General features: G+C 36.6%; 2 protein-coding genes and 2 pseudogenes across 2 annotated transcripts; all 4 read left to right on the forward strand.

Annotated features, from left to right (window-relative positions):
- Positions 1 to 9,814: 9,814 nt before the first annotated feature.
- Positions 9,815 to 32,000, forward strand: LOC143649747 (olfactory receptor 8H1-like). Its single transcript, XM_077119670.1, has 2 exons — positions 9,815 to 10,029; positions 31,034 to 32,000. The coding sequence occupies exon 2, from the start codon at positions 31,053 to 31,055 to the stop codon at positions 31,998 to 32,000; it is 948 nt and encodes a 315-aa protein (XP_076975785.1). The 5' UTR covers positions 9,815 to 10,029; positions 31,034 to 31,052.
- LOC143649320 (coiled-coil domain-containing protein 117 pseudogene) lies at positions 10,777 to 11,668 on the forward strand (annotated as a pseudogene).
- Positions 32,001 to 51,846: 19,846 nt separating the features above from the next.
- LOC143649321 (coiled-coil domain-containing protein 117 pseudogene) lies at positions 51,847 to 55,857 on the forward strand (annotated as a pseudogene).
- Positions 55,858 to 69,330: 13,473 nt separating this feature from the next.
- On the forward strand, positions 69,331 to 70,278 carry LOC143649748 (olfactory receptor 8H1-like). The gene has a single exon (XM_077119671.1). The coding sequence runs from the start codon at positions 69,331 to 69,333 to the stop codon at positions 70,276 to 70,278; it is 948 nt and encodes a 315-aa protein (XP_076975786.1).
- The last annotated feature ends 1,811 nt before the right edge of the window (positions 70,279 to 72,089 follow it).

The following is a 72,089-nucleotide window of genomic DNA, read 5'->3' on the forward strand; positions in this document are numbered from 1 at the left end:
AAACACTCTATAATCCAAAAAAAACCACTCTCTAATCCACTCTATAAAACAAAAAGAAACAAGGGCATTACACAACTAAGAAGAAAAATGGTTTTATTCTCTGCCATAAGATTAACTAACATTTTGAAAGTGACAAAAGAAAGGCAGGTATCCAAGATTGACAACACAGCCAACAAATAGAATATGGGATTGTGAAGCCAGAAATACCCAGTGACCAACACAATCAGTCCCAAATTTCCTACCAGAATGAAAAAATAAATTGTTGAAAAATAAAAAATAGGAAGACTTGCAAAATCATCAAAATCATCCATGAAGCCCATAAATATAAACATAATGACTTCAATCATATTCCTCAATGATATCCTTTATATATCCAAATCAGATGGCAACTGTGAAACGTCATTATATTTTTAAAGATTCTCTAGGCAGTATACCGTGAAATGTGATGTTATATTAAATTTCACAAACACAAATGAATATTGGAATCTTAAACTCCAAAATGTTATGGTGGAAAGTGCAAATCTATTGTGGAAAGCATACTATCCTATGTTTGCTGCAGTATGCATAAAATCTCTTTCTTTAATGGTTGTAAATATATATTTTATTTACATTACATTTATATGTATATTAGCAATCACATTCACACCCCAAAATTATATTCAATTTAAAGAAGCAGACATGACAATTATGTTATTTTAAAATGTTTCCAGATGATTACAAATTTGGGTAAGTTAGACTCATGTCAAATTTTCTAACAGAGCAGCCCTTTTTATCAAATGATTTTGTACTATTTCCTGACAGTTATGATTTTCCGTTAGTCTTTTAGGTATAGTGGTGTACAGGGCAGCAGAAAGTATTCTGGAGGGAAAAAAAGGCTGTGAAATGCCTTTTTAAAGTCAGTTTTCTTTCTTGAAATACCCATCAATAAATTGATTAATCTGGGCCCTTTACAGCATGTTTTATCATTATTAATGGTTTTTTCCATTGTGACTTAATGGTAGCGTGAGGTTCTCTATTCATATATTCATTATCCCTCTGATGTCCTTGTGTGGGTTTTTGCAACATTTTTCTGTCAGTAAGAAATCATGGTCATTTAATTAATGTAATATCATTATTTATGTAGTCTTCAAAACAATTATGAAATAAATATAACTCAATGAGCATTAACAAAACTGTTTTAAAAGTGATTGCTGAAAGAATTAAATCATGATATTTTCCATAAGTACTATTTGATTTCTAATATCCTTTTATACCCCATCAGATTTGTTTCTGACTTAGTAGAATGTGAAGAAAGAAAAGATCTCCATCTATCTGCATCTGTATCTTTATCTACAAATAAAGATTGATATATAATGCACATATTATGAGATTTTAAAGATGAGAATTGATTCATGTGACTATTGTGATGATTAAGTCCAAATTCTGTAGGGCAGGCCACAGGCTGATAACTCCAATGAAGAATTATGATGAATTTCCAATGAGAACAAACAACTGGGCACCATAACATGGTCATCCAACCAGTGTTATCCAATCAGATTTTCATGCGTCTTCCCAGATAAACCTGAAATGGTCTGCCTTAAGGAATCTGTCACCAAACGTCCATTCTGACATGTGTACCAGTCTCCTGACCTCTGCTCTGCCTTGGGAAACCTGCCATCCAACTTTTACTTGAAGTGATTCCTGCTATGCCTAATCAACCGGTAACCACCTTCTCTGAAGTAATAGCCTTTACTCCTTTGTTTTAAGGGAGTAACCCTGACTCACAAGATGAAACTGAAGTGGACTGTCCTCAGGGGTCTGGTTTGCAAGGCCCTTGTAATTGATAGCATCTACAGCTTTATTCACCTACAATTAACAGCAAAGCTTGCCCACTACAATGTGGGGTGTGTCTCCATCCAATTAGTTTGATGTTTAAAAGCCAGAACTGAAGACTGCAAAAGTCAAAAAGAAGAGTTTCTGCTTCCACATCAGGTAGCCAGCTTTCATTGGGAAATTCAACTTCACTGCCTAGTGGGATTCCAACCCACAGATGATGGTACATAGTTCAGACTTGTCAATCCCCATGGTTACAATGTGAGCCAATGTCTATAACAGATTCCTAAATGCTTATCATGTCAGATCTTTCAACAATCCTTAGTTTGCCAGCCTTTCATTATAAATATCACACGATGGCTTGGCTTAAATAATGGCAATTTATTGGTTCGTGGCTTTAATGTCTAGATATCCAAACCAAGGTATCAAAAAGATTTGCTTTCTCCCTAAAGTCTGTAGATCTCAAATGCAGCCTGCTGAAATCCTTGGGGTTCCTGGGCTTGTATCTCTGCTTTCTAAAGCATGGAGATCTCTCTCTCTCCTTGTGTCTGCTCTAGTTGTTCCTGCTGACATCTGGCTTTTTTCTATGTGTCACTCTCGAACCTCTCACTTCCAGTAACTTCTCATCATCAAGTCCCTAGTAATATTAAGAGCCACCCTTCTTCATTTAGGACACTTTGCTGTTACAGAAATACAGCCTCAGGTCCCAAGGTGTGAACACCCTTGAACAGATGCCCAAGGAATATCTCATGAAGATGCATACAAAAGGCTTATTTGGTATACTTACATATTTAGGAAAGTTTACATACTGGAGAGGCAGTCCAGAGTGGCAGTTGGATCCCAAACAGAACTCTGTAGTTTACAACAGGTTACATGGTGCTTACACAGGAGAACAACAAAGACACAAAGCCAAACCATGAAAGAACACAAGATGTACTTATCACTCTCAAGAATGTGCATGAGACCATTTGGTGCACATTTGCAGGGGATTTGTACAAAACAATCCACTCCCTCACATTCGCAGGGCAGGGGTATGACCAGTGTCATTTGTCCTGTGTACCAGGTACACTCTGATAAAATAAGTACTCCTTTCTTTCTTGATGATTGGTCAGCACATTTGGAACACTTTATCTACTGTTTCAGTAAACAAGGTGAGGGGGAAAATAATGGGTACACTTGAGAAACTATTTGCTTTATATCCACCCTAGAAATCTTGCTAACCCTTACACATGGACAAAACCTGACCCTTTGGGTAGGTCTTCTGGCAGAGGAAGTAGGATGTTAAATGATTGCCTTGTTTCAGGTAATGGGACACTGGAAGTGGTGGCTCAGGCAGCACTATTGTTATTTATAATTGGTCCAACAATAACTGAAACTGCAGGCCATGAGGGTCTTCAGTTAGTGTTAATGTTTTGGTTGGTTTGTAGCAACATCTTAGTGTAACCTTTTAAGGTGTATACAGGTGTTGCAACTTCAGTTGTTTTATAGCTCCATTCTTCCACTCCACCATATCAGGAGCTATCCAATAGTAGGGTAGATGGAAATTCCATTTGATGTCATTTTCCTCTTCAATGTCTTGTGCTTCATGGCTGGTGAAGTGGTTTCCTTGGTCAGTGTTGATAGTGACAGGGAGTCCATACATTACCCTGGATGGTGGCTTTCTGAGCTGCTCTCCTTGCTGGGAAGGCCTATATCAAGCCTGTGGCTGTGGCCACACATACCAGAGGACATTTTGTCCTTCTGGTACTGGTAAGGTTCTGATATAATCCATTTTCTCTCTGGTGCATGGCTGATTTGCTCATGCCAGTTGTTCTTGTCAGTGAGGCACTGTTTGAGGTCATTGCATCTGGTATGTGTGGTCTGATTACAAGCTGTTATGATAACTGAATATTTCAATTTCAGTCCCATCTCCTTTGAGAAGTACCATAGGGTCTTTTGTCCTTTGTGACCCAGCATACAGTGCAGCCATGTAGCAATGTTGTTCACCAGCACTCCCTCCAGTGCTCTAAAAGAAACTAGTTGATTTGCTTGCTGATTTCCCAGTGGAGTTTGAGATATACACACAGGTATATGAAAAACAAACACTTCCATTCCTCGTAAACAGGCTGCAATTTGTTTCTACATTTCCTGTCCCCACAAGCATTTATTTAGATCCCTCTAATGTTGACTCTCCCACTGAGACAGCCACATATTCATGCCCTGGTATATGCTCCAGGTGTCAGCACAGATGGCTATGGAATGGCTTCATGCATCAGCAGTAGCCAAGTGGCTCATGGATCAGCCCACTGATGGCTTTGCAACACATAATCTTCCATCCAGTCGGTGTCAGCATTGGGCTGAACTGCAGTAGCCCCAGTGAATGAATTGCCCACTGACCTAGCGTGACACCAGGCACCATCCAGGACAAGCCCTATTCCTTTCTTTATGTTCTAAGCAAAGACCATCTGTCTGACTACAACGTTATCAATGGAGTGCAGATTAAGGATGTTGTACTTCTTGGGTTCCAAGATTGCATTTAGTTTAGCACTCAAAGGACAACTGGCTATACTCCCTTACTGTTGTAAATATATCTACCAAGTTTGCTTAGTTTGACCTCTGACACACCGTCTTCTTAAATATGTCTCTGATCCAGCAGTAATGGGAGTAGAGTATTGACTACTACTGGAAGAATCTTTGTAAGTCTCTTTTGCAGGGCATTGTATGTGGCAGAGTTGGCATTCTAGAAGCTTATATCTGCTTTCTGCTTCTTTCCATAATTGAGACCAATATAATAGGTATACCTGTGTATTTCTTTGCCTATACTAAAGGCCTCATCTATAACCCTCGGGGTAGAAGGTAATGTTCAATCCACATGGCTGTCACAACATTAAAATTTGTAAGGCTTATATTTGATTACTGCTATCTTTCTGCTATCTATCTTACTGTTGAAAGTCTTCTGCATCTGACACTCTCGAATTGGGCAACATGTGTTATAGAAGCATGTAGAGGCAGCACAATTTTATTTATTTCCTAATAATCTGCTATAATTCTCCATGAACTGCCTGGCTTTCTTACAGGCCAGACTGGGCTATTAAAAGGAATTTTGGTCAGCTGGATAGGGTTTACATGATGGGGTTCAATGATGATTTCACCTATTTTGTCTTATGTCCCCTTAGGCAGGTGGTATGGCTTTAAGATTACTGTCTGTAGGGAAACTGGAAGTTTAATGGACTCCCACTTAGCTGAACCTCATATAATTAATTTAATTAGTTGTGCCCAATGGCAAAATTCACCTGCTGATGCTGACAAAGCTAATCCAGACAAAATATCCATTTCCAAAATGTATTCAGTTGTAGAGGTTATGTATAGGTCACAGCTTTAGGGAAGAAATCCATCAATTTGCATTATAGGAGATACCTGCCACACCCTCACTGTGCCCCCTCTTTATAAATCAATAGCCAGGAGGAAACCTGGAAAGAAATTTACATTACCATACATCAGGAGGCATTTTGCTCCTATATTCACCTAGAGCTAAACCATTCTCTTTATTGTCAGGAGACCAATGGATAGTGAGTTCAACATGAAACCTAGGTCTCCTGAAATGTGCCTGACCCCTAGTTGACTTTAAAAGCTCAAGCCCCCGTTTTGAGACTTACTTGTACCTTATTATATCATTCACATGCTTCTTTTTATGCTCTGATACATTTAATTTTCAGGATACTATTTTGTTCCATTAATTCTTTTGCATTTTAAATTCCATGATGTAGAGTTTAATTGCAATTTTTAAATTCTTCCATATTTCAATGTGATATGTATTGTGACTGGTACCAATCAAAAACGATGTATTCCTCTGCCCTACATGCTCAATAACCAACTCCTGAAATGCTGGGGTTTCACAGAGACAAATAATTAATTACTACTCTTATAGGTAGTAGGTGAGCAGACGGTTGCAGGCCCAAGACTGTCTCCCTGAACTGCTGGATTTTGGGTAGTTTTATTAGAGAAAAGGTAGGCAGGGTTTAGGATAATGAACAGTGTGGCTCCAGATGATGTAATGAAAGGGGGTTTTGATTATTGAGCATGTGCAGATTGATTACATGGTTAGTCACAGAACATGTGTAGGAGAAGGGTGGAATGAGGTACTGGTGACTTGTAGGCATGCCAGGTGTGCCCTAGGTCACCTGTCTCAGTTACCAAGATAATTTGGGAATTGGGATGGGTTAGTTTTAGGCAGACCCTGAATGGTGGTTTTCATTAACGGCCATGAGGGTCTATGTTAGTGATTATAAGAATCTAAAGTTGAAGAACTGGATAACTAGGTAGCGATGAGGGTTACTCACAAAGGTTTTACACTCAACAGGTTCAGAAGATATGGGCTATATGACCATTATCAGAGATCAAGGCAGTTGGATATAATTCAGAGCTTTTTGGTATTTCCCTGCCTACTCCAGCATACCAGAAAACAAAAAGAAATATTTAGATCAAAATAATCCCTTAAATCCAAATTTCTTGTTTATATGATTTTCAGAAGGAGGTACAAACATAGGTTAGGAATGAGACAACATTATTCTGCCAGGTTCATGCTCAGTGATTCACTATCAATTTTCCAGAATGGACAAAAGATATGTTCCTCTATAGAACTACTTTAACACTAGGAGCTATGCCTACTCAAAATAAGATAATCCTTTTTGAAGAAACGGTAAGGAAGTACTGTGTATACATAAGTGGTCATGAAAAGCTTAATGGGTAAGAAATCTTCAATCATATAGTATTTTATACTTTGATATATGAGTGATGGAACTAACTACTGACCCAGACTTGTAGGAGACTTCTGATCATGAAAACCTTTGGTACTCTGTCGACCTTGACACCTTAATGCTGAAACAAGAAACCCCCTCTCCAAATATTACAACCTTAACAAAATTTCAACCCCTTACAACCAAGGCCCTTGGACACTCCGTCTCCTTCTGGCACACCAGGGAAAACATGAATCACCAAGGAGCAGGTAAATTCTTCCAACTTTCCAACATTAAGTTTCTCCCAGCCTATACATCTGGATTCTTCTGGGTGTGTGGTTCAAGTGCCTCTTTGTGTGTCTCCCCACCAACCGGACATGAACCTGCACCCTAGCCTTTCTATCACCCCAAATAAACCTAGTTCCCCCTGAAATCCCTATTCCCACAAACCTGGTCCAAAACACACCCCCAAAATCAAAAGAGCCATATAGTTAATTCCTCTACTAGCCATGCCTTGTGTCCTCTCTGGGGTAAGTATGGAAACAGCAGAACCAGGTGTGTCATATGCCGCTTTACCAACTTTCACAACAACTGGCTTCAAGCCTCCTATCTTAAAACATTTTATACCTCTACAGGAATAAGTAGATTCCTTGGCTGCTGTAGTTTTACAAAACAAGTGTGGGCTCAACCTCTTAACAATTGCTCATGGAGGCAACTGTGCATTACTTCAAGAGCAGTGCTGTTTTTATACTAATCAATCCACTTAGTCTGAGATGGAGCCCAATGACTTAGAGACCTAGCTACTAAAATCAAGGATCAAACCTTGCCTAGCTCCTTATGGGCCCTAGGTAATCTCCCTTCTTGGTTCATAACCCTTATAACTCCCCTCATATGTCATATTAATTTATATTAATTTTCTTTCCTTCCCTGCTTTGTAAATCTCCTACAAAAGCTTTTTCCAGATGAATCACTGCCATCTCCTGAGCCACATGCCGGATCATATTTAAGCAATGTTACTACTCCTGGCTTGCCAAAGACCTCAACCCATTATGCCCCTGCCCCCCGGTCAGCAGGAAGTGGCCAGATACGACAATATTGCCTCGTTTCCTTCTTACACTCCTCCAGAGTCTGGAATGATGGAACTAACAAACTGACCTAACCTGTCATGACTGATTGATCTTCACCCACCCTGGCAAACTGGACAGCCCCAACTGCCTGTTCCTAACAATTACTAAAGCATACCAAATGGTTAACCACAGATGTGTAACCACAAAAGGCATTGTTCTTTTGTTTTTTGTTTTATTTTTCTTAATTTCAATGAACACTGCTCTATAAATATGCCAGTCTCCCTCCCCTTTGCACAGATCTTGGTTCAGTCAGCTTGACTGCTCCTCAGGCCATCCTTCTCAAACTCTCTAATAAAGCTTGCCTTGATCCATTGATGGCTGTCCATTCCTTCTTTTCATGCATTCTCCTCCTCTACTCCCCTTCACTTTCTTTTCAATGACGGGAAGAAAAATATTCAATTATTTTCTTAACCTTATTTTGCTAGCTATATAATCTAAAAGCCATTGCCAATTGTTATTTGTTTCATAAACTCTTAATGGAAGTCTCTTTGGTTAATAGTCTTTTTCTCTTGTTTTCAAAAATATTTTTTAAAATGTCCACATACTTAAAGGATCATGCTTTGTTTTATTTAATCATTTGGGGAAAGGGTGATTGCTGAGTAAAGCCATGGAATAATTGGATGCAATGTATGTTTTGAAGGGGTCTTTCAAATGAAAGGGGACCAGTAATTGTATCTTAGCTGCAGCATGTACTGGCTGTGAGAGTTGCTATGAGGGTGAGGGAGAAATTAAACAATATGTACAAAATTTCATTCCTGCAGCATGGACTAAATACCTTGCAGCTTTGTTATTTTTCTCCTATTCCATAAAATTTGCTAAGTTTCAATGTTGAGTGCCATACATCTGAAGTTTTTTTATATCTATTAATATGGTATTTTTGAAGCATTTTTAAATTAATTTCTAAAAGTTTACCTATCATTATTAAATCTTGAAGAATTGCAGACTTTCTTTTATGAGTTCTGAGTTCTCTTAATGTGTGTTAATGTTGACTTGGTCATACCTCACTAAATTTCTTTTGGTCTCCAATATGTGTGTATGTATGTGTGTGTTTAAGTGTGTGTGTGTAAATATTTGTAAAAATTATACTATTTGGGTACATGAAAAGGTAGATCATCATTAAACCCAACTTTATAGCTGCTAGTTATTTTAGTTATTATGTGAATCACTGTATTTATACCAGATAGAATGTTGCTGTGCATATTACTAACCACATAAAATTTATACTACAGTTAGGTTAAGAGACTGAGTACTTGGCTCCAGGCTCTGGTCACATATATTTTTAGTGACCTAGTTATCTTACTAATTTTGAAGGCAAATATCTGGTCATTATAAAAATAAAGAAATTTGGTGATAATTCAGTTATGTGAGTATCCTACATTTATAAACAAAATATAAGAGAAATATACTATATAGTTATTGATTTGTATATTTTATTAGTCTACTTATTCCTCATTTTCTTCATGGTCATTCAGGTATATTGCTGTCTTAAAGAGAAATAAACAGTAGATAGAAAACCTAACATCACACACAACTTTCAACCATGTAGCTGTGACAAGCACACATGCTTTCAGATTCCAAATTTTATTCGGTTTATCATTACCATTGTGAACTGAAGTATATCACTGGACTGATGGAAAGAATTATATCAGAGAAGAAGAAAGAATCAGTGAAATTGAAGACAAAACACTTGAAATGAATCAGACTGAGGAGAAGATTAAAACAAAACAATAGCCTAAGACAGCTGTGGGACCCCATCAAGTGTGCCAATATACACATTAGGGTAGTCCTAGAAAGAGAAGAAAGAGAGAATGGGGCAGGAGTAATAATAAAAAACAAAACAATGGCATAGAACGTCCAAAAATTACCAAATGACATATATATACACAACCAAGAAACTCAGAAAATACCTAACAGAATAAACAATGAAGAAAAATACACTGTCATATACTGATTACCCATCAAATGTGAATGACAAAGAGAAAGCTCTGAAAGTTGCAAGAGACAAACAACAAGTTTTGTATAAGGGAGTCCCAATCAGATTGAGTCCTGAATTCTCATCAGAAGCCATGGAGAGAAGAAGGGAATGGGTCTAAATAATTAGAATGCTGAAGGAAACAATTGCCAGCCAAGAATTCTATTTCCAGCAAGATTCTTCTTCAAAAATCATAGGAAGGAGGTTCAGATCCTGAACCACACCCCACGAAAAAAATGACGGGAAAATTAATACAGTAACAGATAAGTAAAAGCTGAGATAAACTCAACCAATCCTATGAGCAATGGTAAAGGGAATTACTGAGACTGACAGGAAAGAGTACTACACAGCAGTTCGAAGTGACATAAAGAAATATAGATCTGATATGAAGATAATCAATAAGGTAATTAAAAATGCCAGTACTATTCTATTATATTGTTAGTATGTAGTTACATCCTGCTTCTTACATGAGTTTAAATACAAATACATAAAAAGTTAATAATCAATCCAGGTGTTTTGGATATACACTGTATAAAGATAAAAGTGCATTCACTTATACAAAGATATAAAATGATATGGGCATGGAGGTATATGAAAATTATACATGCAAGCTGTTGAAGATGACATGGTATCAAATCAAATATGATTGCTAAATATTTATTATATTAAACTGTAACCCTGTAGTAATCACAAGAATAATAGATGAAAAATATATCCAGAAATAATTGAGAAGACTCTCAATATGGTACAACATACAAATAAGTTAACAAGTAGGATTTAATAGAAGTGAGAGACAAAAATGGTATAAGACTTGCAAAGACTAGGTTGCAGAATTGTGGAAGAAAGTCTTGCATTATCAGCAGTGACTTTAAATATAAACAGATTAAAATCCCCAGTCATAAGGCAGAGAGATTGGGTGAATGGATTAAATGGTATAATCTAACTAGATGCTGTCTATAAAGGATGAACTTTAAAATTTAATAAATAAATATAAAGGAAAAGAAAAAGAAAAAACAGAGATGCATGTAGTTTGAGGATGAAAAGGTCGAAAAATTTATATCCTAAAAGAAGTAACCAAAACAAACCTGGAATGGTTATACTAATATTAGATTAAATAGAGTCAACAGAAAAACTGTTACAAAAGATAAGGATGGACTGTGGCCACAGCCTGGAGCCTGTGGACATGGGCAGTTGGAGTGGCAGGGGCAGCCTTGTCTTCTCCCAGGCTATGGCCTTGTTCAGGTGGCCCTTGAGGGCTGCTCCTAAGTGGCAGCTTGGACTTCTAGCAGAACCTTGGGCCTTCCTGTGTGCGTCTTCTCACCAGCAGTGGACAGAGCCCATTCGGCCCCATGGCTGTGTCCTGAGTCACCCGGAGCAGCCTGAGAGGGAGTGTGGATGTATTTCAGTTCACTACCAAAAGAAACACAAGTGAGAGGATGATGAGGATGTTTTTCTGGTTAGAAAGAAAAGGTTGACAGGAGCAGGGTTTTGCCCTGGTCCTTATGACTGAATTCTTTCCACCCATGAAGATACAGAGGGTCATGAAGTAAATCCATGCATCAGGGGATTTTCTGCATCTGGCACTATAGCTGTCATTTGTGGAGAAATGGCTCAGACACAGGAGAACTGCAGTGTGAGTTTTCCCTGAGGAGACTTCAGGAGATTGAGGACAGGGAAACTGATTAGGATGAAGTTGAAGCCAACAGATATATTGATCATCTCCCCAGTCTTGTCTTTTCTGATAGCATGAAAACAGACTGAAGAGCGAGTTTGCTAAAGTTTTCACAAAGATAGTGATTGAGTCTGTGAGCCATCCTTCCATGGAGCCTGTGCTCTAGAAACCTCTCCCTAAACTCCTTTCTGATAAGGCAAAGCAACCCTCTAATGCTAAGAATTATACAGGAAAATTCCAAAGAAAGCATGTACCTGCTGGCAATGCCTTCCCTCAGGGAACTGAACTGTTCTTGGAACCTCAGCAAGTGGAGATGCTTTACAGTAGCTTGGAGGCAACTACTTGCACAGAAGAAAAGATGGAACTCTAGAAACCACTTTTTATCCTTAAGTTCTTAATCAAATTTTGGAAGGCTCCTGTGTTCAGCTGTCAGCCTATTGACATCATATAAGGATTTAAAGTTTTATGAAAATGGTATCATATCCCCACCTGCGATTTGGAGCTGGACTCTTCATTTTGGATAGCGTTTTACTGTATTGAATTTTTGGCCAAGAAAGCTTGTGTCAAGGGAAAAGGAGTTTTATAGGGGATTATTAATGCAATCTTAGGTTAGAGCCTCTACAAAGGCATTGGAATGGCTCTATGAGTAACGGTGACTTTAATCATCAGTCCCATTTTCTAAACTATTCAGGCACTCTGAGAATAGTCTCCTTTAAATGGAAAAGATACATTAAGGAGGATACTCCTGCTGCAACTGTACCCTGGCACTTCAGTTACAGCTTAGTGTGCAGATGACTGGGAGCTCTGTTTACAGTGATGAGTATATGTAGTTGATGAGAAGGAGGGGATAAAACAGTAGTTCAAGCCCATTGTTAAGGAATTAACAGACGCCCTCAAACCTGTAAATTCATTGTCAATTCAATATTGTTCTATTGAATGAATAGACCTGGAAATATAAAGAAAAGGGTTTTCATTCATGACTTATTTGCCTGGTACTACTGTTGTCCCTTGGTTTGCCTTGCATAGTTGATAAACCCAGTTATTCACCAATGTATGTACTGAGTTAACTCTGAGTGATAATTTAAATATTTGAGGTAACTCATGTATAAAATGGTTTTGGGAGCAGCATCCCTTCATTAAATGTTAAATCTGGAGGAAGTGCTATGTCAGCTAAGCCCAAATCAATAACTTCTGGTATTTTTTTTAAAGTTTGTACTTTTATTAACTAGCCATTTTTTTCAAATTAATTTAGAAAACAATCCAGAGAACATAGGGGTAAGTGACATTGAAATGCTCTGAAATAACCAGTTTTCCTGGTGCTTAAACTATTGTACAGTAAGCCTGAACATGTAGGGAAATAACTTCTTGCCAGCAGGGAATTTTAAACTGATTTAGACTGTCTAAACAGGCTTAAGTTTTTCCTTGGAAATAACTTAGATACAAGTTTACTATTTTTCAGGATGAGCTCTTTTTTGTGGCAAGGATTCATAGTGCAACATACAATAATATTTCATTTATTGCTTCTATTCACTTTGACTTTTAAAAAAATCTTTATTTAAAAATCTTCACACATATGCATTCCATGCAGGTATAAAATGAATGGCTCACAAAATCATCACATAGTTTTGTATTCATCACCATAATAAATTTTTAGAACATTTGCAACTCTCCAGAAAAAGAAAAAGCAAAACTCATACATCTCATACCCCTTATCTCTCCCTCTCTTGATCACTAGTATTTCCATCTACCCTAATTATTTCACCCCTTATCTTCCTTATTATTCATTTATTTTTATCCATATTTTTTTTACTTGTCTGTCCATACCCTGGATAAAAGAACTATCAGACATAAGGTTTCCACAATCACATGATCGCATTGTAAAAGTTATATCTGTATACAATCATCTTCAAGAATCAGGGTTCCTGGAGCACAGCTTGACAGCTTCAGGTACTTCTCTCCAGGCACTCCAATATAGCAAACACTAAAATGTGATGTCTATATAATTCAGAGGAATAACCTCCAGGATAACCTCTTGACTTTGATTGAAATCTCCCAGCCACTGAAGCTTTATTTTGTTTCATTTTTTCCTTCCCTTTTTTTGGTGAAGGAGGCTTTCTCAATCACTTGATGCTGGGTTATGGCTCATTCCAGGTGTTCTGTCTCCCATTTCTAGGAAGATTTATACCCCTGGGAGTCATGCCCCATGTAGGAGGAAAGACAGTGAGTTCACCTGCTGAGTTGGTTTAGAGAGAGATCCCACATCTGAGCAACAAAATAGGTTCTCTGGGAGTGACTCTTAGGTCCAATTTTAAGTAGGTTTAGCCTTTCCTTTGCAGGAATATGTTTCATAGGGGTAACTGCAGGATTAAAGACTCAGCCCACTTACTTGGTTGTCCGCACTGCCTGCAAGATTATCAAAAATTCTCCAAATGGAGACATTGAATATTTACTCCTTTCTCATTAGTCCTCCAAAAGACCTTTGCAAGCACTTCTTGAGTCATTGCTCAAATTAAATCTGGGATATATTGGGGCATCACACTAATCTGGGCAAATGAAGAAATGCCTTATTTAACACACCACATATTTATTGTGTTTAACTAAACAGACCATAAAGTTAAATTAGGTAATTCACTACCAAAATATAAATTTCACACCAAATAAAATCTCTCCTTTTACTCTCCTATAAAAGTTGAAGTTTTAAAATATGGATGATATCTCCCTTTACCCTGTATTCTGCTCTACCATAGTCCTATCCAGATCAGCTTCCTTCATATCTCTATTCAAAGTCTGATCACTTTTTCAAATTTTCAAACATTCCTATATGAAGTACTGCTGACTTTCATAACTTCAGAGCTCTAACTTTGTCACATAAATACCTGAAGTTTCTTGGGATGACCACCTTATATACAAACAGTATTTCAGAATTTAGAAATTACAATTACAACTCATGAGTATATATGATTGCTGGAAGAGCTTACAATCTAGGACACTTTACAAGAGAACCCAATCTGATAACCTATGCTTTGGACTTAAGTTCACCAAGTTTTTATAATATAGTTCATCCATATGATTGAAGCACGATAATATTTGTCTTTTTGTTCCTGGTATCTCATTCAGCACATAGTCTTTATTCACCTAGTTGCATGCTTCACAAATCCATTCTTTCTTGAGTCCACTCAGTACTCAGTTATTTGTATACAACATAATTCCCACTTCCATTACTCAGTCGCTGTACCTTAGACCACCTCCATCCATTGTGAATCATAATCAACAGTGTGCATATGACCACTCTGACTTTTAAGTGAGTCTAATATTGGCCCTTTCATCCCACAATGGGATACAACCACAATTCTTTTTGTTACATTATATTTTCTTGGTTTCTTCCTCACCTCCATCCCCCATCTTGAAGGAATCAGATACCTTGTGCAGAAAAAAAATGGATAATATCAAGTAGACGTGAAATTTTTCAAATCACCTCCCAGATATTTTTGAACATGGTTATTACATACTGACAAAGGGGAAAATTCAATAGGAAGATGTAACAATTACAGATATATATGTATCAAACATCAAAATCCCAAAATATATGAAGCAAATACACAGATTTGAAGGAAAAAAATGACGGTTCTCAATTTGTAGTAGAAGATTTTTACACACCATTTTTAATAATGAATAGAACATATAGTCAGAAGATCAATAAAGAACTACAGAAGTTTAATGATATACTAAGCCAACTAGAGCTCACAGACATATATGGAATAATGTATCCAATAGAAAAGGAATACACCTTCTTCCTGAGTCTGCATGGATCATTTACAGGATAGGTCATGTGTTGGTTTCAAAACAAGTATCAGTACATTTAAAAATATGTAAATCACATAATGCTTATTCCCTGAACACCACTGAATGAAGCTAGAAATATAAAAGAGGGAGAGGTGGAACACTCACAAGTATGTGGAAATTTAAAAACATGCTCTTAAACAACCAATGTATTAAGGAAATAAATGGTGAAATTAAGAAATATTTGAGGTGAATGTAAATCAAAATACAGCATACCAACATTTACGGGAGGAAGTGAAGGCAGTGTTGGGAGGGAAATTTATAGCTCTAAATCTTTACATTAAAAAAGAAAAAACATCAAATAGAGCAAATCTCAAAAGTAGAAGAACAAGGAAAGGAAACCCGAACTAAAACAAAGATTAAAGCAGTGATAAATGAAATAAAAAACACTAAAAGAAAATTAATAAAGAGAATCAACAAAACTAAAAGTTGGCTTTGTGAAAAAATCAGTAATTGACACACATTAGACTAGTCTGACAAAGAAAAAAAGAGAGAGGATACAAATAATGAAAATCAGAAATGAAAACGGGGACATTAATGTCAATCCTACTGAAATAAATAGCTCTATAAGAGTGTAGTATGAACAAGTGAAAGCCAATAATTTAGATAACTTGGAAGAGATGGACAAATTCATAGAATCACAAAACTATCAACATTGACTGAATATTAGTAGAAGATTACTCTTATTAGTAAAAAGTTTGTATCACTAATCAAAGCCTCCCAGCAAATAAAAGCCCAAGATCAGACAACTTTCCAGCAGAATTCTACCACACATTCCAGAAGATGTAACATCAATTCTGCTCAATTCCTCCACAATTTGAAGAGGAGAAGACACTCACTACCTCATTCTTTGAAGCTGTCATCATAAAAAGGTAGATTATGATACAACAAGAAAAGAAAAAACAGAACGATATCTCTTGTAGATGGAAAACTCCTCAGCAAAGTTATACTGAGCTTCAGCCTAATACAAAATACAAGGAAATCTATTTCAAAAGATATGTAAGAATAGAAGCAAACTTCACAGGTGTGACAAAGAGATTATATGAAAACACCACAGCTAGCATCCTATCCAATCAAAGTTCCAACAACCTGCTTTACAGAAATGGAAAACCCATTTATCAAAATGATTTACAAGGGAACAAAGCCCCTAATAGCCAAAAACCTACTGAAAAAGAAGAATGGAGTTGCAACTCTCACAGTACATGTTCTTAAAACTTGTTATTAAGCAGGGCCATTCCAGCCAACCCTAAAGGACACCTAGGGCAATATATAAGATTCCACAGGGGTTCCGTACACTAGAGTAACTTCCCAGCAATCTACAACATTCAGATGGGCCCCTGGACCAGATAAATTCTGAAACCTAACCTAGCATCTCCAGAACATCAGATAGTTCCATCTTCCTACCCCATATTAGTGACAGACCCTTCCAATACGAAAAATTTAGACTTACCATAGCCCAAACACCCCTAAAGTGAAGGATGGAAAGATCAAAGGTGGTGGTGAAGTTATACAGAAAAGATAGGATTTAACAAATGAATATGAATGCTGAATCATTAATTTGATATCTTCTTTAGTCTCCAGTGTTTGAGAGAAACAAGAAGTAAAAAGAAAAAATTGTGGAACTGTAACCCATGTCACACTCTGAAATATGTTCTACAACTTATTGTGGTGCCGTGCTTTGTAATTTATACCTTTTTTTGTATAGATACAATTTTTCACAAAATTAAAGGAAGGAAAAAAAGTCGATTGTGATGATAAAAAAGTAAAATATGGGAGGAGCATATGCTTACCCATGACAAACTCAAGGATCTGTCCTGTAACTATTTGTTGAAGAATGCGTTGGAGATCCAAGATGGCGTCTTAGTAAGGTACATGCGTCTTAGTTCCTCCGACTCCAAATCAACTAATAGGTGAACAGAAACAGTATAGAACAGCTCCCGGGGCTACAGCAGGGAATGGACACACAGCGTAACCCAGTCTGGGCTGGTTAGTCTGACTGCGAAACTCGGCTGCGGTGAGTGAGATGCCCAAGCGGCGGGCGATTTCCCGAGCAGCCGCAGCTGCGGCGGTCCGAGCTAATCCCTCCCTCCTTCCCGGGCTGGCTGAGGGACGCGGAGAGACAAAAGCTTCCCAGCCAAGGCGGCCGGGGCCACACTTTTGCGGGCAGCTTCGAGTCTCGGCTTTGAGTCCGCGACTACGAGTCTCGCATCAGAGGGCTATCCAAAGTCTGGGCTGGCAAGTCTGATTGCGAGACTTGGCTGCAGCGAGACCCCCGAGCAGCTGCAGCTGTGGCGGTCCAAGCTAATCCCTCCCTCCTTCCCGGGCTGGCTGAGAGACTCAGAGAGACAAGCTTCCCAGCCAAGGCGGCCGGTGCGACACTTTTGCAGGCGGCTTCGAGTCTCAGCTTCGAGTCCACAGCTACGAGTCTCGGATCAGAGGGCTATACAAAGTCTGGGCTGGCAAGTCTGACTGCGACTCTTGGCTGCGGCGAGACCCCCGAGAAGCGCGTGATTTGCCGAGCAGCCACAGCTGCGGCGGTCCGAGCTAATCCCTCCCTCCTTCCCGGGCCGGCTGAGAGTATCGGAGAAGCAAGTTTCCCAAGCCGAGGCAGGCGGCGCCCTTCTTCTGCGGGTGGCTTCGAGTCTTGGCTTTGAGTCCGCGGCTACGAATCTCAGATCAGAGGGCTATCCAAAGTCTGGGCTGGCTAGACTGACTGCGAGACTCAGCTGCGGTGAGACCCCCGAGCGGCGCGTGATTTCCCGATCAGCGGCAGCTGCGGTGGTCCGAGCTACTCCCTCCCTCCTTTCCGGGCCAGCTGAGAGTATTGGAGAAGCAAGTTTCCCAAGCCGAGGCAGGCGGCACCCCTCTTTTGCGGGCGGCTTCGAGTCTCTGCTTCGAGTCCGCGGATACGAGTCTCGGATAGGAGGGCTATCCAAGCAGCGGTAGTCCCCCCCCACGGGAAGCTTCCTGGTCCGGTGGGGAATCCCCCAGACCCGCTGCGGCCCGCAACCAGCCACAGGGTCCCCTCAAGCCGCGGCAGCTGACGCCCCCACCACGCGCGGCACCTGAACCAACGGAGAGAATTGGATCCGAAATCCCCAGGCCACGGAGATCGGTGACTGGGGGAGACCCATTCCAAACACTTGAGACAAACGTGTGCCACGTGCGCCACATACTGGGCAAAATAAGAAAAACAGATCCCAGAGATTTCACAGAAAAATATTACAACCTTGCTGGGTCCAACACCAAGAGAAATCTGAATAAATGCCCAGACGCCAGCAGCAGAAGATAACTGTCCACGCTCAAAAGATTGAGAATATGGCTCAGTCAAAGGAACAAACCAATAGCTCAAATGAGACACAAGAGCTGAGACAACTAATGCTGAATATACGAACAGAAATGGAAAACCTCTTCAAAAATGAAATCGATAAATTGAGGGAGGACATGAAGAGGACATGGGCTGAACATAAAGAAGAAATAGAAAAACTGAAAAAACAAATCGCAGAACTTATGGAAGGATAAAGTAGCAAACATAGAAAAAATAATGGATAGCTACAATGATAGATTTAAAGAGACAGAAGATAGAATTAGTGAATTGGAGGATGGAACATCTGAATTCCAAAAAGAAACAGAAACTATAGGGAAAAGAATGGAAAAATTTGAACAGGGTATCAGGGAACTCAAGGACAATATGAACCGCACAAATATACGTGTTGTGGGTGTCCCAGAAGGAGAAGGGAAGGGAAAAGGAGGAGAAAAACTAATGGAAGAAATTATCACTGAAAATTTCCCAACTCTTATGAAAGACCTAAAATTACTGCTCCAAGAAGTGCAGCACACCCCAAAGAGATTAGACCCAAATAGGCGTTCTCCAAGACACTTACTAGTTAGAATGTCAGAGGTCAAAGAGAAAGAGAAGATCTTGAAAGCAGCAAGAGAAAAACAATCCATTACATACAAGGGAAACCCAATAAGACTTTGTGTAGATTTCTCAGCAGAAACCATGGAGGCTAGAAGACAGTGGGATGATATATTTAAAATACTAAAAGAGAAAAACTGCCAACCAAGACTCCTATATCCAGCAAAATTATCCTTCAAAAATGAGGGAGAAATTAAAACATTCTCAGACAAAAAGTCACTGAAAGAATTTGTGACCAAGAGACCAGCTCTGCAAGAAATACTAAAGGGAGCACTAGAGTCAGATACAAAAAGACAGAAGAGAGAGATATGGAAAAGAGTGTAGAAAGAAGGAAAATCAGATATGATATATATAATACAAAAGGCAAAATGATAGAGGAAAATATTATCCAAACAGTAATAACACTAAATGTCAATGGACTGAATTCCCCAATCAAAAGACATAGATTGGCAGAATGGATTAAAAAACAGGATCCTTCGATATGCTGTCTACAGGAAACACATCTTAGACCCAAAGATAAACATAGGTTGAAAGTGAAAGGTTGGGAAAAGATATTTCATGCAAATAACAATCAGAAAAGAGCAGGAGTGGCTACACTAATACTCAACAAATTAGACTTCAAATGTAAAACAGTTAAAAGAGACAAAGAAGGACACTATATATTAATAAAAGGAACAATTAAACAAGAAGACATAACAATCATAAATATTTACGCACCGAATCAGAATGCCCCAAAATACGTGAGGAATATACTGCAAACACTGAAAAGGGAAATAGACTCATATACCATAATAGTTGGAGACTTCAACTCACCACTCTCATCAATGGACAGAACATCTAGACAGAGGATGAACAAAGAAATAGAGAATCTGAATATTACTATAAATGAACTAGACTTAATAGACATTTATAGGACATTACATCCCACAACAGCAGGATACACCTTTTCTCAAGTGCTCATGGATCATTCTCAAAGATAGACCATATGCTGGGTCACAAAGCAAGTCTTAACAAATTTAAAAAGATTGAAATCTTACACAACACTTTCTCGGACCATAAAGGAATGATGTTGGAAATCAATAATAGGCAGAGTGCCAGAAAATTCACAAATATGTGGAGGCTCAACAACACACTCCTAAACAACGACTGGGTCAAAGAAGAAATTGCTAGAGAAATTAGCAAATACCTCGAGGCGAATGAAAATGTAAACACAACATATCAAAACTTATGGGACGCAGCAAAGGCAGTGCTAAGAGGGAAATTTATTGCTCTAAATGCCTATATCAGAAAAGAAGAAAAGGCAAAAATTCAGGAATTAACTATCCATTTGGAAGAACTGGAGAAAGAACAGCAAGCTAACCCCAAAGCAAGCAAAAGGAAAGAAATAACAAAGATTAGAGCACAAATAAATGAAATTGAAAACATGAAAACAATAGAGAAAATCAATAAGACCAGAAGTTGGTTCTATGAGAAAATCAATAAGATTGATGGGCCCTTAGCAAGATTGACAAAAAGAAGAAGAGAGAGGATGCAAATAAATAAGATCAGAAATGGAAGAGGAGACATAACTACTGACCTCACAGAAATAAAAGAGGTAATAACAGGATACTATGAACAACTTTACGCTAATAAATACAACAATTTAGAGGAAATGGACGGGTTCCTGGAAAGACATGAACAACCAACTTTGACTCAAGAAGACATAGATGACCTCAACAAACCAATCACAAGTAAAGAAATTGAAGCAGCCATTCAAAAGCTTCCTAAAAAGAAAAGTCCAGGACCAGACGGCTTCACATGTGAATTCTATCAAACATTCCAGAAAGAATTAGTACCAACTCTCCTCAAACTCTTCAAAAAAATCGAAGTGGAGGGAAAACTACTTAATTCATTCTATGACGCCAACATTACCCTCATACCAAAACCAGGCAAAGATATTACAAGAAAAGAAAACTACAGGCCAATCTCTCTAATGAATATAGATGTAAAAATCCTCAATAAAATTCTAGCAAATCGTATCCAACAGCACATTAAAAGAATTATTCATCATGACCAAGTAGGATTCATCCCAGGTATGCAAGGATGGTTCAACATAAGAAAATCAATTAATGTAATACACCATATCAACAAATCAAAGCAGAAAAATCACATGATCATCTCAATTGATGCAGAGAAGGCATTTGACAAGATTCAACATCCTTTCCTGTTGAAAACACTTCAAAGGATAGGAATACAAGGGAACTTCCTTAAAATGATAGAGGGAATATATGAAAAACCCACAGCTAATATCATCCTTAATGGGGAAAAATTGAAAACGTTCCCCCTAAGATCAGGAACAAGACAAGGATGTCCACTATCACCACTATTATTCAACATTGTGTTGGAGGTTCTAGCCAGAGCAATTAGACAAGAAAAAGAAATACAAGGCATCAAAATTGGAAAGGAAGAAGTAAAACTATCACTGTTTGCAGATGATATGATACTATACGTCGAAAACCCGGAAAAATCCACAACAAAACTACTAGAGCTAATAAATGAGTACAGCAAAGTAGCAGGTTACAAGATCAACATTCAAAAATCTGTAGCATTTCTATACACTAGCAATGAACAAGCGGAGGGGGAAATCAAGAAACGAATCCCATTTACAATTGCAACTAAAAGAATAAAATACCTAGGAATAAATTTAACTAAAGAGACAAAAAACCTATATAAAGAAAACTACAAAAAACTGCTAAAAGAAATCACAGAAGACCTAAACAGATGGAAGGGCATACCGTGTTCATGGATTGGAAGACTAAATATAGTTAAGATGTCAATCCTACCTAAATTGATTTACAGATTCAATGCAATACCAATCAAAATCCCAACAACGTATTTTTCAGAAATAGAAAAACCAATAAGCAAATTTATCTGGAAGGGCAGGGTGCCCCGAATTGCTAAAAACATCTTGAGGAAAAAAAACGAAGCTGGAGGTCTTGCTCTGCCTGACTTTAAGGCATATTATGAAGCCACAGTGGTCAAAACAGCATGGTATTGGCATAAAGATAGATATATCGACCAATGGAATCGAATAGAGTGCTCAGATATAGACCCTGTCATCTATGGACATTTGATCTTTGATAAGGCAGTCAAGCCAACTCACCTGGGACAGAACAGTCTCTTCAATAAATGGTGCCTAGAGAACTGGATATCCATATGCAAAAGAATGAAAGAAGACCCATATCTCACACCCTACACAAAAGTTAACTCAAAATGGATCAAAGATCTAAACATTAGGTCTAAGACCATAGAACAGTTAGAGGAAAATGTAGGGACATATCTTATGAATCTTACAATTGGAGGCAGTTTTATGGACCTTACACCTAAAGCAAGAGCACTGAAGAAGGAAATAAATAAATGGGAACTCCTCAAAATTAAACACTTTTGTGCATCAAAGAACTTCATCAAGAAAGTAGAAAGACAGCCTACACAATGGGAATCAATATTTGGAAACGACATATCAGATAAAGGTCTAGTATCCAGAATTTATAATGAGATTGTTCAACTCAACAACAAAAAGATAGCCAACCCAATTACAAAATGGGAAAAAGACTTGAATAGACACCTCTCAGAGGAGGAAATACAAATGGCCAAAAGACACATGAAGAGATGCTCAATGTCCCTGGCCATTAGAGAAATGCAAATCAAAACCACAATGAGATATCATCTCACACCCACCAGAATGGCCATTATCAACAAAACAGAAAATGACAAGTGCTGGAGAGGATGCGGTGAAAGAGGCACACTTATCCACTGTTGGTGGGAATGTCAAAGGGTGCAACCACTGTGGAAAACAGTTTGGCGGTTCCTCAAAAAGCTGAATATAGAATTGCCATACGACCCAGCAATACCATTGCTGGGAATCTACTCAAAGGAATTAAGGGCAAAAACTCAAACAGACATTTGCACACCAATGTTTATAGCAGCGTTATTTACAATTGCAAAGAGATGGAAACAGCCAAAATGTCCATCAACAGACGAGTGGCTAAACAAACTGTGGTATATACATACGATGGAATATTATGCAGCTTTAAGGCAGGATAAACTTATGAAGCATGTAATAACATGGATGGACCTAGAGAACATTATGCTGAGTGAGTCTAGCCAAAAACTAAAAGACAAATACTGTATGGTCCCAATGATGTGAATCAATACTCGAGAATAAACTTGGAATATGTCATTGGTAACAGAGTTCAGCAGGAGTTAGAAACAGGGTAAGATAATGGGTAATTGGAGCTGATGGAATACAGACTGTGCAATAGGACTAGATACAAAAACTCAAAAATGGACAGCACAATAATACCTAATTGTAAAGTAATCATGTTAAAATACTGAACGAAGCTGCATCCAAGCGATAGGTTCTTGTTTTGTTTTGTTTTGTTTGTTTTGTTCTTATTATTATTACTTTTATTTTTTTTTCTCTATATTAACATTCTATATTTTTTTCTGTTATACTGCTAGTTCTTCTAAACCGATGCAAATGTACTAAGAAACGATGATCATGCATCTATGTGATGATGTTAAGAATTACTGATTGCATATGTAGAATGGTATGATGTCTAAAAAAAAAAAAAAAAATAGTCAGCACAATACTGCCTAACTGTAATGTAAATATGTTGGAACGCTGAATGAAGCTGCATCTGATCTATAGTTTTGTTTTTTTTTTTCTTTCTCTTATATATTTTTGTATTTTTTATTTTTATTTGTGTTTTCTCTGTGTTATCACTTTATTTCTTTTTCTGTTGTCGTACTATTTCTTTCTCTAAATCGATGCATATGTACTGAGAAATGATGACCATACACCTATGTGATGATATTAAGAATTACTGATTGCATATGTAGAATGGATTGATTTCTAATGTTGTGTTAGTTAATTTTTTTTAATTAATAAAAAAAATAATAAAAAATAAAAAAAAGAATGCTTTGAAAATGATTGTTTTTTATTTATTCGCTTTGTATATATGTTATACTACACAGTAAAACAGTTAAAAATAAAATTAAAAAAAATTGTTACAAAGCCAGTAATCAATACAACATGGTAGTGGCACAAGGACAGACATAGAAAAAAAGGAATTGAATTGAGAGTTCAGAAATCAACTTCGCATTTATGATTAACTTATTTTTGACATGGTGGTGAGACCACTCAATTGGGAAAGAATAATACCAGAAATGGTGTTGGAAAAACTGGGTCTCCATTTGCAGGTAATGTACTATATACAAAAGTCAACTCAAAATGCATCAATGACATTAGTATAAGAGGTAGAACTATGAAACTCCTGTAAGAAAACACAAGGAAGCATATTTGGAACACTGTGTTAGGCATTTGCTTGACAGACTTTACACTCTAAGGACAAGTATCAAAAGAATAAATAAATTAGTGTGGTATCATCAAAATTTAGAACTATTGTTCCTCAAAGGTTTGTACCATGAAAATGAAAAAGCAACCTATACAATAGAAGAAAATATTTGGAAACCACATACCTGATAAAAGATTAATATCCATAATATATAAAGAAATCATTCAACTTAACAACTAAAAGACAACCAAATTAAAAATGAACAAAAATCATGAATAAACATCTCTTCAGAAAAGACACATAGATGGCCAGAAAGCACATGTAAAAATGCTCTACGTCAATAGTTATTAGGGGTATGCAAGTCAAAATTGAGAGATATAATTTTTCTCTCCACTGTAATGGTTACTGTTAAATAAACAGACACTATCATGCTTACTATTAAATGAACAACAAAATTACAAATTGTCTTGAGGATTCAGAGAAATAGGAACACTCATTCCTTGATTGTGGGGATATAAAATGGTGCAGCTGCTGTGGAAGACAGTTTTTCATTTCATCAGGATGCTAACAATAAAATTATTTTATGACCTGGTGTTTTAGTTTGCAAGCTGTTGGAATGTGATATACCTTAATAAAAAGGAATTTATTAAGTTGCAAGTTTATAGTTTTAAGGCTGTGAAAAAGTTCAATTTAAGGTAAGGCTATGAAAATGTCCAAATAAAGAAGAGGTTACCTTCACTCAAAAAAGGCTGATGAAGTTCAGGGTTTCTCTCTCAGCTGAAAGAGCACATGGAAAAGTCTGCTAGCTTTCTCTGCTTGCTTCTTGTTTCATGAAGCTCTCCTAGGGTTTTTTTCCTTCTTCCACTCCAAAGGTCTTGGGCTGCCTGTGGTCTGTTTATTTTGGTGGCTCTTTGCTGCTGATAGCTTCAGCCGGGCCGCGCGACCGTAGCACTGGGTGAGTTAGGGGGCAAACTCGCGGGAAACAAACCTGGGTAAGCAGAGCCTAGCCCTCTCAGCTAGGGGACTAAAGGACTTGAGCCAGAGGCTAATTAATCAGCACAAAGCTTCTTTATTGTTACATCGCAAGAGCTTAGGTACCAAAGCAGCTCAAGTACGCTAAAGACCCCGAGGCTGGGAGAGTCCCGGTTAAGTATCGGTTAGGAGGGGGAGGGAGCAGGGGCGTGGGCAAGAGGGGTAGGGGGCCAATTACACAAGCTTAGAGACAGTTTCTAGGCTGAGGGCTAAGGTTAGGTATAGAGAAGTGAAGCAAATAACGGTATGGAGAAGTGGAGCAAATAACAGGGAGGCTTGCGGTTTAGTGGTGAGCTACGGAAATGGGCAGTCTACGACAAGAGGGGGAAGGGGGGACAATGAGCTAGGTTACAGACATGAGAGACAGGGAGAGAATACAGGGAGGGAGTAAAAAATTTTTTAAGTATGGCTAGGCTCCAGTCCCTGAGAAATATGCCACAGCTCTTGTCGCTCTCAAGCTTTTTCCAAAATGGTTCCCTCTTAAAGTTGTCCAGGAAGCAACCTCACCTTGAATAGGTGGAGATACAACCCCATGGAAACCATAGAAACAAAAGTTACCACCCACAATTGGGTGGGTCACATCTCCATGGAAACAAGAAAAATACCATGCAGGAACATTGAATTACGATTAAGGGACATGGATTCCTGGAGTACACAACAGATTCAAACTAGCACACCTGATAATCTCACTACTAGGCATATAGTTAAAATAATTGAAAGCAGGGACTGAAGCAGACATTTGCACACTGGTGTTCATAGAGACATTATGTATATTTGCTAAGAGATGGAATTAATCCAAGTGTCCATTAAGTGATGAATGAATAAATAAATGTGATTGATGCAATGGAATATTACTGGGTTTGTGAAAAAGAAGTGAAGTCCTAATGCATGTGACAACATGATGGAATTTGAGGACATTACGCTGAGTGAAATAAACCTGACACAAAGGGAAAAATATTATGTCATCTCATTAACATGAACTAATTACAATATGGAAACTCAGAGAGTTGTAATCTAGAATACAAGTTACTAGAGATTGTGTGGGGGTAAGTTATGGGAAGTTAAGATTTAAGCATACAAGATTCTTATAAGACATGCCAGAAAGTTTTTGTTAATGGTTGGTGATCTATAACATTGTGAACACAATTAGCAGCTTATTAATGATACATCTGGATGTCATTAAAAGTGGAAATAGACTGAAAATATGGTAACAGGATAAACAGTTTTTAAAAATCTATGGAACTACACTATACAAATATTGAACCCTAAGTGAACATACAACATTTTTCATAAAACGTGCTAAGATCAATTGAAATCAATTTTCCACAAGCAGTTGTTGATAGGTGGTATATATTCAGGTAGTTGCTAGTGGGTGGTGTATTGGAATCTTGTCTTTGACATTTTATACGTGATTTTTCTGTAAACCCAGGACCTCTGTAATAAAAATTTTAAAAACCCTGTAAAGAAAAGGAGTCTTCATTCTTGGGAATTGAGAGACTGGTTATATCATATGATGACATCCTGTGTGTATGTATATATGTTTATATATATAAATATACATTAGATTTTGTATTTGTCTTTTCTTTTATTAACTATTTTATGGGATTTTAACTTCTGCAAGTTTCATTTAACAACATAATATTCATATGCTTCATGCTGACATTCAATTCCCTTTAATCTGCTCAAGTTTTCTATTCTTTTCTCTACAAATTTTACATGCAAGATTTCCTCAAGTTCAGTGATCTTTTTTTCTGCCTCTTGAAATCTGCTGCTGTATGTCTAATTTTTATTTCTATTGTATCTTCCATTCTCCTAAGTTCTGTAAATTTGTTTTTGCATCCTTTCAAGTTCTTTATGGTTATCCTGTGTCTTCTGTATATCCTCCATCTACTTTGTCATGTTTTCATTAACTCATTAAAGTAATTTAGAAGATTTGTTTGAACATCCTTAATTAGTTGTTTCAACTCCTAGTTTGTTCCTTTGACTAGGTCTTACCTTCCAGCTTCTTAATGTGAACTTTGACTTTTGCTAATGTCTAGACATTTGATTCTCTTGATTAGTTTATTCTGGAAATTGATTTCTTTCTCTTGCCTAGGGTTTTTCTTCTTGTTGTTGACTGGCTTTGTGTTTTGACTCTTCTTTGACATATGGTTCAATTTATTTTAGAACTTTAACATGGGTTGTGTTTAACTGCCAATTTTTTTCAGCACCTATTTATATGATTCTTGCCTGGCATTTATGGAATATTTTTTGAGTTTGTCCAATTTCTGCAGTTGTTTTACCCCCAGGAATATGCTTTCCCTTCCCTCTTACTCCTCAGTGAATAAAGACCTGCTGTTTTTGTTTCCCTTTCTTTTTTGTCTCTCTATATTTCAACACTTCTTTTGTTACCTCTAGGGACTTATATCTGGAGGGTTGGTTTTGGGGGGAAGATGCCCCTAGAGCAGATCTACACCAGTCTATTCTTTTTCAAGAGAAGATGGGTCTTAGACTCACAGAGTGAGGTGAAATCAAGAGTCTAGTTCCTGGAAAAGAGACACAGGAGAATAGATACTTCAGGGTGCCAGTCTTTCTTGTGAAGTCTCCTGATTCTGTGATTTTCTTGTCCTGACCAGCAGATGGTACTCTTCAGATTGCTGTGCCCCACATGCCTAATGCAGTTCTGGGCTTTATTTTCAGTTGATCCCAACCCTGAAGTGAGAGTACAAGAGTGCAAGCCCAAATTCATCTTTTGTTGCATTAGGTGACTCTTGTTTCATAATACACAATTTATATCTCAGTTATTAGTTACCCCAACCCATTCCAGATGAGTCTTAATCTTTTACTGAAACCTTTTATGAGTGGGAAATGTAGAAACACCAAGAGAATTTAGAGAGAAAAACCTAGGAGGCCACTGGGTTAAGCTGAAAGCAATAACACCCAGGAGTGAAGGAACAGCAGAGGCTGGTCATGTACCTTTCCAGGTGACAGAGAAAACTCAAATGCCAACAGCCATTCCTCAAAGAAGAAATCTTCCTCTTAGTGCCTTAATTTAGATATTTCCATGATCTTAGAGCTGTAAATTTGCAAACTAATAAATCCCCATTGTTTAATACCAGTCCATTTCTGATATATTGCATTCTGGCAATGTTAACAAACTGAAACACTCCCTCAAGGTGATTTTTCAAGGATTAAGCAGACCGTATTGAGGTTACATTGACATAGAACATCTTAAATCCGAAGACCACCTATTGTGAAATAAATTAATGCTGATTTATTAATGTCCAAATAAGCTTGCCTCAGGATCATTGATTTTTTGATGAATTTAAAATTGTATAGTTGAAACTGAGTAAAATATATCACATATTATTTTGTAATTACATGATCTGTACCATCACATCCTCTCCTGAAATTCTGGACTATAAACAGCATTGCTTGTAAAAGTTGCTTCCAACTGTAGGTGAAATTTATTTCATTATCAGTAATTAATGATAGAGTCACATAAATGCATTTCACCTGATTGTATTTTGGCCATTAATATAGTTATAAAACCTTTACTCGTCTCAACACTGGTTTTTAGTTTCTTCTCTCATGTTTCTTTTATGGCGATGAAGTCAATACACTAATAAAACAAGTTGTGCAAACGTTTTTGTGGCTAAATACATTTTTGTATCTTCTGTGTGAATTAGTGGACACCCCCAAACCTGAGCGGAGAAAACCATCATGTCTTCCTTATGACACCTCGGGAAAAGCCCATGCATCCACTGGCACATACTCTTAGAATTAAGTTAGGTATACTATGCCATTCAAAGCAGACTACATGCACTTGTTGGTTTTACAAAATCTATTATAACATAGGTCAACATTTATTATAAATATTGAAAAATAAATCAGGATATTCTTGGAAATTCAGTGTGATAAAATTATATTAACGCATAGTTTATATGTGTGTATATGTGTATGTATATATGCTTTAGAAGTAAAATACAAATTACATGGAAGTAAATATATCTGAAGAATAATAACATTCATGAAGAAGTTTCATTTTCTTCTTTGAATTTTGTTGTACCATAATTTTCATGAAATGAACAATGTTTAATCCCACAATAGAGTCACACTTTTAAATATAAAAATGTTTCATTGTTAGAAATGTATTCTTTCATCCCTGATGGCTAACGATCTGGCCTTTCAGCCCCAGACTAATTTAGTAAATCTCTTTTAAAAATTCTTTCTTACTCAGTCATAAATTAGAGCAGCAGAAAGAATATCAAACTCTGATGCTTAACACAATGCGGTTTCCATGGGGAAGACAGCTCTCTACTACAAATCTAACATGGATGCATTGTCCTTGAATTTTTATTCTTGGAAACATGCCAAACAATCTACCTTGGAAATTGGCCCCAGAGATGAGCAAATGTTGCACTGTCAGCCTTATTCAATATAAGAAGTGCCATGGCATCAGGGAGAAAGACAAGTGTTACTCAACTATCCTTATGTTCACAATAGCTCCGTAGTATACTGTGAGAGAGAAGTCCCAGTTGAATTTTTTATTTGAACGGGGCCTGAACAAAATTTTTAGGTTCATTTACTTTACCTAAAAATTACAGGCCACATACTTTTAAAATAAGTTATCTCAAGGGAAACGTATAGTAGAATTTTCAGGTTCTTTACATGGTATTATTCATGAGAAAAACCTGAGTTTGAGGAGTTTCTAGACAGATAATGCTGGAAGAAGTTTTTCATTTACTTTGATGACTGGTAAGTATTAATCACAAAGTGAGAATGTTTTCATTTATCTCAAAAAAGGAATGTTTTTAGAAGAGTCTTTATATAAATTCATGTATCATTTGGGCCTTATTTAAGTGATCCAAGGACTTATAGAGATAGAAATATATAATTGATGGAATCAGAGTCATCCAAAATGAACATATATTGAAAATATAATTTTAAGAAGAATTGTGATTGTATAATCCTCTAAAAATTTCTCCTGAAAATTAATACTACTGTGTTTTCTAAAATATTAATATATTTTAAATATATTTTATATTTACATTTTAATGTCTGATCTCTCATTTGTATTAAATAAAAGATACAAAAAAGTAAATGTTGCATGAAAACTCTACAATTGTTTATTATATAGCTACATATTTTTGCTTTTCTGAAATTAAATGTAAGTAAGAATATAGTGTTATGAACATGATCTATACTCTCAACCAATCTTGGTAGAATCACAAAACAAATATTTAATGATTTCAACTCTTCATAAATTACTCAATTTACTGTGCGCTTTCTCTCATCTAAAAAATATTAAAGATGGTATTAGCTGTAGTTTAATATTATCTCTGGATAAATGTGTTAATCAAGGGAAGTATTTATAACAGTGTCATGATCATTCCAATTATGCAATATATATCTGTGTGCATGTTTGTGTGTTTCTATTATGTTGATTTATACCTACTTTATATGTGGTAGGCAAACTAAGGTATTTTTCATTCGCATTTTGCAAACTGCTCTTTACTATGTATTTCTGGACTCTCATAATATTTTCTAAAAGCTGCAAGATCATTTCTATAAAAAAAAACTATTTTAAAGTCATTCTTGCTAAGTATCACATTTGATTTCTCAACAGTTCACAACCATTGAAAGCTATGGGAAATGGAAACAACACAAATGTGCCTGACTTCATCCTTGTGGGGTTGACAGACTCTGAAGTGGTCAGGCCAGTCCTCTTTGTGCTGTTTCTCCTGATATACCTCATTACTGTGCTGGGCAATGCAGGGATGATATTGATAATTCATCTGGATCTCCAGCTTCACACCCCAATGTATTTTTTTCTCAGTCACCTGTCATTCCTTGATCTCAGTTACTCAACAGTCATCACTCCTAAAACCTTAGAAAACTTACTGGCTTCAAACAAGTACATTTCATTCTTAGGCTGCTTCACCCAGATGTCTTTTTTTTTCTTCTTGGCGGCCACTGAATTTTTTTTCCTCTCCTCAATGGCCTATGACCGCTATGTAGCCATCTGTAATCCTCTGAACTACACGATTGTCATGTCCACAAGACTTTCCCGGGCCCTTATCACTGGGTCCTACATGATTGGCTTTACTGAATCCTTTGTCAATATTGTTTACATGAACAGTTTGCTGTTCTGCAAGTCTAATGTCATCTATCACTTTTTCTGTGACATAACCCCACTTTTAGCCCTGTCCTGCACTAACACTCATGACACTGAAATCATGATATACTTTTTTGGTACTTTCAATGTATTGGTGTCTTTTATCACAATCTCTGTGTCCTATGAATGTGTTCTTTCTACTATTCTGAAAATTCATTCTACTTCAGGAAAGCGCAAAGCTTTCTCTACTTGTGCCTCCCACCTCCTGGGTGTCACCATCTATTATAGCACTACAATTTTTACTTATTTAAAACCAATGAAATCTTACTCTTTGGGAAGGGACCAAGTGGCCTCTGTGTTTTATGCTATGGTGATCCCCATGCTGAATCCATTCATTTATAGTCTTAGAAACAAAGAAGTGAAAAATGCTCTCATCAGAGTCATGCAGAAGAGAGAGGGCACCAGACAATTGAAATGACACTGAAAGCATAAACACATCGTTCTTTCATATTTGGATATTTAATTGGTCTCTCCTTAAATACAATAGAATCCATTAATTAGTTTTAATTTCTGTTGAGGAATCATATATTAAACCACAGAAGACCTAGAACATTACCGAAAATATGTTTTTAGGCATCCATATAATAATTGGAAGCCATGAAATATGTTTTAAACCTACAGTTTAAATGTATGTGTTTTTAAGGTCAACTAAAGTACAAAAATAAACCTTGGTGCTATCCTTCAAATTGCATCATAGAAATATCTATGCATATTCCAATTTCAGAGAATTTTATTGCACAAAACATTTTCAGACATCACTTTTTCTGTGGAGAAGACATACAGCAGAGGCCTAAACAGTGCTGCTTTGTACTGATTAATTCAGAAATTAGATTATAGTTCTGCCAACACTCTTAGTCTATCGCTTAGTAAGTCATTGAAAATTGAAATCTAATCTTCAAGCATACAAGAAAAATAATTCTAAATCTATCATTACTTTAAAGATGAAATCAGATGATGATTAGAAAGAATATAATGCAGTACTAATAAATTTTGATAATGATCATCATTGTCAGAGTGTAAGAAAGCTTATATTCTTGCAAAATTTAATACATAGTACCTTTTGTTATGAAAATATCCTATGGTGCTTTATAAATTTTTAATGATGTTATTCATAAACAAACAACTAGTTACAAATGCAAATCACCTGCAATATTCAGTCTTAGAGCAAAATAGAATACTGTTAGAGAAAAAAATTACATAAACATTGAATAAAATTTGAAACTACTTTTTTTTTGTTTGCATGGGCAGTCACTGGGAATTGAACCCAGTCTCCAACAATACATGTATCAACTCTGCTTGCTGAGCCACTGTGGCCTGCCCACAATATAAATTTTAATTTTTTTGGTGGGTGGGGGATATGCATGGTCTGGGTTTTGAACCCAATTCTCCCGCATGAAAGGCGGGCATTCTAACCACTAAACTACCTGTGTACCCTAGAACTATTTTAAATTATAGGTATTCTATAATTTTTTAAGAATTTTATTCATTATCTTCTAGATTACTCAGACATCTATGTTTATATGTATTATGCACACACATACATATATATGTGTCTGTGTATATATGTATATGTATATATATATACAAAACTTGTCATTATTTGTTTCTATTTTCCAGCTTTTTTTTCAGTCATTTCTATTATCTTTTTCAGTCCTTTGTTATTTCAACTTGGAATGTAAGTTTTTTCTTGGTACATGAGAGAAATCAAGAATCTCATCTTGTAATGTTTTAAGTCCTACATTAGAGAAAAGTAGCAAAGCTAATACTTGAGAGTGGACCCAAATTATGTGAAATAACATACATTTTTATCAGGCAGTTTATTAATATTGCCTTTTAAAAATATCTGTACCCAATCTGGAATGAGATTGGGTTCCGATATTTAAAATGAGAACTTTAATTTTTATTCTAGTCTCTGTATACTTAAGGAAATATGTTTTCTCCATTTTCCTCTATTGTATTATTTACAAACAAATCTAAGCAATGGTTATTGATGTGTTTTTCCCTTCAAAGATTTTGTATTCTTTTAATTCATATAAAGGTTTCCTTGTAGAATTACATTTCTTTAGTTTCTTAAATGATTTTTGAAATGAAAACAAAGTTTAACCTGTGTTTTAGGACTAAAATTTAAATGAGTTCTCAAAATATTATCACTGTTAATTAGTTTATTCAAATGAATAAATTGTGTATTATTTTCCTCTACAATTAGAATTTAAATAAATATTTAACATATATTATCTCCATATAAATTACTGTGTGGTTTGAATTTGGCTCCAGATTCCATGTTGTCTCAAATTTATGTGTTGTAATTCTTCTTTGCTTTGTTTGCAATTTGATGAGTCTTCAATACTTACTTTCCAATGATATAGTTTTTACTAATCTCTCATCTTGTACATGCATTGTGTCTTTTCTTATATTTACAGGCCCTTTACATTTTCTGGTATTTTTCTTTTTTAACAAAATGTGCTGTCCTTTCATTCATTTATGTAAATTTCTATGATGTAGAAAATGAAATGTATGTTGTTGTTGGTATTGGCATCGATGGTCATCAGGTTTTCTAATTTTTCAGGCAGTAGTAAGGAAGGAATTTCCTAAGTTTTAATTAAATTTGCACAAACTTGCCCTCTTATAATATACTCTGGAAAGCATTTCTGATGTTATTAAATACAACATAACTTTTGGGGAATGTGAAAACACAACTATTTGCATTACCCCTCTATTTTCCCTATTTCAACAGTGTATATTATATTTTATTTATGATGTGGTCTGAAGTCTTTGTAGGACAAAATTTTTGTTCATGATGAAATGTCAAAATTCAATGTATTTCAAAATTGAATTACATAAGATGACAAAAATGAGACTGGAATAGAACATGACAAATATTAACAATAGTTTTTGTTTACAAAAGATTATTTGATGATGATTGATGATAATCTGTTAAGCTGAAAATAAACTTTCTTTACTAAGCACTCACTGAGTGCCAGAAAATATTCAAAAGGTATTGGGTATGTAATTAACTTAGTTTACCTTCACAGGATAACTCTTGTTAGTTACCTGCATTATCTGCAATTCAATCCCCAGTAGTGGAAAATTATCTTCCTACTTGTTCAGGCAAAGGCTTATGACTCATCCTGGCAATTTCTCTATGTGACACACCCGACATTGAGTTCATCAGCTGATCAGACTGATTCTCTGTGAAGAATATACTTGGAATATGACAATTTTTTTTTAACATCACTTCTCAACACCATGGCTACATGAACTATAATCACAGTCTTTATTGCCAGAGTTTTTTGATAGTCTCTCTCTTTTTTCCTTATATTCCTTGAGTCTAATCTTGAGGAAGAGGCCAGAGTGATGTTGTTAAAACATTGGTTGTATCATGTTTTCTTCACAAAATCTACAACATTTTCCACCACAGTAAAATTTTCAAGATCCCACACAACCGACATGCTCTTGCCCCTACTTCTTACTTCTATGACTTCATCCTTTATCACCGAATCTGTCAGTCTCATTTTGAAGCTTCCCCACAGACCTCCTGACCCTTCCCTCTGCACATTAGTTCTTATGCTGCATGGAATATATGTGCTTTCTTTTTCCTCAACTTCCCTTTCCCCTGATAAATGCATGGTTCCTTACTCATTCTTTTCCTGTTAAAACCATCCCTTACACCTCATTTAAAATGGCATCAATCCCATCCATCATCAATCCTTCATTTGTTTTCTATAACAGTTATCTTCATCTAATGTTCTGTATATTGTGGTCAAACCTTCTGCTACTTCCACCATGAAAGTTTCATAAGGAAGATATTTTGACAATTATGTTCAATGCTGTATCCCCAATATCTAGAAGAGTGCCTCAATAAATGTATTTGGATCCCTGGATTTTACAGATGATGAAATTGGAACATGAGAGCTGTGTTTATAGCTTGTTCATGGCCAACCAACAGGTTGGTTGGGCAAACTCAAATTTGAACCAAACTGACTGACTTTAGAGCTTACATTCTTCATAACCACTTTAAGATATGAATTTTTTTCTACAATTTTATACTTCTCTCATCAGAGTTGAATACATTATTGTCCCATACTCTTGGGTAATTTTTCTGTATTCTGTTTTTATTCAAGTTTCTTTCTGTTTGGATAATTCCACTTTATCCAACCGATAACTCTGCCTTAAAGTTCATACATTGTTTCTTCACTGATATTATCCTACTGCTGAACGTTATGAAGAAATTCTTTGTTTCTGATATGGTGTTTTCTATGTCTGGTTTTTACAATTTTATTTCTAGCCCCTCATTGGATACTACATTATGGTATCCATCTCTCTGATGAAATTTCTTATGTATCTGTGCATGTTGCTTATTTTATCAATTAGGTACTAGTATTCTAGCAATTGTAAATGCTCTTTAGTCAAATCCCTTTAGAAATAACTGTGGTTCAAGAAATTAGCTTTACTACTCTTTGCAGAGAGAATTGCCATGTGAAAAGTATGTTTTCTAAGTAAGAGTGTGTTAGAAAGTAGCTATGATGGGATTTAGAATTTGCTTGAATAATTACTTGGAGTTAGTCTAGTAAGGAGGCAAAGTTCTTTTATAGATTGAACCCTCTCAAAAAGCAGGAGAAATTCTTTGATGTAAATCTTAACAATCGTTAGGGCAAAATAAGGATAAGGCTGTAGTTGGAAAAGTAATAGAAGTACGTCCTTCAGTAAGAGAGTGAGAGGAGAGGATGTTTGGTATTTAATGAATTGCACTGTGATCTTCCCTGCTCCCAATGTTGTCATGAACATTAGGTAGAATCTTGCAAAGAAGATATTGGGTGTGAAAGAAAACCTCTAGAATATGGATTTCTTTCTCTTTCCAACAGACAGCATAGTCCACACTTGATTTATCAATTCTTTCTAATTTAGCTGATTTCTTTGTACTTACTTGTACTATACCCAGCTCTTTCTTCCACTTTCTGAAACTTGAAATACCTCATTTGTCACATCCACTCTTTGAGGTCTTGTGCTTGCTCAGAATTCAAATAACTTGAAAGTCTGTAATTTCAATTTTCTGGTGGACTCGTGAAAATTATGATTTTTTACACTGTCTAGCTTTTTAAAGATTTTTAGAACCAGAGCAATATTCTTCTGCAGACTTCTCCATAGAAGTAGAAGTGGAAGTTTTATTTTCTCTTTTCAATTTTATCCAGTGTGGTTACTTCAAATATTTCCATTCTGCAAAACTCCATAGTTTCCTGATAGTATCTATCAATTATTCTAGTTCTGTACCTTGAACAATTAATGAAACATAAGAATATTATACTTACAACTGATCTCATTCCCTTTGCTTTTCTAAATGGTCTCCTTTTTCTTCATCCTATTCTTCCTTTTCCTTTTCCACATTTACTTCCTCTTTTTCTCCTTCTTTCCTTCCTCTGTTCCTCCTTCATTTTGTTCTACTTCTACTTCTATACTTAAAGTCTTTATATTATTGACCCCAAGTATAAAAACATGCAAATTCGATGCATGTCAGTTCTTTAAAAGATTGGTAAAAAGCAGTGAAACCAACTCTTCCATACTTCCTAAAATCAATCATTTTCTCTTACTCTTAGCATTAACTTGATTAGCTATTCATTACTTCATAAGGTATGGTCAGGAAGTGTATTAATCAATGGATTAAAGAAACAGATCATCTTCTTCTTTTATTCTAAGTATTAAAGTGCTTGAAAGTGAGTACTTTGCCCAGGAAAAGTAGTTTTGAATCTGGTATCACTCATATGAGCTGTGTGGTTTTGAGCAAATTACTCACAATTTATTTTCCTCTGTTATCTGTGACAAAAGTTAAGAATGGACTGCCTTCTTGAGTTTGTTATGCAGATATGATGAATGAGTTTATGAAAAATATTCATATATTGTCCAATAACTAATAAGCTGTATAAAAGTTCTACCTATTGCCCTTAACTCTAACTTATCTCTTGACTCACCACTCATTTAATATATACATACTTTCTGAGAAAACTGCATGCTGTAAGAATTTTATTATGCTCTGGGGATATGAATGTGTGGGAAGACAAAATCTTCCTTTTAAGCAAGTTACAGTGTCTGTGTAGAGGTAGATTTAGATAGTAGTCAAACTATCTTATCAAGAAATATTAAATGATGACTGTACTGAGTGATAAAAAAAAGAGGTACAACATGAACAATGGAATTCAAAGAATTCTTTCTCATTAGATGATTGACCTGAGATATGAAATGTGAAATATTATTAGCTTGAGAACTTAATGCACCATTTAACTATATTGACCTCATGAATAGAAAATCATAGATATTGTTTAACCTCAGCTCTGCTTTCTACTTTAGTAGGAGAAAAAAGGCTAGTCCAATGTTCATACAGAATAAGTTGATACAATTTCTCTAAATTTGTGAACTGAATTATTGATGAGATATGTTGTTAGGCATAATTGAAAGCATTTCTTCGTCATAGTGCTAAGTATAAAATATTTTCTGTTAATTTGAAGAACAACTAAACTGATAAACTGGGGTGCAAATATGACAGAAACTTTGCCTTAATATTTTGAAAACCTGATTTGAATGAAAGAAGCCATTCAAAATGATCCAGGCTTGCTACAAATATTTTGTTTGTAACAAATGGATATTTAAAAAACTTTTGATTTTAAAAAGTTTTTAAAATCTGTGGTTTCAAATAGTTAAATTTTTTCACAACACTATGTCCACATTATGCTCAATGTTTTGACTCTGAATATTTCCTTTTCTTTCAAGAGGAATTTTGAATATATATTTAAACCACACTCTGCTATCAAGTAAATTTGTTTCAATTGAACATGTGAGTTTTTTTTACATAATTGATAGAAACTAGTGTCTTGAAATTTATTGGATTGGATTTCAAATTCAGACTTAAAAATTAATGCTTTGATTATCTTGTTTACATGGGATTGTTAAAGCAGACTCACAGGAAAATCATCTCTGCTGGGAAAAAAGTGAATTTTATTAAAAGAATTGTAAATTTCCACTCTTATTGTCCCTTCAAATAAACAAATCTTGAATCAAAAATAAGCAAAGCAGAGTAAATAATGCAGAAGCAGGTATGTGTTGAGGTAATGGGAAATCATTTATCAAGGCTTTGCTCCCTGGGTGTTAACTTTGAGAAAGGATGAAAAATGAAAGTTCTTTTCTTAAATGTGGAGGAAAAAGTGAGAGCTATGAAATAAGCAAGAATCCACATCAGAGGAATTTCCAAAAGTTGGTTAGCTAGCTTTTCAGATCTTGGTCCATAGTAGTCATTTGTAGGTTATTTTTTTAAGTGTGTATGCTCTTATCTTATTTATGCAGTCAATAAATAAATGTTTGTATATTATCTCACTATGCCTTTAGCTTTTTCAGAGTGCATCCAAAAAATTTCTGTAGTTGGATGGTGGGAAGGAAGTAATGGGGTAAATATTTATTGAATTTAGTAAAAGAGCACAAAAGCATGTCCAGAGCCTAGAGCAGATTCGAGAGTGTAAGGGCACATGAAACAAGTGAGGTAATATTAGTGAGACTTTCATATGCATTTAAGAATAGGTATTAACTTCATTATGAATGAGACTGAACTTTAAACTATGTGAGTGTATATCAGTGCTTAATCTCCTGAGAAATTTCCTCTAAGTATAGTAAGTGAAAATCCAGTGACATAGAGACTGAAAAAACATTGAGTAAATTACTCAATGAATATTTAATAGGGATCAGTTTGAACATAAGCATAGACATTTGGATGACACAATTAATCTGTATTTGTAAAATACTTCATTGTAGGACAGCTTAATGTTTCTATAAAAGTATTCTAAGACATACAAACACTACTAACTAAAAATAAGATATATTTCCCTAAATTATGACCACATATATGTGGATTGATAACATTCTTTTGAGTTTTACTCAAGGCCAGAATTGTAATTTATTTATGAAACAATTTTACTTAAACAATTTTTATTACCTCTTCCATATCCTTGTTCTTTAGACTGTAGGTGATGGGATTCAGCATAGAAATCACAATAGTGTAAAATATAGACACTGTCATATCATGATTCGGAATCTAACTGTGAATTGGCCTTGCCTACATAAAGTGGAGTGCCCCATAATAAACTGGCAAACCAGTTAGGTGAGAGCCACAAGTGGAAAGAATTATGCTTCCCTTAAGCAGAAATCATCTTCACAGTGGCAACAGAATGAAACCATAAGAGATCAAGGCATGAATTATAGTGCTTACCTCAGTAAAGCCCACAAAATAGAAATGGAAATGAGGAAGTTGTTATGATGAGTGCCACAACAGGAAATACTAAGGTGTGAAGGGGTAGCAAAAAAATTGTCTAATTTTATTGGGTGCACAGAAGGGTAGGCTAAAACAGCCACATTTTAAAGTAGCATCCAAAATGCCACCAACATCAGAGACAATCATGACTGGCAAATGGACTTGGAGTGACATGTTAACTGAATGCAGCAGTGGGCTGTAGATTGCTAAAGGACAATTATACACCATTGCAGTGAATAAAAAACACTCCATAATCCAAAAAGATAACAAAAAGAAACAAGTGTGTTACACAACAAAGAAGAAAAATGGCTTTATTCTCTGCCAGGAGATTAACTAACATTTTGAAAGTGACAAAAGAAAAGCTGGCATCCAAGATTGACAACACAGCCAGCAAATAGAATATGGGATTGTGAAGCCAGAAATCCCCAGTGACCAATACAATCAGTCCCAAATTTCCTACCAGAATAAAAAGATAAATTGTTGAAAAATAAAAAATAGGAAGACTTGCAAAATCATCTATGAAGCCCATAAATATAGACATAACGACTTCAATCATATTTTTCAATGATGTCCTATATATATGCAAATCAGGTGACAACTGTGAAATGTCATATTTTCAAGGATCCTCATGGCAGTATACTGTGAGATATTATGTTACATTAAGTTTCACAAACACAAATAAATATTGGGATCTTGAACTCCAAAATGTTATTGTGGAAAGCACAAATCCAAGTACTATCCTATGCTTGCTACAGTATGCATAAAATCCCTTTCTTTAATGGTTGTAAATATATATGTTAGCAATCACATTCACATCCCAAAATTGTATTCACTTTAAAGAAGGAGCAGGCATGACAATCATGTTATTTTAAAATGTTTCCAGATGATTACAAATTTGAATAAGTTAGACTCATGTCAAATTGTCTAACAGAGCAGTCCTTTTTTTAAAACTTTTTTATTAATTAAAAAATTAGCAAACAAAACATTTAGATATCATTTCATTCTACATATACAATCAGTAATTCTTAATATCATCACATCATTGCATATTCATCATTTATAAGTACATTTAGAAAAAGAAATAAAAAGACAACAGAAAAAGAAATAAAATGATAATAAAGAAAAAAAAGACTATACATACCATATCTCTTACCCCTCGCTTTCATTTACCACTATTTCAAACTGAATTTATTTTAACATTTGTTCCCCCTATTATTTATTTTTATTCCATATGTTCTACTCTTCTGTTGATATAGTAGCTAAAAGGAGGATCAGACATAAGGTTTTCACATTCACAGAGTCTCATTGTGAAAGCTATATCATTGTTCAATCATCATCAAGAAACATGGCTACTGGAACACAGCACTACATTTTCAGGCAATTCCCTCCAGCCTCTCCACTACATCTTGAAGAACAAGGTGATATCTACTTAATGCATAAGAATAACCTCCAGGATAACCTCTCGACTCTGTTTGGAATCTCTCAACCATTGACACTTTGTCTCATTTTACTCTTCCCCTTTTGGTCCAGAAGTTTCTCTCAATCCCTTGATGTTAATTCTTGGCTCATTCTAAGGTTTTTCTCAGTCCCTTGATGCTGAGTCTCAGCTCATTCGAGGATCTCAGTCCCACATTGCCAGGAAGGTCCACACCCCTGGGAGTCATGTCACATGCAGATAGGGGGAGGGTAGTGAGACTGCTCATTGTGTTGATTGGAGACAGGGGCCACATCTGAGAAACAAAAGAGGCTCTCTTGGGGGTGACTCATACGCCTAAATTTTAGGTAGACTTGACCTATCTTTGTGGGGTTAAGTTTCATGTGAACAAACCCCAAGCCTGGGGGCAGAGCAGCCCTTTTATCAAATGATTTTGAACTCTTTCAGGAGTTATGTTGTTCCAATAGTCCTTTAGGTATAGTGGTGTACAGTGCAGCAGAAAGTATTCTGGGGGGAGATATACATTATTTGCAACCAAAATGGTGAAATGCCTTTTAAAAATCAGTTTTCTTTCTTGAAATACCTTTCAATAAATTGGTTGTTGGGCTCTTTGCAGCATATCTCACCATTATTTACGGTTTTTCACATTGTGACTTAATCGCAGCATAAGGTTCTCTATTCATATGCTCATTATCCCTCTGATGTCCTTGTGTAGGTTTTTGTGACATTTTTCTGTCAGTAAGAAATCATGGTCATTTCATTAATATAATATCATTGTTTATGTAGTCTTCAAAACAATTATGCAATAAATATAACTCAATGAGCATTAACAAAATTGTTCTAAAACTATTGCTGAAAGACTTAAATCATGATATTTTCCACAAGTACTATTTGGTTTCTAATATCCTTTTATATACCATCAGATTTATTTCTGACTTAGCAGAATGTGGTGAAAGAAATGTTTTATATTAGGCTTCTCAAGGAAATTAGAACTGGCAGGAAATCTCTATCTGCATCTCTATCTTTATCTGTAAATCTAGATTGATATATAATGTAAATATTATGAGATTTTTAAAATGAGAATTGGTGCATGTGACTATTGTGATGATTAAGTTCAAATTCTGTAGGGCAGGCCACAGGTTAACTCCACTGAAGATTTATGATGAATTTCCAATGAGAACAAACAACTGCGCACCATAACATGGCCATCCAACCAGTGTTATCCAATCAGATTCTGATGAGCCTTAGCCAGATAAAGCTGCAATGGTCTGTCTTTAGGAATCAGTCACCAACCCTTCATTCTGACGTGAGTATCAGTCTCCTGATCTCTGTTCTGCCCTGAGTAACTGCCATCCAACTTCTACCTGAAGTGATTCCTGTTATGCCTAATCAACCTGTAGCCACCTTCTCTAAATAGCCTTTTTGCTCCTTTGTTTTAAGAGAGTAACCCTGTCTCACAAGATGAAACTGAAGTGGACTGTCCTCAGGGGCCTGGTTTGCAAGGCCCTTGTAATTGATAGCATCTACAGCTCTATTCACTTACAATCAACAGCAAAGTTTGCCCACTACAATGTGGGGTGTGTCTCCATCCAATTAGTTTGATGTTTAAAAGCCAGAACTGAAGACTGCAAAAGTCAAAAAGAAGAGTTTCTGCTTCCACATCAGGTAGCCAGCTTTCATTGGGAAATTCAACTTCACCATCATGTGGGTTTCCAACCCACAGCTGATGGTACATAGTTCAGATTGTCAATCCCCATGGTTACAATGTGAGCCAAAGTCTATAACAGATTCCTAAATTCTTATCATGTCAGATCTTTCAAAAATCCTTAGTTTGCCAGCCTTTCATTATAAATATCACATGATGGCTTGGCTTAAATAATAGCAGTTTATTGGTTGATGGTTTTAATGTCTAGATATCCAAACCAAGGTATCAAAAGATTTGCTTTCTCCCTAAAGTCTGTAGATCTCAAATGCAGGCTGCTGAAATCCTTGGGGTTCCTTGGCTTGTATCTCTGCTTTCTAAAGCATGGAGATCTCTTTCTCTCTACTTGTGTTTGTGCTTGTTGTCTCTGCTGACATCTGGCTTTTTTCTCTGTGTCCCTCTCCAACTTCTGGATTCCAGTAACTTCTCTTCATCAAATCCCCAGTAATATTGAGAGCCACCCTTCTTCATTTAGGCCACTTTACTGCTACAGAAATATAGCCTCAGGACCCACGGTGCGAACACCCTTTCACAGAAGCCCAAGGAATACCTCATGAAGATGTGGACAAAAGGCTTATTTAGGATACTTACATATTTACGAAAGCTTACATACTGGAGATGCAGTCCAGAGTGGCAGTTGGATCCCAAACAGAGCTCCATAGTTTACAACAGGTTACATGGTACTTACATAGGAGAACAACAAAGGCACAAAGCCAAACCATGAAAGAATACAAGACTTATTTATCACTCTCAGGAATGTGCATGGGACCATTTGCTGCACATTTGCTGGGGATTTGTACAAAACAATCTAATATCTCACATTTGCAGGACAGGGCTTTGACCAGTGATATTTGCCCTGTGTACCAGGTACATTCTGATAAAATAAGAATTCTTTTCTTTCTTGATGATTAGTCAGGACACTTGGAACATTTTCTGTACTATTTCAGTAAACAAGGGGAGGGGGAAAATAATGGGTGCACTTGAGAAACAATTTGCTTTATACTCCACCCTAGAAATCTTGCTAATCCTTACACATGGAAAAACATGACCCTATGGGTAGGTCTTCTGGCAGAGGAAGTAGGATGTTAAATGATTTCCTTGTTTCTGGTAATGGGGCACCGGAAGTGGTGGCTCAGGCAGCACTATTGTTATTTATAATTGGTCCAGCAATAACTGAAAGTGCATGGCATGAGGGTCTTGTGTTGTTGTTAATGATTTGGTGGGTTTGTGGCTACATCTTAGTGCAACCTTTTAAGGTGTTTACAGGTGTTGGCAACTTCAGTTGTTTTACATCTCCATTTTTCCACTCCAATATAGCAGCACCTATCCAATGATAGGGTAGATAGAAGTTCCATTTGATGTCATTTTCCTCTGCAATGTCTTGTGTTTCATGGCTGGTGAAGTGGTTTCCTTAGTCTCTGTTGATAGTGACAGAGTCCATACTTTACCTTGTATGGTGATGATATGAGATGCTCTCTTTGCTGGGAAGGCCTATAGCAAGCCTATGGCTGTGTCCACACATACCAGAGCACATTTTTTCCTTCGATACTGGTAAGTTTCTGATGTAATCTATTTGTGCCCTTGTGCATGGCTGATTTGCTCATGCCAGTTGTTCCTGTCAATGAGGCACTGTTTGAGGTCATTGCATCTGACATGTGTGGCACTGATTGCAAGCTGTTATGATAACTGAATATTTCAATGTCAGTCCCATCTCCTTTCAGAATTACCATAGGGCCTTATGTCATTTGGGGCCCAGCATACAGTGCAGCCATGTAGCAATGTTGTTCACCAGCACTCCCTCAAGTGCTCTAAAACAAACTAGCTGATTTGCTTGCTGATTTCCTAGTGGAGTTTGAGATATACACACAGGTGTATGAAAAATAAACACTTCCATTCCTCTTAAACAGGGTGCAATTTGTTTCTACATTTCCTGTCCCCACAAGGGTTTATTTAGATCCCTCCAATGTTGACTCTCCCATTGAGACAGCCACTTATTCAGGCCCTGGAATATGGTCCAGCTGTCAGTGCAGATGGTCATGGAATGGCTTCATGTATCAGCATTAGCCAAGTGGCTCATGGATCAGCCCACTGATGACTTTGCAACAAAGAATCTTCCATCCAGTCGGTGTCAGTATTGGGCTGTACTGCAGTAGCCCCAGTGAATGAGTTGCCCACTGACCTAGTGTGAGACCAGGCACCATCAAGGATAAGCCCTATTCTTTCCTTTCTGTTCTAAACAAAGAACATATGTGTGGCTACAACGTTATCAGTGCAGTGCAGATTAAGGATGCTGTATTTCTTGGGTTCCAAGATTGCATTTAGTTTAGTACTCAGAAGACAACTGGCTATACTCCCTCACTGTTGTAAATATATCTACCAAGTTTGCTTAGTTTGACCTCTGACACAACGTCTTCTTAAATATGACTCTAATCCAGCAGTAATGGGTGTAGAGTATTGACTACTACTGGAAGAGCCTTTGTAAGTCTCTTTTGCAGGGCACTGTATGTGGCAGAGTTGGCATTCTAGAAGCTTTTATCTGTTTTCCGCTTTTTTCCATAACTGAGACCAATATCAGAGGTACCTGTGTGTTTCTTTACCTCTGCTAAAGGCCTCATCCATAACTCTCTGGGTAGAAGGTAATGTTCAATCCACATGGCTGTCACAGCATTAAAATTTATAAGGCTTATATTTGCTTACTGCTATCTTACTGCTATCTATCTTACTGTTGAAAGTCTTCCACATCTGGCATTCTCGAATTTCACATAACCCCCTTCTTCCTTAGCTTTTATGGGGGCTTAATTCTTGGGCTAGGTGGGGTATAAAATGCTACCCAAATCCAACAAATCCTACAAAACAATCCTACAAAAGTTGCTTTGGTGTTTAAGGTCAGTGGAAATGCTGGGTCTCATCAACAACTGCTTTTGAGAAATACAAGTCTTACCAGACCATATAACACTCAAGTATTTGACTGAGTATCCTGGCCCTTGTAGTCTGCTGTCATTTATAACCCATTCTCTGCTTTTGCGATGAGCCACTAGAGCAGGTAGCAGCCACTTCCAAGAGCTGGAATGAGTCAGAGGTTAGCACAACATTACCAACGTAATGGAACATAGCAACCCCCTCTGGGCATAGTCATTTAGACAAATCTGCAGTGACTGTTCTGTGACAAATTGTGGGCCTATGGGGATATTCTTGTGAGAGAATTTTAACAGTTCATTAATTCCTTCCCCATGTGAAAGGAAACTGGTCTTCACATTTGGGACTACGGTTATGCTGAAGAATACAATGGCCAAGTCCAAAACAAAGCGTTGGGTACCGAGAGCCTCTCCTATTTGTTCCATCAATTGGGCAACATGTGATATAGTAGCATGTAGAGGCAGCACAATTTTATTTATTTCCTGATAATCTGCTATAATCCTCCATAAACTGTCTGACTTTCTTACAGGCCAGACTGGGCTAGTAAAAGGAATTTTGACAGGCTTGATAAGGTTTACATGATGGGGTTCACTGATGACTTCACCTATTTTGTCTTATGTCCCCTTAGGCATGTGGTATGGCTTTAAGACTACTCTCTGATGGGGAACAGGAAGTTTAATGGTCTCCCACTTAGCTCAACCTCATATAATTAATTTAACTAGTTGTGCCCAATGGCAAAATTCACCTGCTGATGCTGACAAAGCTAATCCAGATGAGATACCCATTTCCAAAATGTATTCAGGTATAGGGGTTATGTATAGGTCACAGCTTTAGGGAAGCAATCCATCAATTTGCATTATAAAAGAGACTTGCCACACCCTCACTGTGCCCCCTCTTTATAAATCAATAGCCAGCAGGGATCCTGGAAAGAAATTTACATTGCCATACATCAACAGGCATTTTGATCCCATATTCACCTAGAGTTAAACTGTTCTCTTTATTGTCAGGGAACCAATGGATAGTGAGTTCAACATGGGACCTAGGTCTCCTGAAATATGCCTGACCCCTAGTTGACTTTAAAAGCTGTAACCCCCTTTTTAAGATTTTCTTGTACCTTATTATATCATTCACATGTTTGCTTTTTTTTTGCTCCGTTACATTTAATTTTCAGGATACTATTTTGTTCCATTAATCTTTTTGCATTTTAAATACCATGATGTAGAGTTTAATTGCAATTTTAAAATTCTTCCATATTTCAATGTGATATGTAGTGTGACTGGTACCAATCAAAGACCATGAATTCTTCTGCCCTACATGCTCAATAACCAACTCCTGAAATGCAGGGGTTTTGAAGAGAGAAATTATTTATTACTACCTTTACAGGTAGTAGAAGAGCAGATGGCTTCAGGCCCAAAAGTGCCTCCCTGAACTTCTGGATTTTGAGTGGTTTTATTACAGAAAAGGTAGGCAGGGTTTAGGATAATGAACAGTGTGGCTCCAGATGATGTAATTAAAGGGGGTTTTGATTATTGAGCATGTGCAGATTGATTACATGCTTAGTCACAGAACATGTGTAGGAAAATGGTGGAATGAGGTACAGGTGACTTGTAGGCATATGCAGTGTGCCATTGCCACCATCTCAGTTACCAAGATAATTTGGGAATTGGGGTGGGTTCGTTTCAGGCAGACCCTGAATGATGGCTTTCATTAACAGCCATCAGGGGCTATGTTAGTGATTACAAGACTCTAAAGTTGATGAACTGGATAACTGGGTAGAGATGAGGGTTACTCACAAGATTTTACACACAACAGGGGCAGAAGATAAGGGCTATACAACCATTATCAGGGATCAAGGCAGCTGGATTATAATTCAGAGATTTTAGGTATTTCCCTGATATATACCAGAAAACAAAAAGAAATAATTAGATCAAAATGATCCCTTAAATCTTAATTTCTTGGTTACATGATTTTCAGAAGGAGGTACAAACATAGGTTAGGAATGAGACAACATTATTCTTCCAGTTTCATGCCCAGTGATTCACTATGAATTTTTCAGCATAGACAAAGATATTTTCTGGTGTAGAGCTACTTTAACACTAGGAGCTATGCCTACTCAAAGTAAGATAATTCACTTTGAAGAAACAGTAAGGAAGTACTGTGTATACATAAGTGGTCCCATGCTTAATGGGAAAGAAATCTTCAACCATATAGTATTTTATACTTTGATATAATGAGTGATAGATCTAACAACTGACCTGACCTATCATGGCTGATTGAACTTCACCCACATTGGTGAACTGGAGAGCCCTACCTGCTTATTTCAAACAATCTCCAAAGCATATCAAATGTTTACCCATAGATTGTAACCACAAAAGACATTCTTCTTTTATTTTTTCTTGGTTTCAATAGACTGTGCTCTATAAATATGCGACTCTCCCTCCCCTTAGCACGGCTCTTATTTCAGTCAGCTTGACTGCTCTTTGGGCTGTCCATCTCAAGATCTCTAATAAATCTTGCCTTGATCCATTCAGGTCTGTCCATTCCTTCTTTTCATGCATTCTCCTCCTCTGCTCTCTTTCCTTTTCCTTTTATATTGGTGCCAAAACCCTTAGAGGACTAAGGCAGGGACCCCATCCAGTACTTTGCACATCCATTCAAATCCTCCTCCTTTAAAACCTCCCTTCCTTTTCTTTCATTTTCACGCCTGGCTCCATGGGACCCGAGTAAACTCCAAGCTCACTATAGGCTAAATGGCTGTTAGAAAGTGACCTAAACCACCCTCTTTTAGGCTGTTAGAAAATGGCTTTGTGGCCTCATTGCCATGTAAGCAATGCAAGGACCCCAGTGGTTCTTTATTGGCCCCCTCAGCAAACCCCAAGCCTGAATAATCTTAGTGCTCTGCTCTCTCATTAAAACCTCTGGATTAGGGGATCCTTGCCATTTAGCCACTGTATCCATCACCAACTGATTAAAATCAACCTCTGACTTCTCAGCCAGGTGTTTCTCTGCTTCACTCTTTCCTCACACTGGCATCCTGTGAGATCTTCTTTCTCTCTTTCTCTGTCACTCTTCTGCAACAGACACTGGGGTTTCCCTCAGCTGGCCGGAGTAAGGAATGCCCTCCCTGCCCAATGAGGATTAGGTTCCAACCCCTCATCAGGTATGGGACTCCCGGCCTGGTGTTGAAGGCCCAAGCCTTTTGGCCTATCAGAATTAACCTTCCTCCTAACTATCTCTCCCTAAAAATGGGGACAGGGACCTCTGTCTTGTAGACTAACCTCTAGCCTCTCTCATGTAAAATCTGAAAGCCCTTAGGCATAATGCCTGATTTAAAGACTACTAAACTCCTTCAATCCTCCACCCAATCCTGGCCACAATACAATTGAGAGAATCAACATTACTTGCCAGAATTAGGGACTTTTGATCTTGTCATTCTAAATGAATAGACTCCTTCCTCCATCAAAATGGCAAGTGGTCTGAAAGACCTTATCTCTAGGCCTTTTTCTATCTCTGCTCCAGAACTTCTCTTTGTAAATCGTGCTCTCCTCTCCAACTACTCCTGGCTGATACTCCCGCTGTCACACTGGGAAAACACTTCCCCTACCCCACCCCCACTTTCAGCACCCCAGACCCTGCTGATGACCACCCTCCACACTGACAACCTCCCCAAAACCCTAACCTGCCGCCTTCAATTTCCCCATTGGATACCCCCATTGAACCATCAATTCCACACCCCAGGCAGCCTTGCCCACCCCTCCTTACACATGCTCCAAAGCTACTTCAGGCCAAAACTGACCTCAACACCTTTCCCCTCTGAGAGGTGGCAGTAGTGGAGGGACCAGTTTGGGTTCATGTTCCCTTGTCAATGACAGATGTGCTCCATGTTGAGGAAAAATAAGCTCTTTCTCAGGCAATCCTACCAAATATCACAAAGAATTTGACCATCTTACTCAGGCTTAACTCCTTAAATGGTAAGATCTTTATGACATCCTCAAGTCCACCTTAACTCTGGACAAATGGAGCCACACTTGGCAATCTACCCAGGAACAAGCAGACTGGTTTATGGTGAAAATAGAAACCTTAGCCCAGTTGCAGATCTGGCACTCCCCACCAATGAACTGGAAGGACATAACAACCCAGGGACCCAGAAATTCAGAATAAGGACCTCATGATAGCCTGCCTACTTGAAAGGATGCTCAAGAACACCCATTCCCAGGTAAATTAAGAAAAATATGGGAAACTACCCAAAAGCCTGAAGAAAATCCTTCCCTCTTTATGGCAAGACTAACTGAAGCTGCAACGAAATACACAAATCTGGACCTCAATACACCAAAGGCACCCTCTTCCTACATGTACAATTTATCAGCTAATCTGCCCCCAACATCTGAAGAAACCTTCAGAAGCTTCAACAAGGCTCAGATACACCACAATAGGAAGTCCTCCATGTAGCCTTCCAGGTGTTTAACAGGGATGAGGAGGCAAGGAGGCAGAGAGAGAAAAGCCTCATTAGCCGTGGTCCTACAGGGTCTTCAACATGGTCACACACCCTGGTCTCCCATCTCCCCAGAACAAAACCTGCCGACCCACCTGGGCCCTGTTTCTGCTGTGGCACCCAAGGGCACTGGGGAAAAGCTTGCTCAAACCCTAAACCTGCCTCCAAACCATGCTTCAGCTGCAGACAATGAGGACGTTGGAAATTGGAGTGATCTCAGGGGTGGACACACCATCCCTTAGGTCTCCCACTTACAGAACCAAAAATCCCTTTCCACAGTAAATGGATTGAGGGGGCCTGGACTCCACTGCCCTTGCCTCTGAGTGTGACAATCCCAGGGAGCACAGGGTAGTAAGGAAGGCATTTGGGCATATCATTTCCTTAATTGTCAACACTGGGACATCCTTCTCTCTCTCTCAAATACATGGTAGGTGCCCACAATGAAAGAAACCCAGCCCATAGTAGGAAACCCTAACCCCACAAAACCCCTTCCATCCTTTGCTCCTTTGGGGACCTCACATTCATTCACTCATTCATTATCATCTCCACCTGTCCAGTCCCCATTTTAGGAAGAGATATCCTCCATAAGTCTGAGCTTCACTCCAAGTCCCACCCATTTCTGAAGCTGCCATCTTTTCACTCTAAACAGCAGAAACAGGACATAAATCTTGGACCAACTCCCCACTCCCCAGACCTCTAGACTCCATGAGCCCCGCAACCAATATGACCCCCACATCAACTCTGCCATTCGGGACACAGACCATCCTCAAGTTGCTTCTCATCATAAGCTCCAAAATATCAATTCCATCATCACAGAGCCCCAATACCCTCTCTCTCCTTTTATTCTTCAGGTCTCCAGCCTCTAATCTCCTGCCTTCTCATGCCTTACCTTCTGATCAACGTCCAATCCCCCACAATGTGCCCTTTCTGAGAATAACATCCTCAATGCCCTATCTGAGGTCCTCTCCAAACCTACATATTTCTCACCTATCATAATCCAATGTGTGTGTCCCATCTTTTTTCCTGGAATCAACCCCAGCAGGAAATATAGGTTCTCCAAGTGTACTATGACCCTATACCTCTCCACCCCCACATCCTACATCCCATTCCCATTAGAGATCAATGGAATTTCTGGAAACTCATTCCTCCAGATCATGTACCCCCCCCCCACCCTCCACCATAGTCGATGAAACGACCAAACCCAGAAGCTATTACTGTCAAGGCAGAGGACATCATCCCAATATGCCATACTTAAAGATCACTCTTAGCCAAACTCAAATTCCAGCCCCCACCCCAGTTTCCCCCAGACTTGTAGGAGGCTTCTGATCATGAAAACCTTTGTTACTCTGTCAACCTTGACATCTTAATGCTGCAACAAGAAACCCCCTCTCCAAACATTACAGCCCTAACAAAATTTCAACCTCTTACAGCCATGGCCTTTGGACACTCCATCTCCTTCTGGCACACCAGGGAAAACATGAATCACCAAGGAGCAGGTAAATTCTTCCAACTTTCCAGCATTAAGTTGCTCCCAGCCTATACATCTGGATTCTTCTGGGTGTGTGGTTCAAATGCCTCTTTCTGTGTCTCCCCACCAACTGGACAGGAACAGGATAAAAAGGAACTAGCTTTTTTATCACCCCAAATTAACCTAATTCACCCTGACATCCCTATTCCCACAAACCTGGTCCAAAACACACCCCCAAAATCAAAAGAACCATACAGTTAATCCCCCTACTAGCCATGCCTTGTATCTTCTCTGGGGTAAGTATGGAAACAGCAGAACCAGGTGTGTCATTATGCCGCTTTACCAACCTTTCACAACAACTGGTTTCAAGCCTCCTATCTTAAAACAGTTTATAGCTCTACAAGAATAAGTAGATTCCCTGGCTGCCGTAGTCTTACAAAACAGGTGTGGGCGCAACCTCTTAACAGTTGCTCATGGAGGCAACTGTGCATTACTTCAAGAGCAGTGCTGTTTTTATACTAATCAGTCCACTTAGTCTGAGATGGAGCCCAATGACTTAGAGACCTAGCTACTAAAATCAAGGATCAAACCTTGCCTATCTTCTTATGGGCCCTAGGTATTCTCCCTTCTTGGTTCATACCCCTTATAACTCCCCTCACATGTCTTATATTAATTTATATTAATTTTCTTTCCATCCCTGCTTTGTTAATCTCCTACAAAAGTTTTTTGCAGATGAATTACTGCCAACTCCTGAGCCACATGCAAGATCATATGAAAGCAAGGTTCAATGTTGACTGCCATATATCTGAAGTTTTTTTATATCTATTAATATGGTATTTTTGGAGCACTTTTAAACTAATTTCTAAAAGTTTACCTATCATTATTAAATCTTAAAGAATTGCAGACTTTATTTTATGAGTTCTGAGTTCTCTCAATGTGTGTTAATGTTTACTTGGTCATACCTCACTGAATTTCTTTTGGTCTCCAATGTGTGTGTATGTATGTGTGTGTTTAAGTGTGTGTGTGTAAATATTTGTAAAAATTATACTACATGGGTACATAATAAGGTAGATCATCATTAATCTCAGCTTTATAGCTGCTAGTTATTTTAGTTATTATGTGAACCACTGTATTTACACCAGATAGAATGCTGCTGGGCATATTACTAACCACATAAAGTTTATACTACAGTTAAGTTAAGACTCTGAGTACTTGGCTCCAGGCTCCGGTCACATATATTTTTAGTGACCTAGTTATCATACTAATTTGAAGGCAAATATCTGTTCATTTGAAAAATAAAGAAATTTGGTGATAATTCAGTTATGTGAGTATCCTACATTTATAAACAAAATATAAGAGAAATATATTATATAGTTATTGATTTGTATATTTTATTACTCTACCTATTCCTCATTTTCTTCATGGTCATTCAGGTATATTGCTGTCTTAAAGAGAAATAAACAGTAGATAGAAACCCTAACATCACACACAACTTTCAACCATTTAGCTGTGACATGCACACATGTTTTCAGATTCCAAATTTTATTCTGTTTATCATCACCATTGTGAACTGAAGTATATCACTGAACTACTGGAAAGAATTATATCAGAGAAGAAGAAAGAATCAGTGAAATTGAAGACAAAACACTTGAAATGAATCAGACTGAGGAGCAGATTAAAATTAAAAAATAGCCTAAGACAGCTGTGGGACCCCATCAAGCGTGCCAATATACTCCTTAGGGTAGTCCTAGAAAGAGAGGAAAGAGAGAATGGGGCAGAAGCAATAATAAAAAAACAAAACAATGGCATAGAACTTCCCCAAATTACCAAATGACATGTATATGCACAACCAAGAAACTCAGAAAATACTTAACAGGATAAACAATGAAGAAAAATACACTGTCATGTATTGATTACCCATCAAATGTGAATGACAAAGAGAAAGCTCTGAAAGTAGCAAGAGACAAACAACAAGTTTTGTATAAGGAAGTCCCAATTAGGCTGAGTCCTGAGTTCTCATCAGAAGCCATGGAGAGAAGAAGGGAATGGGTTTAAACAATTAGAATGCTGAAGGAAACAATTGCCAGACAAGAATTCTATTTCCAGCAAGATTCTTCTTCAAAAATCATAGGAAGGGGGTTCAGATCCTGAACCACACACCCCCCAAAAAGTGATGGAAAAATTAATACAGTCACAGATAAGTAAAAGCTGAGATAAACTCAACCAATCCTATGAGCATGGTAAAGGGAATTACTGAGACTGACAGGAAAGAGTACTACACAGCAGTTCGAAGTGACATAAAGAAATATAGACCTGATATGAAGATAAACAATTGGGCAATTAAAAATGCCAATATTATTCTATTGTATTGTTAGTATGTGGTTACTTCCTGCTTCTTACATATGTTTAAATGCAAAATCATAAAAAGGTAATAATCAATCCAGGTTTTTTGGATATACACTGTATAAAGATATAAGTGCATTCACTTATACAAAGATATAAAATGAAATGGGCATTGAGAGGTATGGGAAAATTATACATGCAAGCTGTGGAAGATGACATGGTATCAAATCAAATATGGTTGCTAAATATTTACTATATTAATTTGCAACCCTGTAGTAACTACAAGAAAAATAGATGAAAACTATATCCAGAGAGAATTGAGAAGACTGTCAATATGGTACAACATACAAATAAGTTAACAAGTAGGATTTAATAAAAGTGAGAGACAAAAATGGTATAAGACTTGCAAAGACTAAGTAGCAGAATTGTGGAAGAAAATCTTGCATTATAAGCAGTGACTTTAAATGTAAACAGATTAAAATCCCCAGTCATAAGGCAGAGTTTGGGTGAATGGATTAAATGGTATAATCCAACCAGATGCTGTCTATAAAGGATGAACTTTAAAAAAATAAATAAATGCAAGGGAAAAGAAAAAGAAAAAAATCAGAGATGCATGTAGTTTGAGGTTGAAAAGGTAGAAAATTTTATATCATAAAAGAAGTAACCAACGGAGACCTGGAGTGGTTATACTAATATTAGATAAAATAGAGTCAATGGAAAAACTGTTACAAAAGATAAGGATGGGCTGTGGCCACAGCCTGGAGTCTGTGGACATGGGCAGTTGGGGTGGCAGGGGCAGCCTTGTCTTCTCCCAGGCTCTGGCCTTGTTCAGGTGGCCCTTGAGGGGCTGCTCCTAAGTGGAAGCTTGGACTTCTTGCAGCACCTTGGGCCTTCCTGGGTGGGTCATCTCACCAGAAGTGGGCAGAGCCCTTCCGGCCCCATGGCTGTGTCCTGAGTCACCCAGAGCAGCCTGAGAGGGAGTTTGGATGTATTTCAGTTCACTACCAAAAGAAACACAAGTGAGAGGATGATGAGGATGATTTTCTGGTTAGAAAGAAAAAGTTGACAGAAGCAGGGTTTTGCCCTGTTCCTGATGACTGAATTCTTTCCACCCATGAAGATACAGAAGGTCGTGAGTAAATCCATGCATCAGGGGATTTTTGGCATCTGGCATTTTAGCTGTCATTTGTCAAGAAATGGCTCAGACACAGGAGAACTGCAGTGTGAGTTTTCCCTGAGGAGACTTCAGGAGATTGAGGACAGGGAAACTGATGAGGATGAAGTTGATGCAAACAGGTATATTGATCATCTCCCCTGTCTTGTATTTTCTGATAGCATGAAAACAGGCTGAAGAGCGAGTTTGCTAAAGTTTTCACAAAGATAATGATTGAGTCTGTGAGCCATCCTTCCATGGAGCCTGTGCTCTAGAAACCTCTCCCTAAACTCCTTTCTGATAAGCCGAAGCCATCATCTAATGCTAAGAATTATACAGGAAAATTCCAAACAAAGCATGCACCTGCTGGCAATGCCTTCCCTCAGGGAACTGAACTGTTCTTGGAACCTCAGCAAGTGGAGATGCTTTACAGTAGCTTGGAGACAGCTACTTGCACAGGAGAAGAGACGGAACTCTAGAAACCACTTTTTACCCTGAAGTTGTCAAGTTTTGGAAGGCTCCTGTGTTCAGCTGTCAATCTACTGGCATCATACAAGGATTTAAAGTTTTATGAATATGGTATCATATCCCCACCTGCGATTTGGGGTTGGACTCTTCATTTTGGGTAGCCTTTTACTGTATTCAGTTTTTGGCCAAGAAATCTTGTGTCAAGGGAAAAGGTGTTTTATAGGGGATTATTAATGCAATCTTAGTTTACAGCTTCTGAAAATGTAGGTGAAATAGTTCTATGAGTAACAGTGACTTAAATCATCAGTAACATTGTCTAAGCCATTCAGGCACTTGGAGAATATTCTCCTTTAGATGTAAAAGATCCATTGAGAAAGAAGGATGCTTCTGTCCCAACTGCACCCTGGCACTTCTGTTACAGCTTAGTGTATAGATGGCTGGGAGCTCTGTCTACAGTGGTGAGTATATATAGTTGGTGAAAAGGAGGAAAGGAAACAGTAGTTCAAGTTTGTTGCTAAGTAATTAACAGAGTCCCTCAATTTGTAAAGTAGTTGTCAATTCAACATTGTTCTATTGAATGAATAGGCCTGGAAATAAAGGGTTTCCATTCAAGGCTTATTTGCCTGGTGTTACTGTTGCCACTTGGTTTAACTTGCATAGTTGATAAGCCCAGTTACTCACCAATGTACATACTTAATAAACTGTGAGTGATAGTTTAAAAGTTTGAGGTAACTCGTGCAAAATGGCTTTGGGAGCAGCATCCCTTCATTTAATGTTAAATCCTGAGAAAGTGGTATGTCAGCTAAACCCAAATCAAGAACTTCTGGTATTTTTTTAAAAACTTTGTACTTGTATTAACTAGTTTTCTTTTCATATTAATTTAGAAAACAATTCAGAGAACATATGGGTAAATGACATTGAAATGCTCTGAAAAACCAGTTTTCCTGGTGCTTAAACTATTGTATAGTAAGCCTAAAAGTGTAGAGAAATAGCTTCCTCCTGGCAGGGAGTTTTAATCTGGTTTAGACTATCTAAACAGGCTCAAGATGTCCCTTGAAAATAACTCAGATTCAAATTTACTATTTTTCAGAAAGAGCTCTTCCTTGTAGCAAGGATTCATAGTGCAACATACAATAACAATTCATTTATTGCTTCTATCCACTTTGACTTTTTAAAAAAATATCTTTATTTACAAATCTTCACACATGTACATTCTATGCATGGTATAAAATGAATGGCTCACAATATCATCGCATAGTTTTGTATTCATCACCACAATAATTTTTTAGAACATTTGCATCACTCCAGAAAAACAAATATAAAAGAAAAAGTAAAAACTCATACATCCCATACCTCTTATCCCCCCTGCTCTTGACCACTAGCATTTCCATCTACTCTACTTATTTTACCCCTTATCCTCCTTATTATTTATTTATTTTTTTATCCATAATTTTTTTACTTGTCTGTCCATGCCCTGGATAAAAGAATTATCAGACACAAAGTTTCCACAATCACATAATCACATTGAAAAAGATATATCTTTATACAATTATCTTTGAGAATCAAGGTTACTAGAAACAGCTTGACAACTTCAGGTACCTCCCTCCAGCCACTCCAATACAGCAAACACTAAAACATGATGTATAAATAATGCATAGGAATAACCTTCACATAACCTCTTGACTTTGATTGAAATCTCTCAGTCACTGAAACATTATTTTGTCTCATTTTTCTCTTCCCTCTTTTGGTCAAGAAGGCTTTCTGAATCACTTGATGCTGGGTTCTGGCTCATCCCAGGTGTTCTGTCTCCCATTTCTAGGAAGATTTATACCCCTGGGAGTCATGCCCCATGTAGGAGGAAAGACAGTGAGTTCACCTGCTGAGTTGGTTTAGAGAGAAATCCCACATCTGAGCAACAAAAGAGGTTCCCTGGGGGTGACTCTTAGGTCTAATTTTAAGCAGGCTTAGCCTTTCCTTTGCAGGAATATTTTTCATAGGGTAACCCCAAGATTGAAGACTCAGCCCATTGATTTGGCTGTCCCAACTGCCTGCAAGAATATCAAAAATTCTCCAAGTGGGGACATTGAATATTTAGTCCTTTCCCATTAGTCCTCCAAAAGGCCTTTGCAAGCACTTCTTAAGTCATTGCTCAAATTCAGTCTAGGATATATTGGGGCATCACACTAATCTGGACAAGTGAACAAAATCTCATACCCTATTTAACATCCCACAACTTACTGTGTTTAACTAAACTGACCATACAAGTTAAATTAGGTAATGCACTACCCAAGATATAAATCTTGCACCAAATAAACTCTCTCCTTATAAAAGTTGAAGTTTTAAAATATGGGTGATATCATTCTTTACCTTGTGTTCTGCTCTACCATAGGCCTATCCAGATCAGCTTCCTTCATACATCTATTCAAAGTCTGATCACTTTTTCAAATTTTTAAACATTCCTATATGCAGTACTGTTGACTTTCATAGCTTCAAAGCTCTAACTCTGTGTCTCAGTCACATAAATACCTGATGCTTCTGGGAATGACCAGCTTATATACAAATAGTATTTCAGAATTTAGAAATTACAATTACAACTGGTGAGTATATGTGATTGCTGGAAGAGTTCGAAATTTCGGACACTTTACAATAGGTCCCAATCTGCTAACCCATGCTTTGGACTTAAGTTCACCAAGTTTTTATAATACAGTTCATCCATATGATTAAAGCATGATAATATTTGTCTTTTTGTTCCTGATATCTCATTCAGCATATAGTCTTTATTCACCTAGTTGTGTGCTTCATAAATCCATTCATTCTTGCATCCATGCAGTACTCAATTAATTGTATGCAACATAGTTCCCACTTCCATTATGCAGTCACTGAACCCTTAAGCCACCTCCATCCATTGTGAATCATAAACACCAGTGTGCAAATGCCACTCTGACGTTTAAGTGAGTGTAATACTGGCCCTTTCATCCCACAATGGGCTACAACAACAGTTCTTTTTGTTACATTTTATTTTCTTGGTTTCTTCCTCACCTCCATACCCCACCTTAAAGGAATCAGATACCTTGTGCAAGAAAAAAATGGTTTATATCAACTAGAAGTGAAATCTTTGAAAGCAGCTCCCAGTTATTTTTGATGCCCAGTGTTAAATCCTTTCTCTTGCTCCACGGTTAAGATTCTGCTCATTAAAATCCAAAAGGAATTTGTTTCAAGAATCAAGTTATTCTTGATTCAAGAATCAAGACATGTTTATTTCTGCAGGAAAATAGATGTTTCATGCTCCTTTTTGAAGCCTATTGCTTTGCACATGTTTGCAGAAAGTGTTTTATTCATTATTTTGGTACTTATTTCTCTGAGCCCTCCCCACAGTTTCAATGCCTCTGCTTTGTTTTTCATTTCAAGTATGTCTTTTGCTATACTTTAATATTTTCTTAGGGAATTAACAGGTCTGTTTCACTTTATACAGCTTTTGCAGCATGGGCCAAACATTGGCTTACTATGCTAATACATGAAAAAATAATTAAAGCAATTGAACATTAATGAACAAATGGATATTTTCTCAAAGTTTAGGTAGCATTTTGGTTTCCTTTTTTTTTTTACAGTGATTACAAAGAAAGTCCAGGTCTCATAAATATTAATTACATTAAAATCTACTGATTATTCTTGAAAAGGTACAAATGCAAAATTTTGAAAAATACCTTGATGGAAGTCAAAACCAAGAGATGAATATTTACCCACAGATTCATTAATTATTTTGGATCTGAAATGTGGTTTTGATTTTTTGCTTTTTTAGTAGTAACAAGAGTTGTGCAGTACTAGAAATGTTCCAAAAGAAGATGTAAATTTTATCTTAAAATCCAAATCTGATGTTTCTGTATTCTATCATTTTCAACAAAATTTTAAAAGTTTTAGAAAAAAGAAATAAGCATGGTCATTACATGCTGACAAAGGAGAAAATTCAATAGGAAGATGTAACAATTACAGATATATATGCATCAAACATCAAAACCTCAAGATATAGGAAGCAAATACACAGATTTGAAGGAAGAAAATGTTGGTTCTCCTTTTGTAGTAGTAGAATTTTGCACACCACTTTTAATAATGGGTAGAACATATAGTCAGAATATCAATAAAGAACTACAGAAGTTTAATGATATACTAAATCAACTAGAGCTCACAGACATATATGGAATAACGTATCCAATAGAAAAGGAATACACATTCTTCCTGAGTCTGCATGGATCATTTACAGGATAGGCCATGTGTTGGTTTCAAAACAACTATCAATACATTTAAAAATATGTAAATCACATAATATTTATTCCCTGAATACCACTGAATGAAGCTAGAAATCCATAAGAGGGAGAGGTGGAGCATTCACAAATATGAGGAAATTATTTAAAATTCTCTTAAACAACCAATTTATTAAAGGAATAAATGGTGAAATTAAGAAAGATTTTGAGATGAGTGTAAATCAAAATACAGCATACCAACACTTACGGGATGAAGTGAAGGTAATGTTGAGAGGGAAATTTATATCTCTAAATCTTTGTATTAAAAAAGAAGAAAAAAATCAAATAGAGCTAATCTCAAAAGTAGTAGAACAAAGAAAGGAAACCCAAACTAAAACAAAGGTGAACAGCAGAAAATAAATAAAGATTAAAGCAGTGATAAATGAAATAGAAAGCAGAAAAAGAAAAACAATAAACAGAATCAACAAAACCAAAATTTCGTTTTGAGAAAATATCAGTAATTGACAATATTTGACTAGTCTGACAAAGAGAAAAAGAGAGAGGATACAAATAATGAAAATCAGAAATGAAAATGAGGACATTAATATCAATCCCACTGAAATAAATAGCTCTATAAGCGTGTACTATGAACAACTGAAAGCCAATAATTTAGATAACTTGGAAGAGATGGACACATTCATAGAATCACAAAACTATCTACATTGACTGAATAATTAGTAGAAGATTACGATTACTAGTAAAAAGTTTGCATCACTAATCAAAACCTCCCAGTAAGTAAAAGCCCGAAATCAAATAACTTTACAGCAGAATTCTACAACACATTACAGAAGATGTACATCAATTCGGCTCAATTCTTCCACAATTTGAAGAGGAGAAGACACTCACTACCTCATTCTTTCATCATAACAAAGGTAGATTATGATGTGACAAGAAAAGAAAACAAAAGAACGATATCTCTTATAGATGAAAAACTCCTCAGCAAAGTTCTACCAAGCCTCAGCCTAATATGAATTACAAGGATATCTAATCCAAAAGATATGTAAGAATAGAAGGAAACTTCACAGGTGTGATAAAGAGATTATATGAAAACACTACAGCTAACATCCTACCCAATCAAAATTCCAACAACCTGCTTTACAGAAATGGAAAAGCCACATATCAAAATGATTTACAAGGGAATGAGCCCCCTAATAGCCAAAGACTTACTGAAAAAGAAGAATGGAGTTGGAACTCTCACAGTACATGTTCTTAAAACTTGTTGTTAACCAGGACCATTCCAGCCAACACTTAAGAACACCTCGGGCAATATATAAAATTCCACAGGGTTCCATACACTGAAGTAACTTTCCAGAAATCTACAAAATCCAACTGAGTCCCTGGGCCAGATAAGCCCTGTACTAGCCTAGCATCTCCAAAACATCAGAGAGTTCCATCTTCCTACCCCATATTAGTGACAGACCTTTCCAATGTGATTAACTTAGATTTGCTGTAGCCCAAACACCCCTATAGTGAGGGATGGAAAGACCAAAGGTGATGGTAGAGTTATACAGAGAAGATAGGATTTAACAAATGAATATGCATGCTGAGTCATTAACTTGATATCTTTTTTAATCTCCAGTATTTTAGAGCAGTTAAAAGTAAAAACCAAAAATTGTGAAACTGTAACCCATGTGAAACTCAAAAATATGTTGTACAACTAATTGTAGTGCCATGCTTTGAAATTTATAACTTTTTTTGCATATATGTTATTTTCCACAAAATAAAAAGGAAGGAAAAAAAAGTTGATTGTGATGATAAAAAAGCAAAATATGAGAGGATCATATGGTAGTCCACGACAAACTCTAGGACCTATCCTGCAACTATTTGTTGAAGAGTGTTTTGAAAATTATTGCTTTTTTATTTCTTTGCTTTGTATACATGTTATACTACACAATAAAAAAAAGTAAAAAATAAAACTTGTTATAAAGCCAACATGGTACTGGCACAAGGACAGACATAGAAAACAAAGTAATTGAAACCGACTTCACATTTATGATTAGCTTATTTTTGACACGTTAGTGAGACCACTCAATTGGGGAAGAATAATACCAGAAATAGTGTTGGGAAAACTGGGTCTCCATTTCCAGGTAAATGCACTATATACAAAAGTCAACTCAAAATGCATCAATGACATTAGTATAAGAGCTAGAACTATAAAACTCCTGGAAGAAAACATAAGGAAGCATATGTGGAACACTGCATTAGGCATTTGCTTCACAGACTTTACACTCTAAGCACAAATATCAAAAGAATAAATAAATTAATGTGATATCATCAAAATTTAAAACTATTGTTCCTCAAAGGTTTGTATCATGAAAATGAAAAAGCAACCTATAGAATAGAAGAAAATACTTGGAAACCACATACCTGATAAAAGATTAATATCCATAATATATAAGGAAATAATTCAACTTGACAACCAAATTAAAAATGAGCAAAAATCCTGAATAAACATCTCTCCAGAAAAGATATACAAATGGCCAGAAAGCACATGAAAAAATGCTCAATGTCAATAGTTATTAAGGGTATGCAAGTCAAAATTGAGAGATATAATTTTTCTTTCCACTATAGTGGTTACTATTACATAAACAGACACTATAATGCTTACTATTACATGAACAACAAAACTACAAATTGTGCTGAGGATTCAGAGAAATAGGAACACTCATTTCTTGATTGTGGGGATATAAAATGGCACAGCTGCTGTGGAAGACAGTTTGTTAGTTCCTCAGGATGCTAACAGCAAAATCACTTTATTACCTGGTGTTTTAGTTTGCAAGCTGTTGGAATTTGATATAACTTAATAAAAGAGAATTTATTATGTTTCAAGTTTATAGTTCTAAGGTTGTGAAAATATCCAATTTAAGGTAAGGCTATGAAAATGTCCAAATAAAGAAGAGGTTACCTTCACTCAAAAAAGGCTGATAAAAATCAGGGTGTCTCTCTCAGCTGGAAGAGCACATGGAAAAGTCTGCTAGCTTTCTCTCCTTGCTTCTTGTTTCATGAAGTTCCTCTAGGGATGTTTTCCTTCTTCACTTCCAAAGGTCTCTGGCTGCATGAGGTCTGTTTTCTTTGGTTGCTCTTGTGGCTCTCAAACTTTTTCCAAAATAGTTCCCTCTCAGGGTGCCTGGGGTCTGTTTATTTTGGTGGCTCTTGTGGGTCTCAAGCTTTTTCAGAAATTGTCCCCTCTTAAAGGCATCCAGGGAGCAACCTCACCTTGAATAGGTGGAGACACAACCCCATGGAAACAATCCAAACAAAAATTACCACCCACAATTGGGTGGGTCACATCTCCATGGAAACAAGAAAAAACACTATGCAGGAACATTGAATTAGGATTAAGGGACATGGATTCCTGGAGTACACAACAGATTCAAACTAGCACACCTGACAATCTCACTACTAGGCATATAGTTAAAATAATTGAAAGCAGGGACTGAAGCAAACATTTGCACACTGGTATTCCTAAAGACATTATACATATTTGCTAAGAGATGGAATTAATCCAAGTGTCCATTAAGTGATGAATGAATAAATAAATGTGATAGATGCAATGGAATATTACTGGGTTGTGAAAAAAGAAGTGAAGTCCTAACGCATACGACAATATGATGGGATTTGAGGACATTGCGATGAGTGAAATAAGCATGGCACAAAAGGACAAATATTGTGTCATCTCATTAATATGAACTAATTAAAATATGGAAACTCAGAGTGTTGTTATCTAGAATACAAGTTACAAGAGATTGTGTGGGGGTAAGTTATGGGAAGTTAAGATTTAAACATACAGGATTCTTATAAGAAATGTTGGAAAGGTTTTCTTAATGGTTGGTGATCTATAACATTGTGAGCACAATTAGCAGCTTATTAATGATATATCTTGATGTCATTAAAAGTGGAAATAGACTGAAAATGTGGTAACAGGATAAACAGTTTTTAGAAATCTTGGACTTCCGGAGAAGATGGTGGCTTAGTAAGATGCATGGATCTTAGTTCCTGCTCCAGAAAAGCAACTAAAGAAACAGAAACAATACAAAACAGCTCCCGGAGTCACGACAGAGACCAAAAAGACAGCGTACCCCATTCTGGAACAGCTGAACGGGCAGGGAGAATCCGCTGCGGTGAGATACCCAAGGGGGGCGCGTTTTCTCGGCCGGGGCAGCTGGCAACTGGGGTCCCCTCCATGCACGTGGCACCCCAGTCTGACTGGGAACGTTGGATAGTGGGGCCCTCCCATCACGCTTGGCGTCTCGGGCCAGCTGGGCAATTCGGACCGGCACTCCCCCAAGCCGCAGCCAGCGACCCCTGCCTCCACGCACGGTTTCCCGGGCCGACTGCCCCGCAGACAGACGAGCGCCACGAGCGCCACCTACTGGGCAGGAAAAGAAAAACAGAGCCCAGAGATTCCACAGAAAAACCTTTCAACCAGCTGGGTCCCACACCCAGGGAAATCTGATCAAATGCCCAGACACCAGCAGAAAATAATGGATGACGCTCGGAAAATTGAAGATATGGCCCAGTCAAAGGAACAAACCAATAGTTCAAATGAGATACAGGAGCTGAGACAACAAATGCTGAATATACGAACAGAAATGGAAAAACTCTTCAAAAACCAAATCAATAAATTGAGGGAGGACATGAAGAAGACATGGGCTGAACAAAAAGAAGAAATAGAAAATCTGAGAAAACAAATCACAGAACTAATGGGAGTGAAGGACAAAGAAGAAAAAATGGAAAAAACAATGGATACCTACAATGGTAGATCTAAAGAGACAGAAGCTACAATTAGTGAACTGGAGGATGGAACATCTGAATTCCAAAAAGAAACAGAAACTATCCGGAAAAGAATGGAAAAACTTGAGCAGGGGATGAGGGAACTGAATGATAATATGAAGCGCACAAATATACGTGTTGTGGGTGTCCCAGAAGGAGAAGAGAAGGGAAAAGGAGGAGAAAAACTAATGGAAGAAATTATCACTGAAAATTTCCCAACTCTTATGAAAGACCTAAATTTACAGATCCAAGAAGTGCAGTGCACCCCAAAGAGAATAGACCCAAATAGGCGTTCTCCAAGACACTTACTAGTTAGAATGTCAGAGGACAAAGAGAAAGAGAGGATCTTGAAAGCAGCAAGAGAAAAACAATCTGTCACATACAAGGGAAACCCAATAAGACTATGTGTAGATTTCTCAGCAGAAACCATGGAAGCTAGAAGACAGTGGGATGATATATTTAAATTACTAAAAGAGAAAAACTGCCAACCAACACTTCTATATCCAGTAAAATTGTCCTTCAAAAATGAAGGAGAAATTAAAACATTTATAGACAAAAAGTCACTGAGAGAATTTGTGACCAAGAAACCAGCTCTGCAAGAAATACTAAAGGGAGCACTAGAGTCAGATATGAAAAGACAGAAGAGAGAGGTATGGAGTAAAGTGTAGAAAGAAGGAAAATCAGATATGATATATATAATACAAAAGCCAAAATGGTAGAGGAGAATATTATCCAAACAGTAATAACACTAAAAGTTAATGGACTGAATTTCCCAATCAAAAGACATAGAATGGCAGAATGGATTATGACCCAGCAATACCACTGCTAGGTATCTACTCAAAGGACTTAAGGGCAAAGACACAGATGGACATTTGCAGACCAGTGTTTATAGCAGCATTATCTACAATTACAATTGCAAACAGATGGAAACAGCCAAAATGTCCATCAACAGACGAGTGGCTAAACAAACTGTGGCATATACCTACAATGGAATATTATGCAGCTTTAAGACAGACTAAACTTATGAAGCATGTAATAACATGAATGGACCTAGAGAACATTATGCTGAGTGAGTCTAGCCCAAAACTAAAGGACAAATACTGTATGGTCCCACTGATGTGAACCGACATTCGAGAACCAGCTTGGAATATATCATTGGTAACAGAGACCAGCAGGAGTTAGAAACAGGGTAAGATAATGGGTAATTGGAGCTGAAGGGATACAGACTGTGCAACAGGACTAGATACAAAAACTCAAAAATGGACAGCACAATAATACATAAGTGTAATGTAACTATGTTGGAACACTGAATGAAGCTGCACCTGAAATATGGTTTTTTGTTTGTTTGTTTGTGTGTTTGTATCTTTTGTTTTTGTTTTTTTCTTTTTCCTTTTTATATATATATATTTTTTATTGGTATTATTATTTTAATTCTCTTCTCTATATTAACATTCTATATCTTTTTCTGCTGTTTTGCTAGTTCTTTTCCTAAATTGATGCAAATGTACTAAGAAATGATGATCATACATCTATGTGATGATACTAAGAATTACTGAGTGCATGTGTAGAATGGAATGATTTCTAAATGTTGTGTTAATTTCTTTTCTTTTTTTTTGTTAATAAAAAAATTAAAAAAAAATCTTTGGAACTACACTATACAAATATTGAACCCTAAGTGAAAATATAGTTTTCATAAAATTTTCATAAAATGTGCTAAGATAAATTGAAATCAATTTTCCACAAGTAGTTGTTGATAGGTGGTGTATATTCAAGTAGTTGCTAGTAGGTGGTGTATTGGAATCTTGTCTTTGACATTTTATACCTGATTTCTCTGTAAACCCAGGACTTCTCTAATAAAAGTAAAAAACCTCCTGTAAAGAAAAGGAGTCTTCATTCTCGGGAATTGAGATACTGGTTATGTCATATGATGACATTCTGTGTGTATGTATATATGTTTATATATATATGTATATGTGTGTGTGTACACATTAGACTTTGTTTTTCTTTTGTTCTATTACCTATTTTATAGGATTTGACTCCTGTAAGTTTCATTTAACAACATAATATTCACGTGCTTAATGCTGACTTTCAATTCCCTTTAATCTGCTCAAATTTTCTATTCTTTTCTCTATCAATTTTGCGCGCAAGATTTCCTCAAGTTCAGTGATCTTTTTTTCTGCCTCTGAAATCTGCTGCTGCATGTCTAATATTTATGTTTTCTATTGTGTCTTTCATTCTCCTAAGTTCTGTTAATTTGTTTTTGCATCCTTTCAAGTTCTCTATGGTTACCCTGTGTCTTCTATATATCCTTCATCTACTTTGCCATGTTTTCGTTAACTCATTAAATTAATTTAGAAGATTTGTTTGAACATCCTTAATTAGTTGTTTCAACTCCTGTGCTTCACTTAAAATTTTAGTGTGTTCCTTTGACTAGGTCCTACCTTCCAGCTTCCTAATGTGAATTTTGATTTTTGCTAGTGTCTAGACATTTGCTTCTCTTGATTACTTTATTCTGGAAATTGATTTTTCTGTCTTGCCTAGGGTTTTTGTTTTGTTGGTGATTGGCTCTGTGTTCTGACTCTTCTTTGACACATGGCTCAACTTATTTGAAAACGTTAACATGGCTTGTGTTTAACTGCCTTTTTTTCATCTCCTATTTACATGATTCATGCCTGACATTTATGGAATGATTTTTGAGTTTGTCCAATTTTGGCAGTTGTTTCACCCCCAGGAATATGCTTTCCCTTCTCTCTTCCTCCTCAGGGAATATTTATCTGCTGTGTTTCTTTCCCTTTTTTTTTTTTTTTGCTCCTCTATATTTCAACACTTCCTTTGTTTCCTCTAGCAACATATATCTGGAGGGTTGGTTTTGGAGAAAGATATCCCTAGAGCAGATCTACACCAGTCAGTTCTTTTTCCAGAGAAGATGAGTCCTAGACTCACAAAGTGAGTTGTAATCTAGAGCCTCCTTCCTGGAGATGAGATACAGTCAGAGATTAATTTAGCAATCTCTTAAAAAAAAACTTCTTTCTTACTCAGTCATAAATTAGAGCAGCAGAAAGAATATCAAAATATGATGCTTAACACAATGTGGTATCCATGGGGAAGGCAACTCTCTACTAAAAATCTAAGCTGGATGCATTAGTCCTTGAATTTTTGTCTGTGGAAACATGCCAAACAATCTACCTTGGAAATTGGTCCCAGAATTGAGCAAATGTTGCATTATCAGCCTTATTCAATATAAGAGGTATGATGGCATCTGGGAGAAAGACAAGGGTTACTCCACTATGCTTATGTTCACAATAGCTCCCTGGTATATTTGTGAGAGAATTTTCAGGTGAATTTTATATTTGAACAGGGTCTAAAGAAAATTTTTAGATTCATTTACTTTTTCTCAAAAAATGCATGAAAAATAGTTTCAAATAAGTTGTCTCAAAGGAAATATATAGAAAAAATTTCAGGCTCTTTACATGGTTTTTTTGTGAGAAAAATCTGAGTTTGAGGAGTTTCTAGGCAGATAATTCTGGAAGAAGTTTTTAACCTACTTTGCCAACTGGTAAGTATTAATCTCAAACTGAGAATGTTTTAGTTTATCTCAAAAAAGAATGTTTTTAGAAGAGTCTGTATATAAATACATATATCATTTGGGTCTTACCTTTGTGATCCCAGGATTTATAGAGATGGAAATCTACAACTGATGGAGTCAGAGTTATCAAACAATGAATATACATTGAAGATATAATTTTAAGAAGAATTGTGACTATATAATCCTCTAAAAATTTCTTCTGAAAATTAATACCAATGTGTTTTCTGTAATGTTAATATATATAGATTTTAATGTCTGATCTGTCATTTGTGTTAAATAATAGATACAAAAAAGTAAAGGTTGCATGAAAACTCTACCATTGTTTATTATATAGCTACATATTTTTGTTTTTCTGAAATTGAATGTAAGTAAGAATATAGTGTTATGAACATGATCCACGCACTCAACCAAACTTGGTAGATTCACAGAACAAAATTATTTAATAATTTGAACTCTGGACAAATTGCTTAAGTTACTGTGCCCTTTCTCTCATCTAAAACATGTTTAAGATGGTATTAGTTGTAGTTTAATATTTTCTCTGGATAGATGAGAATGCTTCAAGGGAAGCATTTCAATTATGCAATATGTATATCATGTGTGTTTATTTGTCTGTTTCTATTATGTTGATTTATACCTAATTTATATTTGGTAGGCAAACTAAGGTATTTTTCATTCGCATTTTGCAAACTGCTCTTTACTATCCATTTCTGGACTCACTAATATTTTCTAAAAGTTGCCAGATCATTTCTATAAACAAAAACTATCTTAAAGTCATTCATGCTAAGTATCACATTTGATTTCTCAACAGTTTACAACCATTGAAAGCTATGGGAAATGGAAACAACACAAATGTGCCAGACTTCATCCTTGTGGGGTTGACAGACTCTGAAGTGGTCCGGCCAGTCCTCTTTGTGCTGTTTCTCCTGATATACCTCATTACTGTCCTGGGCAATGCAGGGATGATATTGATAATTCATCTGGATCTCCAACTTCACACCCCAATGTATTTTTTTCTCAGTCACCTGTCATTCCTTGATCTCAGTTACTCAACAGTCATCACTCCTAAAACCTTAGAAAACTTACTGACTTCTAACAAGTACATTTCATTCTTAGGCTGCTTCACCCAGATGTCTTTTTTTTCCTTCTTGGCTGTCACTGAATTTTTTTTTCTTTCCTCAATGGCCTATGACCGCTATGTAGCCATCTGTAATCCTCTGAACTACATGATTGTCATGTCCACGAGACTTTGCTGGGCCCTCATCACTGGATCCTACATGATTAGCTTTACTGAATCCTTTGTCAATATTGTTTACATGAAGAGTTTGCTGTTCTGCAAGTCTAATGTCATCTATCACTTTTTCTGTGATATAACACCAGTTTTAGCCCTGTCCTGCACTAACACTCATGACACTGAAATCATGATATATTTTTTTGGTACTTTCAATGTATTGGTGTCTTTTATCACAATTTCTGTGTCCTATGCATGTGTTCTGTCTACTATCCTGAAAATTCATTCAACTTCAGGAAAGCGCAAAGCTTTCTCTACTTGTGCCTCCCACCTCCTGGGAGTCACCATCTATTATAGCACTACAATTTTTACTTATTTAAAACCAAAGAAATCTTACTCTCTGGGAAGGGATCAAGTGGCCTCTGTGTTTTATACTATGGTGATCCCTATGCTGAATCCATTCATTTATAGTCTTAGGAACAAAGAAGTGAAAAATGCTCTCATTAGAGTCATGCAGAAGAGAGAGAGCACCAGGCAATTGAAATGATGGTGACACTGAAAATGCAAACTCATCTTTCTTTCATGTTTGGGTACTTACTTGGTCACTCCTTAAATACAGTAGGATCTATTAATTATTTTGAAATTTTGTTGAGAAATCATTTATTATACCACAAAAGATGTACAACATTATCCGAAGTATGTTTTTAGACATCCATATAATATTTGGAAGCCTTGGAATATGTTTTAAACCTGTAGTTTAAATGTATGTGTTTTTAACCACAACTAATGTACAAAAAAAACCCTGGGGGCTATCCTTCAAATTGTATCATAGAAATATCTATACATATTCCAATTTCAGAGAATTTCATTGTACAGAGCACATTCAGACATCACTTCTTCTGTAAAGGAGAAATAAGGCACAGGCTTAAAGATGCTGCTTTGGACTGAGTATTTAAGAATTTAGATTGTATATCTGCCAACATTGTTAGCTGTATATTCCTTAGTAAGTCATTGCAAACTGAAATCTACTCTCCTCAAGTATATTAGAAAAACACTTCTAAATCTATCATTACTTTAAAGACGAAATCAGATGATGATTAGAAAGAATATAATGCATTACTAATAAATTTTGGCAATGATCATCATTGTCAGATTATAAAATTTTTACATTCTCACAAAATTTAATACATAATACCTTTAGTTATGAAAATATTCTATGGTGTTTTATAAATTTTTAATAATTTTATTCATAAATAAACAACCACCTAGTAATGAAAAACAACCACAATATTTGCTTTTAGAGCAAAGTAGAATACTGTTATAAAAAATTTACATAAACATTGAAGAAAATTTATAACTATTTTTTTTTGGCTTGCATGGGCAGTCACCAGCAATCGAACCTGGGTCTCCAGCATGACAGGCATGAACTCAGCCTGCTGAACCACTGTGGCATGTCCACAATAGATCTTTATTTTTTATTTTTTGTGTGGGGGAGGGGTGTGCATCATCCGGGAATCCAACCTGAGTCTCTGTCATGAAAAGCAGGCATTCTAACCACTAAACTCCCTTTGTCCCTTAGAACTATTTTAATTTATAGATATCCTAACTATTTTTAAGAGTTTATTCATCCTATTCTAGAATACTCACATGTATAATTTTATCTGTATTATGCACACACATACATATATATGTATAAATGTATATATATGTGTATATATATAACTTTTGTCATTATCTATTCCTATTTTCCAGCTTTTTTCTCAGTCATTTCTATTATGTTTTTTAGTCTTTTGTTCTTTCAACTTGGAATGTAAATTTTTTCTTGGTACAAGAGAAAAATCAAGAATCTCATCTTCTAATGTTTTAAGTCCTACATTAGAGAAAAGAAGCAAAGCTAAGACTTGACAGTGATTCCAAATTATGTGACATAACATACATTTTTATCAGGTAGTTTATTAATATTTCCTTTTAAAAATATTGGCACCCAATCTCATTCCAGATTTAAAATAACTTTAATTTTTATCTTCTATTCTTTGTAGAATAGAAATATATTTTCTCCATTTTCCTCTATTTTATTATTTACAATCAAATCTAAGCAATGGTTATTGATCTGCTTTTCCCCTCAAAGATTTTGTATTCTTTTAATTTATATCAAGGTTTGTTTGCAGAATTATATTTCCTCATTTTCTTAAATGATTTTTGAATGAAAAAACATTTCAACCAGTGTTATAGGATTAAAATTTAAATGAATTCTCAAAATGCTATCACCCTAATTTAGTTTATTGAAATAATTAAAGTATGTGTATTATTTTCACCTAGAATTTGAATTTACATAATATTTAACATATATTATCTCCA

Source organism: Tamandua tetradactyla, chromosome 11 (assembly GCF_023851605.1).
Source record: "Tamandua tetradactyla isolate mTamTet1 chromosome 11, mTamTet1.pri, whole genome shotgun sequence".
Taxonomy (NCBI): domain Eukaryota; kingdom Metazoa; phylum Chordata; class Mammalia; order Pilosa; family Myrmecophagidae; genus Tamandua; species Tamandua tetradactyla.

Bases quoted from the DNA above. Each gene is read 5' to 3' on its own strand.
- LOC143649747 (XM_077119670.1), top strand. From the start codon at position 31,053: ATGGGAAATGGAAACAACACAAATGTGCCTGACTTCATCCTTGTGGGG.
- LOC143649748 (XM_077119671.1), top strand. From the start codon at position 69,331: ATGGGAAATGGAAACAACACAAATGTGCCAGACTTCATCCTTGTGGGG.